The sequence below is a fragment of the Homo sapiens genome, chromosome 16 (genome assembly GCF_000001405.40).
Source record: "Homo sapiens chromosome 16, GRCh38.p14 Primary Assembly".
Lineage (NCBI taxonomy): Eukaryota > Metazoa > Chordata > Mammalia > Primates > Hominidae > Homo > Homo sapiens.
In genome coordinates this window covers 33,699,582-33,771,670 of record NC_000016.10, presented here as the reverse complement: position 1 = coordinate 33,771,670, position 72,089 = coordinate 33,699,582, and the positions used below count along the sequence as shown (strand labels likewise).

The 72,089-nt window shown below is 40.3% G+C and overlaps 2 long non-coding RNA genes, 1 other non-coding gene and 2 pseudogenes across 5 annotated transcripts in view; 4 read left to right on the top strand and 1 right to left on the bottom strand.

Annotated features, from left to right (window-relative positions):
* ENPP7P13 (ectonucleotide pyrophosphatase/phosphodiesterase 7 pseudogene 13) overlaps nt 1-2,294 on the bottom strand; it is a 14,899-nt pseudogene extending 12,605 nt beyond the window's left edge. For both annotated transcript variants that reach the window (NR_130771.1, NR_130772.1), the window contains exon 1: nt 2,000-2,294. The product of NR_130771.1 is annotated as an ectonucleotide pyrophosphatase/phosphodiesterase 7 pseudogene 13, transcript variant 1 (transcript). The remainder of the gene's footprint in view (nt 1-1,999) is intronic.
* Nucleotides 2,295-13,669: 11,375 nt separating this feature from the next.
* On the top strand, nt 13,670-29,881 carry LOC102724207 (ankyrin repeat domain-containing protein 36C-like). The gene is made up of 7 exons (XR_001752130.1): nt 13,670-13,962; nt 25,940-25,968; nt 26,063-26,135; nt 27,821-27,849; nt 27,944-28,016; nt 29,695-29,723; nt 29,818-29,881. It is a non-coding gene; the product is annotated as an ankyrin repeat domain-containing protein 36C-like (transcript).
* Nucleotides 29,882-34,482: 4,601 nt separating this feature from the next.
* On the top strand, nt 34,483-39,955 carry LOC107984083 (uncharacterized). The gene is made up of 4 exons (XR_001752132.1): nt 34,483-34,551; nt 36,815-36,881; nt 39,419-39,478; nt 39,897-39,955. It is a non-coding gene; the product is annotated as an uncharacterized LOC107984083 (long non-coding RNA).
* A 6,406-nt stretch (nt 39,956-46,361) lies between these two features.
* Nucleotides 46,362-48,320, top strand: LOC107984855 (uncharacterized). Its single transcript, XR_001752131.1, has 3 exons — nt 46,362-46,425; nt 48,116-48,144; nt 48,243-48,320. It is a non-coding gene; the product is annotated as an uncharacterized LOC107984855 (long non-coding RNA).
* BMS1P8 (BMS1 pseudogene 8) overlaps nt 69,539-72,089 on the top strand; it is an 18,966-nt pseudogene continuing 16,415 nt past the window's right edge.

The following is a 72,089-nucleotide window of genomic DNA, read 5'->3' as shown; positions in this document are numbered from 1 at the left end:
GTCTGACTCCCAACTCAGTTCTCCTTTAATAACCACTCTTTGTTAATTCTCCTTAACAGGGGTTCCTGGCAAGTCAGTTCTCCCTCAGGCCTTCGGTTTCCTCACCTACAAGATGAGAGGGCTGGACCAGATGGAAATTCGGGGGGGAGGGGGTAAGGGGATGTCCGCGCGCAGCCCACCCCACCCATGGGCCCCTCGAGCCTCTATCCCAGTTCCCACCACGCACCCGCCCCAGAAATCCTGCCCAAGGTGAGGGCTGGACCGGGGTCCTCCGGCTGCCGCATCAGCGAGTGCAGGAGGGAGAAGCCTCCAACCGGGCGACTCGAGCTCAAGGATGCAACTCCACCAGAAGTGAACTAGGGCCCGGAGGGAGGTGTCCGGGCCGCTCCTCGAGCCCAGCCGGGGTCCACACACCCCTTACCTCCAGGGTCCGTATCTCCTGCTGGGTGAGGTCGTTGGACACAGCGCACTTGGTGCGCAGCCCGCGCAGGCTGCCGATGAGGTTCTGGAGCTGCCCGCACTGCTGCAGCGCCCGGCTGGCCGCCGCCCCTGCGCCTCCCACCGCGGCCGCCGCATCACCCCCGCCACCGCCCTCCTTCTTCTCTCACATCGCGGCCGCGCGGAGCGCCGCAGCGGCCAAGGCGGGGAGCCCGGGGCGCCGGCGCGTAGGCAAGGGACCCCCGATCCGGGAGAGCTGGACCAGGAGCGCCCCTCAGCGCTGCCCGAGCCAGGACGCCGGTAGAGCTGGCAGCCGAGTGTGCCGCTCCCGCCCTCAGAGCCGCGGCGGGCAAAAAGCTGCGGCGTCGGGGGCAAAAAGGCGCGGCGTCGGGGGCAAAGAGCTGTGGCGGCGGGGGCAAAGAGCCGCGACGGCAAAAACCCGCGGCGGCGGGGGCAAAAAGCCGCGGGGGCAAAAGCCACAAAAAGCCACGGCGGCAGGGGCAAAAAGCCGCGGCGGCGGGGGCAAAAAGCCGCGCCGGCAAAAAACAGCGGCGGCGGGGGCAAAAAGCCGCGGCGGCGGGGGCAACAAGCCGCAAAAAGCCGCGGCGGCGGGGGCAAAAAACCGCGGCGGGGGCGGCGGCAAAAGCGGCGGCGGCGGGGACGGAGGCAAAAAGCCGCGGCGGCGGCGACGGCGGCAAAAAGTGGCGGCGGCAAAAGGCGGCGGCGGCAAAAAGCGGCGGCGGCAAAAGGCGGCGGCGGCAGAAAGCGGCGGCGGCGGCAGAAAGCTGCGGCAAAAAGGGGCGGCGGCAGAAAGCGGCGGCAAAAAGCCGCGGCTGCGGGAGCAAAAATATATGTATAGACATATATATTTTATATGCAGTCTTGCTTTGTCACCCAGGCTGGAGTGCAGTGGCGCGATGTCAGCTCACTGCAACTTCCACCTCCTGGGTTCATGCAATTCTCCTGTGTAGCTGGGATTACAGGCATGCGCCAGCATGCCTGGCTAATGTTTGTGTTTTTATAGAGACGGGGTTTCGCCATGTTGGCCAGGCTGGTCTCGAACTCCTGACCTCCAGTGGTCTGCCCGCCTCACCCTCTCAAAGTGCTGGGATTACAGGCGTGGGCCACTGCGCCTGGCCCCATATTTGGCTTTTTAAAAACCTGTCTGTATTGTCTACAGCCTGGGCAGATCTGTCAGGGAGGTCTTGGCTGGGAGATGGAAACGATGCAAGGGAGAGGGAGAGGCTGACACAGCCAGCTGGAAGGGCAGGCAGGAGAGGGGAGCCGTGGGAGCCGGCTGGGAGCCTGCCACACTCCCCTCCTCCTGAAGCCTTTTGGGGTTGCTGCCCTGCCTGTGGCCACGGGTTTAAGGACCCCCCTGGTCATTTTTCTTTGTCCCAGATCTGTTGCTACCAACGGTGAGGTATTCCTAATGTTCCCCTTGGCTGTGTCCTGTGCATGGAGCAAGGACCTCTCCCCTTTTTCCTGCACGACAGGGCTCTGTGCCACCTATTTTCTCAGGCCCTCCCACCCCCAGGCCCCATCCTGGGGCAGTACTCACCGGTGACCAGGGTGAAGTGGCAGGGGCTGGTCATGGTGACAAAGGCGGGGGTCATGTAGCGTGCCTTCACCCCATCTCGGGCCATGGCGTCCAGGTTGGGGGTGTCCACGTCCTGCTCGTAGTTCCAGCGGAAGCTGTCGAAGGACACCAGGAGCAGCTTGTTCCGGGAGCCCTGACTTTGTACCGGTGCCCCGGCCCTGGGAGCCAGGAGCGTGGGCAGAGCCACAGTGAGGAGGACGGTCGGGCCTCTCATGCTGGGCCTTCCAGATGGACAGGCACACAGGGTGCACAGGGCTGGCTCCTGCCGAAGAGGGCAAAGTCCCAGGGTCACCTGGGCTGATCTCATCCCGTGTGTCTTTGGAATGTGGCTGTGCACATCCCCGGGTCATACCTCCGGAGTGGGCTCCCCAGCCGTGTCAGTGCCACCCCTGGACCCAGCCTCAAGTGCGTGGGACGGCATCAACTTGAGCATCTGCCTTTATTGCCAGCCGCGCCCTTGGGGCTCCAGGCTCCTCTCCTCCCTCCCCAGAGTGCGGACAGTGACCCAGGGCTCAGAGCACAGCAGGAGCCCATTCTACCGGGAAAGTTGTGCCTTCTCCCTCTCCCATAGCAACCGGTGGTCCCTTTGTCCCAGCTTACCCTGACCCCAGGGGACCCAGGTGAGGCTGCGGTGGGACCCCCTCTCCAGGCCTTTAGCGGTGCATGGGCCTCAGGCCTGCCTGGGCGAGGGCCTGTGGGGTGGGCTTCCCACGGTCAGGGCCAGGACCAAGCCTGGGTTACAGCATGGCCTTGTCCTGGGGGAACCCCAGGCTGGGTGTCTTTTCTCCTCCTGCTCCTGTTAAGGGGCTCCTTGAGCGTGGTGAGCAGACTGGGAACCCGATGGCTCCAGAGCAGCGTCCTGCGCGCCTTCCTTCTTGGGGTGCTTCCTTCTTGGGAATTTCAGAGGGGGCCTGGGGCTCGGGCGTTCTTGCTTGATGGACTTTTTGACAACAAGGGGTCAGAAGAGGGGGACTCCCTTGTTACCATGGGCACATGAGGGGTGGGAGAGGAACCCCTGGATTCAGCGTTCGGTTCTCCCTCCCTCTCCGCCATCTCTCCTTCCCCTTCTCTTATTTTCTCTCTCTTTCTCTGTCTCTCTCCCTCTTTCCTTCTCTGTATGTCTCTGTCTCAGTACCTATCAAGCACGTTCTGTGTGCCAGGCATGGTTCTAGGTTCCAGGGACACAGAAGTGAATGAGACAGACAGTGTTCTGCGTGGCCTCCATTCGAGTTGGGGACACAGAAAATAAAATGAACAAACAAGAAGAAAAGAGTTTCCCAAAAGAAGGGAAGGAGGAATACGTGATGGAGAGGCTGGCGGGGTGGGTGGGTGGCACGCAGTGGTGGCTGGTGGGGTTTGGCTGAGAGGATGGTGGAGGCCAGTGACTCTGGGGGACCATGAGCTAGGGGAGCGGGCATGGGGCAGGTGGCAGGGCCAGTCCCGTGGGGCAGGCAGTGGTGATTCTCATGCCAGGCAGTGGAAGCCAGGGGCGGGTTTTAAGCGAGAGAGCGACATGAACTGATCTAATGCTAAAATACACTCTCCATTTGTGGGTGAAGGACGGACCAGAACGAGGGCAGAAGGGACACTGGGTGCTCCCTGGAGAGGTGACTGCCTGTGTCCGAGCAAGAGCTATTGGTGGCCCGGACCAGGGTGATGGCTGTGGGATGGGGCTGGGTTTGAGGTGGATCCTGGAGGTTTTGCTGAGAGGTGGTGCTCTGGATTGCATGGTGGGAGGTGGTGCACTGATTGCACGGTGGGAAGATGGAAGGGCATGGCTGGGGGTATTGTCACAATTTCAATCTGGAGCCACACACCTGTCGACAGTGGCCTTGGCCTTCCTTAAGACCTTTGCCTGGCTGCAGCAAGCAGACGCCGTCTCAAAGTGATGGCCGTGGCACTCACATGACACCGCAGACGTCGTCCACAGCCTCCCCAGGCCAGTCAGCCTTTCCTAACCCAGGTGGGCAGGGACCACTGGTACGGATCCCCGGCCGGACTCTCAAGGAGGACTCCGTGCCAGTGACCACCGCTTCTTCACGCTTCTGTGCACTAAAGGCCGAAAACCAGGATGGAGCGACTGCCGGGTGCCTGCAACCACCGCATGGGGTGCCTGCCCTGCAGGGCTGGGGCTCAGGGCGCCCAGAGGTGCGGCTCCTCCCTGGGGAGCACAGACCCTGGGGAGGGTAAGGATCCCTGTGTGTCAGGGACAGAGGTTGCGATGCACGCACAGGGGGAGTGCAGGCGACCTCGAGAGAGGAGATCGGGCTTTGCTGGCACCAGCGCTGGGGGAAGCCCACAGGATGCTTGGAGCCAGGAGAGAGGGCAGGAAGGCTTCAGGCAGAGGGACCAGGCATGGAGGAAGGGAGGCACCCGGGCTCCCGAGGGGGTCGGCCAGGAGGAGCCTGTAGGCCATGGCGGAATCTGGATTTTCAGCTGTGGCAGAGCTGGTTAGTTGTCCCCTACTATCCGTTCTCCCCTGTTTCCATGATAAGACGGCTGCAAAGAAGAAAGACTACATTTCCCAGCATTCCTTGCAGTAAAGCATGGCCACGTGACCACATTTTGGCCACTGGGGCAAAAGGAGAATGTCACCTACCAGTCCCAGCCTCTTGCCAGAAGCTAGCGTTGCTTCTCTTCTTTTCTGATTTTTCCTCCATCTGATGCCTCTGGCTGGCAAGCCACCCTAAGCCGCCTGATGAGGGGCTCCCTGGGGATGGCCATGGTGCGCAGAAGGGGCCTGCTTCCCAGCGTCCTGTGTAGCTCAGCTCCAGGCTGCATCCTCCCGGGGAGAATTCAACACACTCTGCCTGGTTGCAATTTCCATTATTTGGGTTTCCTGTCACTCTCAGCGGGACCTAGTTCAAGCTGATAATAGAATTGCAGGCCTGGGGGGCATTGCTAGGTTTAAGCAGGAGCTGGCTGTGGGGTAGGGCTCGAGAGGGCCGCCAGGGAGGCAGGGCCTGAGTGAGGAGCCGAGGCAGTGGTCCAGGGGCCTGGCCAGGCCCCTGTTGAGGTGCATTTGGGGTGTGCTTGGGGCCGGCGCAGATCTTGGTGTCTTGCAGGTCTGGGGTCCATGGTTCTGCAGGTTCTCCTGTCGGCCCCCCGGGGTCGTGCGAATTCCTGGTCCTGTTCACCCTCTTACCTGCCTGGGCCTGGTCTGGAGATGGCATGAAAGGTCTGCTCCTGCTCCTCTCAGGACATCCCAGCCATGCTTGGGTAACTCTCCTCTGGTTTTTGGCTCTGTACTTCAATCCCGCTTTGCTGGGGAGCTCCTTGGGTCACCCCATATAGGTTTCCATTTTCTCCCCGATCTCATAGAGCGCTTGGATGGAAAGGGTGTGCAGTGGTTGATTGTAGCTCATGGCTACAGGACATTTCCCACAGTCCGTGGGCACTGGGCAATAGCCACAATCTCACTGAAGCTTGGAGGTAGTTCTTGAGGTAGGAGTTAGTACAATCCTTAGTTTACAGGTTAGAAACTGAGGCAGAGAGATGTTAAAGTCACTTGGTGACTGGAGGAGCTGAGCTGGAACCCAAGCGTTCTGGCTCCCAAGCCCCAGCGTTCAGCTTCAGCTGCTTCAAGAGGCAGCAATTTACCAGCCTTTGTTCACTTGGGATTCTATTGTCAGGCTTTGGGGCTATTGACAACATTTTATTTAAAAAATGGTGCAGTTCAGCCTGGCCAATGTGGCAAAAACCCATTTCTACGAAAAATACAAAAATTAGCTGGGCATGGTGGTGCGCACCTGTAATCCCAGCTACTTGGGAGGCTGAAGCATGGGAATTGCTTGAACCTGGGAGGTGGAGATTGCAGTGAGGCGAGTGCACACTACTGCACTCTAGCCTGGGCAACAGAGCAAGACTCTGTCTCAAAAAAACAGAACAGAACAAAACAAACAAACAAAAATAGTGCAGCTGTGAGTATCTTGACACCACTGACTTTTTCCTTTTCTTTCTTTGATTTTTAATATTTGCCTTCTTTCCTTGGGGTACAGTGCTTAGAGAAAGGTTATTGGACAAAAGATAGAAAAGCTACTTGGTTCTTATGATCAGATGGCTGTCAGGTGACTGACCCTCTCCTAGACCTAACTCTACTCCACTAAGCCTTCAAGGCGCTGACCTTAGGCTCTGTCCTCGGCTTGTTTAGTTCAGGTTTAACAAGAGTCCTGCTGGGTCAGTTTAGTGAAAATCCTATGGGATCACCCTCAATATTTGATCAAATTCCTCATCCTCCACTCTCGATATCTTGTTACCCTGGCCTGCTTTCAGGAAGATTCCTGCTGAGTTGGCCGAGCAAGCATCCCCTCTCCTCAATGTCTCCTCTTTGTCATTTTCCACCCACCCGGCACCCTTGCTCCTGGACTGTACATCCTACTCATCCTTTGTAGAGTGAGACTGAGCCCAATCTCGCTCTCCTACAGCAAAACCCCATTGTGGTAGCCCCCCTGGAATAAGGTCTTCCTACCTGTCTTTAACAAGAGTCATGAATACTTTTTTCTTTATTTTAAAAATTATTATTATTACTATTATTATTTTTTGAGACAGAGTCTCATTCTTTTGCTGAGGCTGGAGTGCAGACTCCGTCTCAGATAGATAGATAGATAGATAGATAGATAGATAGATAGATAGATAGATAGATGAATGATGCAAATAATTTAGTGGCTTTCATTATGCTATAAATAATTCATATAGGTCATTATTAGAGGTTTAATTGATAAGCCACTGTATTTTTATTTCTGATTTATATTTTACCTAAAATAAAAAAGTTAAGTAAGAATTAATATGGAAACTAGAATACAAATAATTTTTTTAAGGAATTATGTACCAGGGTCCTAAGATTATAATTACATAAATATTTGCATCAGGGTCCTAAGATTGTAATTGAGAATAACATTTCATACAGAGCTTTCTGACAGCTAAGATAAAAATATTACTAGAGAAAACCCATGGACTATTTAATAATAAGCAGTGAAAGTTCATTTGAAGCCTATCTCTATTAATTCAGAGCCTGGCTCTCCAAATTAAAAAGAGATAGGCTTCAAATGAACTGTCAATCGTGTCAGAATCTGAGACGACAACATTAGGTGCTTGCACCTGACGTTGTCATCTGAGATTCTGACACCATGGTTAGAAGAGAATGAGGCAAGTGTGTATCACCCAGAGGAAACCTCCACCTTTACTGGTAAGCTCTCACAACTGTATCCGTGAAACTCTCATTTCTCAAATGTTAACGTTCTCCAAAATAAGTATTTACAAATAGGGATTAGGTGAAGTTAAAAAGATTTCTCAAATACTAGACACAAAATGCACAGTTTTGTAACATTTTTCAAACATGGGTGATCATGAAGTCTTTCTTTTGGGGTATAATGTTGAGCTTCTGGTAAAGTAAATATCCTTTGGAATATATTAATAGTTTAAGAAACACCGCTCTATAGATAATAATTTAGATCATTTATAAAAATACCTGAAACATTTATTACTGTGTCTTAGAGTTTGAGGACATAGAGAAAAAAAATACAGCTGCTGCCCTCAAGAAGCTCTTGGTTCAGGTGGGAAACAATAAAATCCTTGAAACATGCCATGCTAAATGCTGTGACAGAAGCAAAGATTCTTGGAACTGGGAAATGTTTGAAGTGAGTTTTGGAGATGACCAGAGTTCTTGTGGTGAGGCAGAGGAGGCTGTTTCCAGCGGAAGGAGCAGAACGTAGAAAAGCACCGAGGAGTGAAAAGAAAGGGACTACCTCTTACGTCCTTTCAATTGTATATATTTAAGCTCACAGGATCTTACATAAGGTTTTCAGTTCAGTTGATAAATATGTAATTATGTGATTATAAATTGTTGCTGTTGTTTTACAGATTGAATGTCAACCACTTTTACTGGCTGCACATCTAGGAAAACTGATAATGGTGGAATTTTTATTAAAGAAAAATGCAAATATAAATGCAGTTAATTGTCTTAACAGGTACAGACCTTAGTTCTTATTGTGTTGTTTTTAAACCTGAGTGTCATTGTAGAGTGGTAGCGGTCACTCAAGTCACAAATATTATATTAATAAGAAGACTAACTTTTAATTATTGGGATATAGTGAGAAATATCAACACAGATCATCACAGGTAGAAAAACAATTATTTGGACTGAGTAACATAAAGAACAGTATATAGCAGGATTTGTCTCTCTATATAGACATTATACACATAAAAGGCTTCTATATATAGAAAGCTTTGTATATTGATAGATGTTTGTTATTTGTAATATGATGTGGTGTTATTTATAATGTAATAATGTGATGCTTTTGATTGTATGATCTTATGTTAGCTAAAGAGGTTTCATGTTTTTCATTTCTACTGTGTTTTGGTGTTGTTTTTAATTGATATGGGGAGAGGGAGAAAAGATAGCTTTAAATGGATAAAACTTTACTTTAATGAAAACAAGCTTTAGGTTCACACAGGACTGGATTTAATCCCTAGTTTTCCCACTTGCTAGATGTGTGACCTTGGTAACATTACTTATCACCAAGTATGTTTTCTTCTGTGAAAAGGAGGGTAATAATATATCCTTCAAGGGTGGTTGTGTGTAAGTAACATTATATATATATATATATATATATATATATATATATATATATATATAATGTTAGAATGTCCAGCTTACAGAGCAAGGTGCTGATGTTTTGGAAACAATGGCTGAGCATATAAGTATGTGCATATATATAATATATATATACCCACACATATGTATGTAAGAAGATAATGTAAGTAACATCATATATAATATATACAATATATATTTTATAGATAATAATCTATAATGTATATTATATATTTTGTAGATAATATATAATATACAATATTTATATTTTATATATATATGATGTTACTTATGTTACTTATACACAAACACCCTTGAAGGATATATTATTATCCTCCATATACATATATTTATATATAGTGTTTAATTAAATGCCTAGCACATGCTTATGAGCATCATTAACTGAAGCTACGACTACTACTATTAGCATTCCTATTAATATTATTGTTTTAAGCCTGCAGATAGCTATTATCTGACCCTTTAGTTGATTTTGCATTATAATGTATAGTATCAGACTAGGGAAGAAATGAATAATTTTTCACTTAAATTTGCCTACTGTAGATAGGTGGCCTGAGCATAGTTTCTTGCCCATCAAAAGACTTTAAGTTAGCAACTTTATGTCATACCACAGTGGGACAAGAGGCTTCCTTTTTGTTCCTTGCTTTTAACCTTTGTGGTAACTTGCAAAGATAAACCCTTGAGCACCCAAGATGCTTGTTTCTTAGTACATGTAATTGGGTTAATTCTACATGGACAGACAACATATTAAGTTGATAAAGTATATAAACTTAGCTTTTAAAATGTCATTAAAGTTTTTAATTACCTCTCTGTTATTTTAGATCGGCCCTCACACTTGCTGTTATTCGTGAACACAAAGATATAGTCATTCTTCTTCTGCAGCAAATATTGATATGTTTTCTCGAGATGTGTGTGGAAAGACTGCAGAAGATTATGCCTCTGAGGCTGGGAATTCAGTGTAAGTCTTTACATAAAAAGGCTAGTGAACACTAAATTGAAGTTTAAAATAATTGTAACAATTGCATCTTATATATCAGGTGAGATTTCATAGTTTGGTTCAAGTAGTTTTCAAGTGACAAATTTTCAAGTTTTTAAGTTTTCGAGAGTTGTGCAACTTCATCAGCCAGAAATCAAGCAAAAGGCTAGATAAGTAGCAGCAGGTGCAGGATTCTTGATATTGAAACTTTTAGGACTTTTCTCCTTAGGGATTCCAATGTTGTACATTTTATTTCCAGTATAACCCCTATGCATAGGATAAAGTAGTTTCACATGTTTGATTTTTCTAATTAGTTATTTGGGTCTCAAAATGTCCAGTTTATCAAAAAATCTTGTGCTGTGTACTGCGGACCATCTACTATAGCCTGATCATTGAATTTTTCAAGAACCTAAGGGGTTCCCTAAGTCCAAGGAAGACAATCAGTGTCTACAAGTCAGAAGGAGAAGGGGAAAGGGTATTCTAATTTTTACTTTGTTTTCATTGATTCTGTTGCTGCTTTCTTGCCATTGAAAGTACTCTTGCAGTCTGGTAATGATTAACCTTTGCCACCAGGATGCCCTTTCTGTTTGAGGTCCCTCAATCTTCATGTTGATCCATAAAAAGGCTTCAAAGTTACAACTATTTTTTTAGTTCACTTGCACATACTTATATGCTCAGCCATTGTTTCCAAAACAGCAGAACCTTGCTCTGTTAGCTGGATATTCTAACTTTATCAACATACATACTGAGCAAATTGACACTTTCACCCACACTCAAAACCTGCTGTAGAGCCCGCATTTTAACCTGGGCTTCTAGACCTTCATGGTGAGTTACTTTTTGAGTCCCTTTTTTTCTCTTCAAATATTAGTTGGGATAGTTCTAAACTGTCAGAGATATTCAAATAATGTTGTAGAAAGAGATCACAGTTTTTTCTTTATTGCTACCAGATCTGTACCCTGAGACTTTTTAAATAAACAGTGTAAGAGCTTTTCTCAGGCAGTGGAAGCTTCTATGCCATCCTTCCTTAGAGTAGGAGGCATCAACTTGTGGTTGGCTCCTCAAGTGATTTGTTTTCTATAATAATGAAGATCTCCCAAGCTGCTTGCATCACTATCTCAAGTTTGTAAAATATTTTCAGATTCTACCTTACAGGAAGCCATTCGTCGGAATTATCTAAGTCTCAAGTTGGTTAGTTAGATTTAACAGAGCTAACCCTCATCCATGACTTATCAGCATTTATATGTAAAAGTAAGGCTTTGTACTTGCTTTGGCAGCACAAATACTAAAATTGGAACAATACAGAGAAAATTAGCATCGTGAGACATTTCATATTTTGCAGTCAGGGGAAGGTCATTTGACTGTTTGCTGGCTAGCTAAGTCACAGTTTGAATTGAAACAAAATGGGTGGCCCCTTATATTTGAATTGTGATTTTTCACTACAAAAACATTTGTGTAAGGTGATCTATAAACTGAGAATGGAGATAAGTAACACATGGGGTGTTGTGTAAATATTTTGTTAGTATGTATCTTGGAAATGAGAAAATGTCAACTTTCATCTACTTCATGGAACTTAAAAAAAATGAAAGTAGGGTTTTGTCTTCCATGTCAGTTGGAGATAACATCACTGATGGAGATTAACCATCATTCTGGCAAACATCTGCTGGTTCAGTTAGAGTCTGCAGAGAAGTAATAGTGGTAGCCCAAGCCAGATCTTGACATCTGTTAGTTTTCTGCCCTTGGAATTGATGAGCTCAATAATAGTGAACAATCGTGTTACCTATTTTAATGAAATAATGTATTCATAAATTAATTTATTTATGAATTATGAAATAGTTGAGATGCCCTGAATTATAAGCCACAAATAATAGAACAATAAGCAAAATTAGGACTTAACATTTTTCTTAAACTGAAGCATTTGAATATTAGAACCTATGAAAAAATACACATTGGGTTTGATTTGGGATTTCAAAATAGTTTCAGCAATAAAGTTCAAGAACAAATTCCACTGCTTTACTATTTCTCTGTGAATGTTAAAAATGCTACTTCATTAAACCTATATAACAACCTAGTGAAAGAAGATAGTAAAATCTAGAAGAAGACATTGTGCATAAGAGAAGCAACTTGTTTAAGAGCAAATACCTGTTGGCTATAGAGCCAGGACCTTCCAGTAAGAGCCAGGAAGGTGACTTTCCATTATGTCAAGCTGATGTGAGATAGTTTGCTGAGCTATACTGCCTTCACTTCATGAGTACTTCACCTGTTTTTATTATTTAATTAGAAAGGTACTAAGAAGTTTGTAGAGCTTACAGAAGAGAAGTGTATAGGATAATTAACATCCTGATATTGTTCAAGATACTCTAATAATTTAGTATATTTGGTAAATGTTTTTGATAATGGTATTAAAATATTAATTTCATTTATTTTTATACATAGCATTGCCGAACTAATTTCTGAATACAAAAGAAAGAAATATGAAGAGCTTTCTATAAATAGCAATCCAGGTAAGATTTATGATAGTGAATTACTCTTGATGGTACTACCATAGATAAAAAAGAATAAAGATGTTTTGATTACAAAAAAACAGTTTAAAAAAATCAGTTTAAATTGCACACATTTAAAAAATACTTAGTAGTCTAGATTTTCTAATTATTTAAAAAGTTAATTGTAGGTAGTTTATAATCTCATCTCAGTATTGTTTGAAAAAATTATTATTTTATGATGGTTCCTAATATTCTAGATGATCTTTCTGTGTAAATAAGAAAACAAATTTTTAAGTTATTACATTGCATGGTTTTTTATAGTCACATAATAATGAATTAGACTTTTTATATAATTAGAACTTCTATTTAACTTGTAAAATAAATTCTTTGCAGTTAGTAAATGAATCAGTAATTACAGTTGGCCCTTGAACAACATGGGATTTAGTGCTGCCAATGCCCATGCTGATGAAAATACATATTTGGTATGTTATATATATTATATATTGTATTCTGAGTACAAGAAAGTAAGCTAGAGAAAGGAAGTTTTGCAGTAGTTAAAGCTGTAGTTTCCTTTTAGTTCGATGCTTGAACTACTATCAATCTAGTGTAAGGTGTTCACCCATCCATGATAAAATAAAGTAAATTTACTCCATTTACTCATTTTAAAATGTTGGTCTTTTTCTTGCCCTTATGGCTTCTTCATTTGTTTTACTTAATTTTTTATTTATAAAAAAATAATAGTTGGTAGGGACTTTTTTCCTGTGAAAACCATCAATGAAGAGGCCATGTTGATCTAGGAAATATAAACATATTTATTTGGTAGCAGTAGAAATATAAAGCAGAAGCAGAAAAGAGGTACAGTTAATATGATTTAGTGAACATTGAATATAAAACATTAGTGGGGAGAGAGAAATCTTGGATCATTCATAGGTTTCCAGGTTGTGTACTGGCCTTTATACTGCACAGGAGAAAGGAGTAGGATGTGTTCACTGAATGGAGAAGTACAGCTGGTCAACAGAGAAGAGTAACTTCCCTTCCCTCCAACTCTGAGGTTGGAGATGCAGACGTAGAATGATGTTGTTATAATTATTAGGCAAAGTCATCGATCTCAACTGTCCATGATGCAGATGTAGAATGAGAAGGCATCCAGTGACAAAACCCTGGGAATGTCAACATTCCCTCCCGCCCCCAGGAGAAAAAGAATTGGTAAAGGAGAATGAGCAGTGGCTAGAGAAAAGTAGGAGAGGAGTCAGAGGAAGTGATGTGGCAAAAATAAAAATGTGAGAATTTTAAGGAGGGAGTATCAATTCTAACAAGTAAGATTACTAAAAAGCCAATTAGATTTAACTTTTAAAAGCTCTTTGGCAGTACCCTTTTCAAAAGAACCATTTTTGAGGTGTAATGTGAGCTGTTGATGTGATTGGTATATCTGGTGTCCAAATATGGAGGAACAAATCTACCAAGATCCTACGTAACTCTTTTGTAACTGCAGAAGCTACATGCACAGGGTCAGGGAAAATGGTCTTGACTTCTGACATGTGCCCACTCTTTTACAGAACTGTCAAAACCTAAGGGTAATGTGTGAGAAAAACTGTGGTCTTCTTATCTGCTCCTTGTGGAAATACTTAGTTTGTACTGAAATCCCTGATAAGTTCTTCTGGATGCATTCTGAAACAAAAGTCTGGCAGCAGTAACTGGAACCAGATTGTCCAAAGCACATACATCCCAACTCCCTCCAACATGGAATCATAACACAGCCACATTTCGAGAGTTTCAAGTTTCAATTGGAAGTAGTCTACAGACGAGCAGTTTGGAGAAGCTGACATCTTTTATATAATGTTATGGAGAAAAATATAAGGTGATATGCTAAGTATACCAAGTCTCTGTGTTCTGGGACACTTTGTTTTAGTGCAATTCCCTTTTCATGACCTCTTCTAATATCTCTACTTTTACTGTTTTCTTTTGAATTTCATCCCTAAAGAAAATATTATTAGAACACATTTCTAACATAGGTATTTTTGACAACTATATATGATTTTCTTTTAAGAGAATTAGCTACCTATTCTAAAGTATGTCTGGTATTCTATTAATCTTTAATGCTAAACTTCTTTATATCTTTAGCACAGTGACAGTGTAAGTGATGCTGGTCCTTTAAGATTTTAAGTTTCTTTTAAGTTTTCAAACTTTAAGTGTCTTTTAAATTTTCAAATTAAGTTAAGACACTTAAGGTGTCTTTTAAGTTTTCAAACTTGACATAGTTTTAATGTAAAACACTTTTCTGGTGCTATATTTCTTCGAATATTGGTAATCTGTTACTTAGCTGGAATATTTGGTCGGTTGGATTACCACACCTTTAACCATCTATATATAACTTTCTTGATTTTTTTTTTTTTTTGAGATTGAGTCTTTTGCTGTTTCCCAGGCTGGAGTGCAATAGTGTGATCATAGCTCACTGCAGCCTCAAACTTCTGGGTTCAAGTGGTCCTCTTACTTCAGCCTCCTAAGTCGCTGAGACTGCTACAAGCATATGCCACCACACCAAGCTAACTTTTTTATTTTTTATTTTTTAGAGACAAGGGTCTCTCTCTGTTGCCCAGGCCAGTCTCAAACTTTTGGCTTCAAGTGATCCTCCTGCCTCAGCCTCCCAAAGTGCTGGAATTATAGTCATGAGCCATCGTGCTGGTCCATAACTTCCTTTATCCCCCAAAATGAGTTTAAAGTCCTATTGGCCCTTAATAATAAAAACCCACTGTTTAGGAGGAGAAGTGGATAACTCGTCTTATATTTTAAATGCAGTTTTTGACTTTTTGACCTGTTCTGTGAAGAACTGCCTTTAACAGATGATTTTTAGTTTTAATAGATATTTTTAGTTTTATAAGAACTTAAGAAAAAAGATTAGAAACAAATTAAATGAGCTCTATGATTGATAGTACAGTATTATAACCAATGGCTACATATATTTCTATAATTATCACAATGACCTGAATGATGCAAATTATTTTACATATGTTTTTATTAATATATATATATATATTTTGAGACTGTGTCTCACTCTGTTGCCCAGGCTGGAGTGCAGTGGTGTGATCTTGGCTCACTGCAACCTCTGCCTCCTGGGTTGAAGTGCTTCTCCTGCCTCAGCCTCCCTAGTAGCTGGGACTACAGGCGTGCACCACCACGCCCAGCTAATTTTTATATTTTTAGTAGAGATGGGGTTTCACCATGTTAGCCAGGATGGTCTCCATCTCCTGACCTTGTGATCCACCCGCCCCAGCCTCCCAAAGTGTTTGGATTACAGGCATGAGCCACCACCCCCAGCCTACTAATACATTTTAGAGACAGGGTCTCACTCTGTTTCCCAGGCTGGAGTGCAATGGTTATTCACAGGCACAATCTCCACTGCAACCTCGAACTTTTGATCTCAAGCAATCTTCCTGCCTCAGCCGTTGGAGTAGTTGGGACTACAGGTGTGTGTCATTGTGCCTGGCCTGATCCCCAATTATTATAAAAGAAACCTTGGAGAGTTGAAGACAATTGGCTGTGATCTTTTTGTTTCTCTTCTAGAAGCTTTCATACTATGGGGTATATTTTTAATCATCCATATTCTCAATTTTTTATTCTGGTTAAAATAGGATTGCTGCTTGTTTTTCATTTTTTTGGCATAATTATTTCTATTCCTTTATGGATTTATTCATGTGGAAATACAGGAATCTCAAAGGCAACTGTTAAGGAAAACAGATTAGGGAAAGGTATTCTATAAACAGCCTTCTGATTGTAGTCACAGGTCACATCACCTTAAAGAAAACTAATTTCATGTAATGCCACTGTGTCAGAGTTTCCCAAGACCACCTCTGTGTTTGGTGATTCACTTGTAAGGACTCAGCAAACAGTCCTACTCTGGGTTTTGATTTGTTACTGTGAAATAATACAAAGTAAAATTGGCTCAGGTCAAAGGGGCATGTGGCAAGTCTTGGGGAAGCCAGGCACAAGCTTCCAGGAGCCCTCTTCTGTGAAGTTACCAGGATGTGCTGAATTCCTGTAGCTTTGAATTTTGACAGCACATGGGCAGTATTGTCTACCAATATGAGTCTGACAAGACAGTATCCAAGGTTTTTATGGAAGCTAGTTACATAAGCATTCTCTCTCACACATATACAAAAATTCCACACTTCCAGAAGAAAAGCAGCTGTTCAGAGTCAACCACATTGTTTATGCAAACAGTTTAGGTACAGTGAGCTACTTTTCTCAGGAAATGGTGACAAACCTTTAAAATGCAAATTTCCAAACACCAGCGAAGGGCCAGTTTTGCATGTAGGCATTTCTAAGAATGACAGTCTTATGACTGTTATATGAATTATTTTCTTCACAGCAGTTACAGCCCCAACTTAATTTTAGTGTCTTAAAAATTCTATTTAATAGTGAATAACATGGTGATATAACATAGCATGGTGCTTATTTCATTTGCGTCAGTTGCAACTTAATATGAAATACTAAGTTTCTGTGCTGTTAGATTTTGGAATTTTGGTGAATATTTAACAGGTTTCTATACAGAAGTTACTATGGTAATATTAGGTAATTATAATCTGTTCTTATTCAATTAACCTTTCAGTAAAATAGATAAAATAAGTAATGATTTCTGATTTAAAATTAAAATAAAAAATTTGTTTCATTTTAATTATATAGGTTTCAGTTTTGTTTTATATTTTGTTAAATTTCTGTTTATAATTATGAAATTTAAAAAATCAATCATTTATCCATTATTTTCTTGCCTGTTAATATAGTTATTTGCTTTATGTACTTTTATATACTATAATTCTGGAGAGAATATTCATATTGTGTTTCAAATTGAGTACATCTTGCTATAATATATGGCAATATATTATAGCAATATATTAGTAATAGAAGATGCAGTGAAAATCTTTTAAAAAAATTAATAACTTTATTTTAAGAGCAGTTTTATATTCCCAGCAATATTGAAAAGAACCTAAAGAGATTTTTCATATATGCCATCCCCCCTCACATGCATAGCTCCCCCCATTATGAATATCTCCCACCTGAGTGGTACATTTGTTACAACTGAGAAGCTTACATTGCTGGATCATAATAATCACCCAAAGTCCATAGTTTATATCTTAGTTCCCTTTTGGTATTGTACCTTCTATATAGTTGGACAAATATATAATAAATGTACCTGCCGTTAGAATACTTTCGCTGCCCTGAAATTCGTCTCTCTTTTTTTATTCCTCCCTCCCAACTAACCCCTGTCAACTACTAATATTTTTGCTGTCTCCATAGTTTTGATATGTCCAGCATAGTCATATATTAAGGATAATATAGTGGATATCTTTTTCAATATTACAAAACATAAATTTCCAAGATAATTGAATGTATTCAATTAAGCTATCCATTGTGCTTTTTTGCTTTTAGTTTATTAATGTAGGATTTAATGGCATATGCTTTACATGTTGAAAAATCATAATTTATATAGACATTTGCCACATAATGAGGAGGGTTGAGGAAAATGGCTTCATGCTGTGTACTACACAGCACTAACTGGATCATCCTTCTCTGTGAGATGGGTCCAGATAGACTAGAAGTGGAAAGGGACAATCTCAAGATGCTGTACTTTATAAAACTGGAGTCAGAAAGTCTTTCCTATTTACCTTGCAGTTGGAAATAAGACCAGCTAGTGAATACTATAGGCATACAAATATGTTTCTTATTTACCTTCTTTCTTTGAGGGATCAGTTTGAAAACAGTCTATATTATTATAACATGACTCACTTATAACTAGGTTCTCCATCATGAAAAATGCCAAGAGAGTCATACTATTTTTGTTTACCTAAAGTGACAAAGATTTGTTGTTGTTGTTGTTTTTCCCACTAGGTAGTGGGACAACTGTTGGCACATCTTGGTAGCTCCAGTGAGTTTATGGTTCCTTTATATATATTTTATATATTAGAAAGTCCTCCCTGGCAACTTGCCATACCTCCCCGGCATTTCTTTATAAGCTTCTCTCTGAAAAGGAGACAAGACTCAGATTGGATAAGCTTTTAAGGGAGTGCTATTTCCTCTGTGTGTGTTTTTTTGAAGGAGCTAAAATGAAAGCTGAATTTAAGCATTGTTTGTGCCCTACATAGGGTGAATGAATAGCTAGAACTAAGCAAACTTACCAGAATCTTCCCTAGGAGAGGATTAGTGAAGGTAAGGATACTGATCTCTCTTAGGCTCTTCTGCACTGGCAGCTGAAAAGTCTTTGCAGGGATCCTTGACCCTGGTCTGTATGCTGTGATTTGCCATAGAATAGAGTACAGTTTTCATAGACCTAGATTTTTTGTATTAGAGTGCTTTATCCTGAATAGTTTAAACTGAAGAAGTGGAGAAACTTGTGTTTCAACAAAATAAGTACAGTAATTTCCTCTTATACATGGGGGATACATTTCAAGACCCTTAGTGAATGCCTGAAAACATGAATAGTGCTGAACTCTATGCATACAACAATTTTTAAAAATACATATATATCTATAATAAAATTTAATGCATAAATTAGGCACAATAAGAGATTAATAATATCTAATGGTAAAGTGGATCAATTGTAACAATATACTGTAATAAAAGTTAAGTGAATGTGAGCTCACAAAATATCATGTACTATAGTCACCCTACTTTCTGCACTGATGTGAGATGATAAAATGGCTATGTGATAAGTGAGGCAAATGCAGTAGGCATTGCCATGTAGTCTTGGGCTATTATTGACCTTCTATTTGACTATATGTCAGAAAGAAGATCATCTGCTTCACGTGATCTTGGATCCGTGAGCCATGATGATGTTGTTGGTTGGATGTTAGGTACAGATTATGTCAATGACTAGTGAGCAGATATCATATATAATGTGCATGCACTTGACAAAGGGATGATTCACATCTTGGGCAGGCTGGGATGTAATGGCTCAAATTTTATCATACTACTCAGAATCTTATGCAATTTAAACCTTATGATGTATATACATCTGGAATTTTATTTATGGACCATGGTTGACCGTGGGTAACTGAATCTGCAGTCAATAAAACCACCAATGTCATATTATGAAATATGTATTTGGTCTTCAACCCCATTTTCTGTCATACAACTCCTAAAATCCTCAGAACTTCCAACATGATATCATTTGTATGCTAATGATTGACTTATGGCAGGCAGCCTCCAGATGGCTTCAGGGTGGGGCTCATCATCAGAGTGATCAGGGTGTGATTAGAGGGTTGGGGCTTCCAGCCCCACCCCTCACCACCTGGGATGTGAGAGGGGCTGAATGTTCAATTAATCAGTCATGCCTATGTAAGGAAGCTTTCATAAAATCCCAAAAGGATTGGATTTGGAGAGCATCCAGGTAGCTGTATTCAGCTACCTGGATGCTCTCATTCAATACATGAAGGCATATGGAGAATACATGGATGTTCCCAGAGGGTGAGTGCCCTGGGAGGACATGGAAGTGTGTTACTTTCCCCCCATATCTTGCACTATGCATCTCTTTATCTGTATCCTTTAATATTCTTTATAAGAAACTGGTAAATGTGTTTCCATGAGTTCTCTGAGCCACTCTAGTAAATTAATGAAACCAAAGAGGGGGTCCTGGGAAACCCAACTTGAAGTCCAACTGGAAGTTGATTAGAAGTTCTGGAGGCCCAGACTTGTAACTGCTGTGGGGGAATAGCCTTGTGGTACTGAGCCCTCAACCTGTAGATAATCCCCAAGTAGATAGTGTCAGAATTAGAGGGCACCCATCGGAATTGATTGTTTGCTTGTTGCTGGGGAAAAATACATATTTGGTCACAGAAATCTTCTGTGTTGATGATTGTTGTTGCGGTGTGAGAGAAGGGGAACATCATGTTGAATATGTGTTTTCTACACATACAGCAGATAAGGGGGACTGCTGTTCTAGCTGCACCTGGTTCATTTGTCCAGAAATCATGTTCTTTGACAATGCCTGCTCATTATATTGATTCTACTAATGATGCCATTTTCTGTCAGTCTGATATAATTCTGTTAGAATTATGACTATTTTATACCGCAATTCACATGTAAGGTAACAAATTTTGATAATATATTCTTCTTTGCATTTGATAAGTATATGCTAAGCATGTAAGAAAGGAAATAAGAGTTCTTAATTCATTAGTTGCCTACAAATAGTATAAATAATAATTTTAGTATAGCCTCCAAGTATGTTTCTAAAGCACTGCTTTGTAACAAATCATGAGAGTCTCTGTAATAAAGCATCAAAGTCTTATAATATTTTTCCTACAAGGTCTAAGGCATGTACAAAAGTTCATGATTTGTTTTTTCTTTTGAGATGAAGTCTCACTCTGTCACCCAGGCTGGAGTGGAATGGCACAATCTCGGCTCACTGCAACCTCTGCCTCCTGGGTTCAAGCGATTCTCCTGTCTCAGCCTCCCGAGTAGCTGGGATTACATACGTGTGCCACCACACTTGGCTAATTTTTTTTTTGTATTTTTGTTGAGATGGGGTTTCACCATGTTTGGCCAGGCTGGTCTCAAACTTTTGACCTCACGTGATCCACCCGCCTTGGCCTCCCAAAATGCTGAGATCACAGGCATGAGCCACTGTGCCCAGCCTCCATGATTTTTTTTAGTAAAGAGTCTTGCTATGTTGCCCAGGCTGTTCTCAAGCTCCTGGGCTTCTCAAGTGATACTTCTGCCTCAGCCTTCTGAGTAGCTGAGATTATAGGGACAAGCCACTGTACACACATATATATATATACACACACACACACACCAAATATATGCCCAGTAATGGGATTACTGGCTCAAATGGTATTTCCGGTTCTAGATCCTTGAGGAATCACCACACTGCCTTCCACAATGGTTGAACTAATTGACACTCCCACCAACAGTGTAAAAGCATTCCTATTTCTCCACATCTGCTCCAGCATCTGTTGTTTCCTGACCTTTTAACGATTGCCATTCTAAATGGCGTGAGATGGTATCTCATTGTGGTTTTGATTTGCATTTCTCTAATGATCAGTGATGATGAGCTTTTTTTCAGATGTTTGTTGGCTGCGTAAATGTATTCTTTTGAGAAGTGTCTGTTCATATCCTTTGCCCACTTTTTGATGAGATTGTTCTTTTCTTGTAAATTTGTTTAAGTTCCTTGTAGATTCTAGATATTAGGCCTTTGTCAGATGGACAGATTGCAAACATTTCCTCCCATTCTGTAGGTTGCCTGTTCACTCTGATCATAGTATTGGAAGTTCTGGCCGGGGTAATCAGGCAAGAGAAAGAAATAAACGGTATTCAAATAGGAAGAAAGGAAGTCAAATTGTCTCTGTTTGCAGATGACATGATTGTATATTTAGAAAACCAAATTGTCTCAGCCCCAAATCTCCTTCAGCTGATAAGCAACTTCCTCATAGTCTCAGGATACAAAGTCAATGTGCAAAATTCACAAGCGTTCCTATACACCAGTAATAGAGCACTAAATCATGAGTGAACTCCCATACACAATTGCTACAAAGAGAATAAAATAGCAAGGAATACAACTCACAAGGGATTTGAAGGACCTCTTTAAGGAGAACTACAAACCACCACTCAAGGAAATAAGAGGACACAAACAAATGGAAAAACATTCCATGCTCATGGATAGGAAGAATCAATATCTTGAAAATGGCCATACTTCCCAAAGTAATTTGTAAGTTCAATGCTATACCCATCAAGCTACCATTGACTTTCTTCACAGAATTAGAAAAAACTACTTTAAATTTCATATGGAACCAAAAAAAGAGCCCATATAGCCAAGACAATCCTAAGCAAAAATAACAAAGCTAGAGGCATCATGCTACCTGACTTCAAACTATACTACAAGGCTACAGTAATGAAAACAGCATGGTAGTGGTACCAAAAGAGATATATAGACCAATGGAACAGAACAGAGGCCTCAGAAATAATGCCATACATCTACACCATCTGATCTTTGACAAACCTGACAAAAGCAATGGGGAAAGGATTCCCTATTTAATAAATGGTGTTGGGAAAACTGGCTAGCCTTATGCAGGAAACTGAAACTGGACCCCTTCCTTACACTTTATACAAAAATTAACTCAAGATGCATTAAAGACTTAAAAGTAAGTTCTAAATGTGTAAAAACCCTGGATGAAAACCTAGGCAGTACCATTCAGGACATAGGCATGGGCAAATACTTCATGACTAAAACACCAAAAGCAATGGCAACAAAAGCCAAAATTGAAAAATGGGATCTAATTAAACTAAAGAACTTGTGTGCAGCTTTATTTGGGAGTGTGCGTGGGGTACCTCTGAGTTGTAAAAATGAAGAAAGTAAGTAGTCGTGCTTTCCTGACTCTTTGGTAGACATAGCCTTTTAAGACAGTCATTCTGAGCTGTCATGGTCTTAGGGTTTTCTATACTACTAAAACTTATTGACGACATCTAACCAAGAACTTAATTTTTTTTAAAAAAAGAAAAAGAAATCACCCAAATACACATTAAAAACCTCTTATAACATATGTGCACATTCATAGATAACATGTAGAACGTGATTTTGTGTATTAAAACCTTGTAGAAAAGTTCAGACAGTGCACACAATGACTGCAACTTGGTCTTTGTAAAATCAGTGATATATATTTCAGATCTATCCACGTTGACCCAGTGAGGTATTCGATTTATTGTATGATCTAATGATATGCCATGTGATGACTGCAGCATATTTAATTATGCTCTCTTCATGCTGATACCATATGGACATAAATATGATGAGATACCAGCATGGATATGCTTATGTGGTTGCTTTTAATGACTTGTACTATATTAGAAATGAAACAGAAGTATTGGAAATCCTAGCAAGCATAGCTGTATCTCTCCCATGGCTGTGTTGATTGCAACTGTTTCCCCCTTAAAGCATGTCTTTTTGACATGTCATGATCCTGAGAAAATCCAGTGTGTGCTTTTCAGAGAATGACAGTAAGGAGAGGAAATGGCCAATGGTCAAAGTGTTACTTGTCCTCTTGACTCCCCCTCATGAATTTTAAACTCTAAACTACTCAGGTCACAATTTAGAACCCCTTTGTTGATCCCTATAGAGTGTTCCCAGTTGTCAAATGACAAATAGGCTTTTGAAGAAAAAACACCCTGTAAAGCCGTATTGCTCTGGTTTTTGTGTGTGAATGTGTGTGTGTGTGTGTGTGTATTTTTTTCTCTTCTGAAAACTGTAAATAGAATAATTTTCATTACAGATGAAAATATTTCTGTTCCATATTTATTTCCTGTCTCATGGCACTCTTCTCTTCTTGGATCTAGTAAGGATCTCAGCATGTCTTATTTATACCTGCAAAAAATTACATCATTCTTCATTTTTCATGTCAATTACTGACATGTTTTCAAGTCTTCACAAGTTATTTCTGAAGATGTTGGTGCATTGAGGAGAGGCAGTGTCATTGTAGTTAAAGAAGTTTTTAAATAGGTTATGTTCAATAACATTTCAGAGCCCGTTTCTCTGGAAGGCATAGACATAGTGGTTTTATGTGTAGTTAAACATAAAATAGCTCCACAAAGTCTTGTGTACGTGAAAGTGTTCATATCCTGGAAGATTCTAATTTACTACTCAGTACTTTCTCCTGGAGAGGAAAATAGGTAAGATAGGCTGCTAAGCCTATGATAATAACTCATGATATGAGGTGAAAGCATAGAGACAAAATGAGAGATGATAGATACTCAAACCGATGTGAGTGAAGAACAGCTGTGAAAGAGTGTCTATGGGAGAGAGAAGGCCATGGGGCTGCTTTTGTGAAGAAGGAATTTGTACACATTAGTCAAGTGTCTGATACATTTAACATTTTAATAAAGCAAAACCTTATCTTCACATGTGTCAGAATGGGATTGTACAGATGTCACAATACAGTAGTGGTGAGAATAATGAAGAAATGAATGTGGAGGGCAAAGAATGAAGTCCACCAATATGGATATTAGATTTATGAATGAAAAGGAGTGTATGTCAAATTGGGCAGAACAAAGAAAGTGGCTAGCTAGGTAATTTGGGGGTTTCTGATGAGGAGACTTGTGGGGAGTCACTTAATGGAAAGCGGAAGTTAGAAGGATGAGGGTGACCCCCAGGGTTTCATTTCTCCTCCCTAGAAGTTTTGCACATCAATGATATGTGCTTCGTTCACATCAGTTAGCATATTGGGATGCAGCGTAATCTAGAAAAAGTGTTTTTTTTTTTCTTTAGGAAAGGTGTGTTTGCTGAGGTAGTTATTTCATAAAAGGACCTGAGAGATCCCTATGGTATATTATTTCAAACTAGCTTTAGAAACAAAGTAATAAAAGAATGTATATCTTGAGTACTAAAAAAAACTACCAATATTCTTGGCAATCATGACACACACACACACACACACACACACACACACATATATATATGTACGTATGTATATATTTTGTTGGTTACTAATAAAAAAAGAAGTCTCTTGTAATTTAGAGATTTTGTTTACCTTATTTACATGGGAATCTGATTATGCATGATTTCTTTGACATGTATGTTTTTGCAAAAGTGGAAAAAGAGATGGCAAAAGAGCTGAACTGCTGAATCTGGGAAATGTAGGAATCTTAGGAGCCTTCATGAGTACAAAGAAAATGATTTTTTAAATTATGACTCTAAGTATAACTGAACTCACTTCAGATGCATTTAGAATATTTGCATAAAAGATGATTTGATTTTGGCTGCTCCAGAAACTACTGGAAGAAGGAAAGAGTACTAGAATTCAGATAAACCACAGTGACTCGTTACTTCTCTTTGTTACTATTGGGAATCAGAGACATAGATTTTGTTGATATTAGTCATTCAAATGAAATAAACATGAATGTGCATACATTGGCTTTGTTTTTCAAGGAGCTAACTTTTGGATACAATAGCAATTTAATAAAAATTCCTTAGAGAATAACATGATACTTCAAACCAGACTATTTTAGAAACAAGAATAATGTTGAATTCATTAATTGATTCATAAAATGGTTATTTTCAATGAATATTGGAGTCATTTCCAAATGTGAAAGCTTATTAATATCTAATGCTTGTAGCAGTTTTATTTTGTAGAAGTATGTCAATATTGATAAATGATGATACTTTTTATTGAGGTTTACATATTATACCTTATTGCCGTGAGTAGATGAAAAAACTTTCAGAAGACTGAACTACAGAACACAAGAAACTTGGGCAATAATTACACCACATGGGTCTGAGAAATAATGAATACTGTCTACTAGGATTCACCAAATATATATCCAAGCTGATCAATTTAGGACGCTTCCACTGAGGAGATGTGAAATGTACATTCAGCTGAAGTGTCATCATAATTGTGTACCTTCTCAGTTATTGGGCCAGTTAAAGAGCATGATGAATGATTGTAGTATAATGGTGTATTTCCTTCTCATCTCTTGCACTAAAGACATGTGAGAGCACGTACCACCTGCTTTGACATTGATTCCCAGGTGCGTGAGTTGCTCCTCTGTTTTTAGACCACATTTGTTTTTATCCCTCCGCATATCCACATTGATACTGACACTGTTTCATTTTAGTTTTAGACATGTGACAAATCATATCATGTTTGAAATTGTAAGTGTATATTTCATGAAGCCTGTATTGGTGTTTTCTTCAGTGTATTTCTGTCATGTTCCAGTCCCAAGACATAAAGTATAAAACTTAAAAACCTAAACTAATAGGGGCAGGAGGATACAGCTTGATGGTAACAGTGCATGAATGTATGGATAATTTTATCATATTTACATATGACTGATTATGTATCCCTTTTGCTTTTCAGTGTGTTCTCAGAAACAACCAGCCTTGAAGGTAATTACACATTCATTTCTGTTTTGAACTATTAACTATATAGTCTGTGAAATACACTTTATGTATTGATTATTTTGTCTCAAATTCCATTCAGGCTACAAGTGACAAGAAAGATTCTGTTTCAAATATAGCCACAGAAATAAATGATGGACAAAAATCTGGGACAGGTAATTTTGCAATACACATTTAATGTCATGTTCACTCAGGATAGAAGAGAACTTCTCTTCCCTGAATAAATCGCAGGGGGCTCATTGAATCTGCACAATCTGATTCAGCAGGCCTGAGATTCTGCTTTTGTAATAAGTTCTCGGGTGACACTGATGTTACTGTTCCTTGGCCATGATCTGAGTAGTAAGATTATATTCTTCCCCACAGTGAAATTGGCAAGAACGATTGGAGAGCAGTGCAAGATATAACAGGCTAAGGGACAGCATATTCTTGCTTTAATTCTACAGCCTGTTTCCATTGTAAAGGGAAGGAGAAAGAGATTAAGTAATAAAAATTATAGGCATCAGATCATATTGTTAAAACCACATGGAAGAAGTGATTGGAATAACCCATAAACAATGTAGAAAGAGAACTAAGGAGACGTCTGATGTGGTAATTATTTTACTCAAGGAAGAGGGATTGAGAGGCAAGAAGGAGGGAAAAGGAGATGTTATTTATGTAATTTTGGGGTTTCTGCTGCAGAAACCTGATGGGACTCAACTTCAGATGCATTTGGAATATTTGCATAAAAGAAGATTAGATTTTGGCTGCTCCAGGAACTACTGGAAGCAGGATAGAGTGCTAGAATTGTGATGACACACAGTGACTCATTACCCCTCTTTGTTACTGTTGGGCATCAGAGGTATATGTTTACTTGGTATTAGCTATTCGAATAGGATAATCATGAATATGCATACATTGGCTTTGTTTTTCAAGGAACTAACTTTTGGATAAAATAGCAATTTAATGAAAATACTTTAGAGAATAACATGATCCTTCAAACCAGATATTTTAGAAACAAAAATAATGTTGAATTCATTAATTGACTCCTAAAGTGGTTATTTTCAATGAATATCAGAGCAATTTCCAAATGGAAAAGCTTATTCATATCTAATGCTTTTAGTAACATTATTTTGTATAAGTATGCCAATTTTGATGGTTTATTATACTTTTTGATGAGGTTTATATATTATACCTTCTTGCCATGAGTGGATGGAGAAACTTTCTGAAGGCTAAACTAGAGGATACGAGAAATGTAGGCAAATTATGACACCACAGGGGTGTGAGAAATAAAGAATATTATATACTGGGATTCGCCAAACATATATTTAAGCTGATCAGTTTGGGACACTTCCACAGAGCACTTGAGAAGTGTACATTCAACTAAAGTGCCATTATCATTGTGTACCTGCTCAATTGTCAGGCAAGTTTAAGAGCATGATAAATATTTGTAGTATAACGGTATAAATCCCTCTGATGTCTTACATGAAAAACATGCAGGAGCATTAGTCACCTGCTTTGACATTGATTCCCAAGTGTATGAGTTGCTGCTCTGATTTTAGATCACATTTTTCCTCATCACTCGGCATATCCACATTGATATAGACACTGTTTTATTGTAGTAACAGACATATGAAGAATAATATCACCTATGAAATTGGAAGTGTTTGTTTTGTGAAGACTATATTTCTGTTTTCTACAGTGTAATTCTGTCATGTTCGTGTCCCAATACACAAAGTAGAAAACATCAAAGCCTACGCTAATTCAGGCAGGAGGATACAGCTTGATGCTAACACTGCATGAAAGTATGGATAACTTTATCATATTTACATACGAGTGATTATGTGTCCCTTTTGGTTTTCAGTGTCTTCTCAGAAACAACCGGCCTTGAAGGTATTACACTCTTCATTCATATTTTGAATTATTAACTGTATAGTCTATGAAATATACTGTATGTATTGATTATTTTGTTTGAAATCCTATTCAGGATACAAGTGACAAGAAAGACTCTGTTTCGAACATAGCTACAGAACTAAAAGATGAACAAAATTCTGGGACAGGTAATTTTGCAATACACATTTAATGTCATGTACACTCAAGATAGAGGAGAACTTCCCTTCCCCGAATAAATCAGCAGGGGGCTCATTGAACTGCGCATTCTGATTCAGTGGGCCTGAGATTCTGCATTTGTAATAAGTTCTGGAGTGATGGTGATTCTGCTGATTTTTGGCCATGATCTGAATAGTAAGATTATAGACTTCCCTACATTGAAATTGGGAAGAAGAACCATTGGAGAGCAGTTCAAGACATAACAGGCTGAGGGGACAGCATAATTTTCCTTTAATTCTACAGCATGTTTCCATCAGGAGGGGAAGGAGAACAAGATGAAGTACTAGAATTTATAGGCGCCAGATCACACTGCTAAAACCAGAGGGAGGAAGTGATCATAATAAGCCATAAACACTATAGAACGAGAAGTAACGAGACCGCTGATGTAGTAATTATTTTCCTCAGGGAAGAGGGATTGTGAGGCAGGAAGAAGGGAAAAGAAATTATTTATTTAATTTCAGGGTTTCTGCTCAGGAAACCTGAGGGAACTCACTTCAGATGCGTTTAGAATGTTTGCATGAAGGAAGATTTGATTTTGGCTGCTCCAGGAACTACTGGAAGCAGGATAGAGTGCCAGAATTGTGATAAACCACAGTCACCTGTTACCCCTCTTTGTTATTATTGGGCATCAGAGATATATGTTTTGTTGTTATCAGTTAGTCAGATGAGATAAATGTAAATATGCATACATTGGCTTTGTTGTTCAGAGAGCAAACTTTTGGATAAAATAGCAATTTAATGAAAATAGAGAATAACATGTTCCTTCAAAACAGACTATTTTAGAAACAAAAATAATGTTGAATTCATTAATTGACTCCTAAAGTGGTTATTTTCAATGAATATCAGAGCAATTTCCAAATGGAAAAGCTTATTCATATCTAATGCTTTTAGTAACATTATTTTGTATAAGTATGCCAAATTTGATGGTTTATACTTTTTGATGAGGTTTATGTATTATACCTTCTTGCCATGAGTGGATGAAGAAACTTTCTGAAGGCTAAACTAGAGGATACGAGAAATGTAGGCACATTATGACACCACAGGGGTGTGAGAAATAAAGAATATTATATGCTAGGATTCACCAAACATATATTTAAGCTGATCAATTAGGGACACTTCCACAGAGCACTTGAGAAGTGTACATTCAACTAAAGTGCCATTGTCATTGTTTACCTGCTCAACTGTCAGGCAAGTTTAAGAGCATGATAAATATTTGTAGTATAATGGTATAAATCCCTCTGATGTCTTACATGAAAAACATGCAGGAGCATTAATCACCTGCTTTGACATTGATTCCCAAGTGTATGAGTTGATACTCTGATTTTAGATCACATTTTTCCTCATCACTCGGCATATCCACATTGATATAGACACTGTTTTATTGTAGTAACAGACATATGAAGAATAATATCACCTATGAAATTGGAAGTGTTTGTTTTGTGAAGACTATACTTCTGTTTTCTACAGTGTAATTCTGTCATGTTCGTGTCCCAATACACAAAGTAGAAAACATCAAAGCCTACGCTAATTCAGGCAGGAGGATACAGCTTGATGCTAACACTGCATGAAAGTATGGATAACTTTATCATATTTACATACGAGTGATTATGTATCCCTTTTGGTTTTCAGTGTCTTCTCAGAAACAACCGGCCTTGAAGGTATTACACTCTTCATTCATATTTTGAATTATTAACTGTATAGTCTATGAAATATACTGTATGTATTGATTATTTTGTTTGAAATCCCATTCAGGATACAAGTGACAAGAAAGATTCTGTTTTGAACATAGCCACAGAACTAAAAGATGAACAAAAATCTGGGACAGGTAATTTTGCAATACACATTTAATGTCATGTACACTCAAGATAGAGGAGAACTTCCCTTCCCCAAATAAATCAGCAGGGGGCTCATTGAAGCTGCTCATTCTGATTCAGCGGGCCTGAGATTCTGCATTTGTAATAAGTTCTGGAGTGATGGTGATTCTGCTGATTTTTGGCCATGATCTGAATAGTAAGATTATAGACTTCCCTACATTGAAATTGGGAAGAAGAACCATTGGAGAGCAGTTCAAGACATAACAGGCTGAGAGGACAGCATAATTTTCCTTTAATTCTACAGCATGTTTCCATCAAGAGGGGAAGGAGAACAAGATGAAGTACTAGAAATTATAGGCGCCAGATCACACTGCTAAAACCAGAGGGAGGAAGTGATCATAATAATCCATAAACACTATAGAACAAGAAGTAAGGAGACCGCTGATATAGTAATTATTTTCCTCAGGGAAGAAGGATTGTGAGGCAGGAAGAAGGAAAAAGAAGTTATTTATATAATTTTTGGGGTTTCTGCTGAGGAAACCTGAGGGAACTCACTTCAGATGCTTTTAGAATGTTTGCATGAAGGAAGATTTGATTTTGGCTGCTCCAGGAACTACTGGAAGCAGGATAGAGTGCTAGTGCTAGAATTGTGATAAACCACAGTCACCTGTTACCCCTCTTTGTCATTATTGGGCATCAGAGATATATGTTTTGTTGTTATCAGTTAGTCAAATGAGATAAATGTAAATATGCATACACTGGCTTTGTTGTTCAGAGAGCAAACTTTTGGATAAAATAGCAATTTAATGAAAATACTTTAGAGAATAACATGATCTTTCAAACCAGACTTATTTTAGAAACAAAAATAATGTTAAATTCTTTAATTGACTCCTAAAATATATTTTTTTAATGAATATTGGAGTGATTTCCAAATGGACAACGTTATTCATATCTAATGCTTGTAGCAACTTTATTGTGTGTAAGTACATCAAATTTGATAATTTTTTATACATTTTGATTAGGTTTGTATATTATACCTTGTTCCCATGAGTGACTGACAAAACTTTCTGAAGGTTAAACCAGAAAATACCAAAGTGCAAGCTCATTATTATACCACATGGGTATGAAAAATAATGAATACCATATAATAGGATTCACCAAACATATATCCAAGCTGACCAATTCAGGACACTTCCACTGAGGAGCTTTGAAGTGTGCATTCATCTAAAGTGTAATTGTCATTGTGTACCTGCTCAATTTTCAGGCAAGTCAAAGAGCATGATGAATATTTGTAGTATAATGGTTTAAATCCTTCTGATGTCTTGTATGAAAGACATGCGTGATCCTGGCTCACTTCAACTTTCACCTTCTGGGTTCAAGTGATTCTCCTGTCTGAGTCTCCTGAGTAGCTGAGTTAACAGGTGTGCACCACCAACCTGGTAATTTTTGTATTTTTACTAGAGACCGGCTTTCACCATGTTGGCCAGGTTGGTCTCAAACTCCTGACCTCAAGTGATCCACCCACCTCGGCCTCACAAAGTGCTGGGATTACAGGCGTGACCCACCGAGCCCTGCCTACATGATTTTTTTTTTAAATTTTTTTAACTTTTTAAAAATAAAGATAGAGTGTTTCTGTGTTGCCCAAGCTGGTCTGAAACACCTGGGCTTCTCAAGTGATACTTCTGCCTGAACCTTTTGAGTAGCTGAGATTATAGGAACAAGTCACTGTGCTCTTTTATGTTTTTAATATTTTATAGGTTCCTATTGATTTAAAATGCATTTTACTTTTTGTTTAATAGTGCTTCCTGCTGTTGAACAGTGTTTAAACAGGTATGATTTCATAGATTTTTTAAAGTGATATGTTAACTTAGTGAATAGAGAGAATAGAAACTAGTATCCATTTAGTGTTCTACTCTGTGCTAGACACCATATTACATGCTTAATATTTATCATGTCATGTCATCTCCACACAGCTTTACAAACTATTTGTGCTATTATTGCTTTTTTACTAATTAGGGAACTCTGCTTTAAAGAGGTTGAAATATTGGCTCATGATTCCACAGTTAACAGGTAGCCAACCCAAGATTTGGCCATCATCCTGCCTGGCTCTCAAATCACTTCATTTGCCCCTAAGCATAGATGGATACAGACCTATGCAGCAATGTGATCACGGTACTGGTTTAACTCAGATCAATTCAGAAAGTCACATTTTGTTATATATTAACTCTCTTTAGAGTGTTCCTTAGAAGCATGGATACTCCAAAAGTTTGTCCAAGTATTTTGGAAATGGCAGTGGTAACCATATTACATTTTTTTTTAACCATCAAAATTTTAAAGGCAGATATCAGTTACCTGTGTCAACAGGACCCTAAGTTTTCATAAGCAAGACCAGTCCAGTCCTTGAAAAATATTACCTTACTGTGCATGGAGATTATCTAAATATAGACCATGTTATGTTAACTATATTTAGCATATATTAAAAGGATATTTCTAATTCATTTCTCTACTTACTGCCTGCCCAGTTAGGTTTTCTCTTTGAGTACCCTGCCTAGTTCGCTGTAGCTTTTTCTTATTTTCTGGATTCTTCTTTTTTCCTTCTATGACATTTTAGTATTTTCTTGATTTCTTTTCACTTTCTCTACTGCTTTTCTTAGGGTTTAAGATATTCTTTTATAGTTTTCATGTATGGCAGCTAAATATTCCCCATTTTCTTACAGACACAATCAGAGGTGCATAGAATTTCATAATGTTAAGAAATCCTAGAGACTAAACAAAATATCCTCTAGTACTGGAATCCTTGCTTAACATCCTGATGAAGTGGTTGTTCAGGTGGAGAACCTGAAACTTAAAGAGAGAAAATTATTTGGATACAGTAAATCAGAGAAATGAGAATTGCACTCAGGTTTCTTAGTTCAAAACCCAGTCTTCTTTTACATCATTCTGTCATTGAGAGATTTTAGTTTTAGGAAGAGGGAGTGGCTCTAGTGAACACAGTGGAAGAGGATGAGAATGGAATGAGCTGTTGAACCCAATGAAAGTGGATAAGAATGGAATTTGCAGGGGACAGCCAAATTTGAAGAGAAACAAACTCTTAGTTGAATAGAAATGAAGGTTTTAGGAAAAAATCTGAATATTTGGTTTAATGCAAGTTTGATAAAGATAAGGGAATTGAAAACACAGGATGTTGGGAGCTATCAAGAAAGGCATATTAGAATACGGCATTCAAGGAGTTCTGAAGAGGTTGCTGTCTTTTTGTTTGTTTAACTGGAGGAACTGACAAACTTCAAGGTTTTATTGAAAAATGTTAAAAGAATTTGAGCCACTGGAAAGAGTCTCTGGAGCAGATAGGAATGTGGTGTCATCCTCTTCCATCCCAGCTTACAGAGGACTTAGAATCCCTCAAGGACTAGGGAGCTGGAGATTGCTTAAGTAGATAGATCTATGACCCAGAGTGGATGTCTCTTTTTTTCTGACTCTTTTCTCAATTCTCTCATGTACATGTAGGGTAGGGCAAATGTAGGATTGGCCGGCAAAACGGCAATGAAGCTTCATTTGGGTAGTTGGTAACATGCATATGCTTGGGGTGGATGACTGAGACTAACTTACTTTCCAGAAGCAGAGGAATAGAGAGATCCTACTCTCAATTAAGTTAGCCCGTCTTTTGAGGAATCTGGGCTTTCCTAGGCTGAAGATGTAGATTGGAGATTGCCACAGATCCCTGCAGAAGAGGGATCCAGAAGTGGGAGCCCATAGGAAGGAAAATATTTAGATAGTGATGAATGAAATGAAACTACAAGTACTTAGGAGGGAGACTTTTCCAGCAGTCTCTCTCTTGGGTATCTGAGTGTCTATGAAGGTTCTTAAGCTTACTGGTTTTTGTGGATTTGAATAAGGCAGGATCTATATAATGACAATAATTGGATTTTAAAATTTTTAATGTTTTAATCTTCTGTGAAGAATATTCCCAATAACAACCTAACAACATATGCATTTGTACTTTGACTTTTGCACACTCAGCTTTCAAACATTTGCGGTGTTTCAAGGGGCTCCCTGTAGTGTTCTAGGGTGAAGAGAATCAATGGGCCCTCTTTAAGTAGCTTGCATGCTGAAGATCCAAGACTCCCATTTTCCCGTGACACAGATTAGTCTTTGAATCAGAAATAGATAATGCAGAAGAGACAGTGCCTTTTCTACCTTGTTTTAGGTTATCAGGTTTACTCCAGTTCAGTAACAAAAGTTGTGTCAGATATCAACTGGATTTTCAGTTTAGCCTTTAGGGTAGATAATTTATAAGGACAAATTATTGTCTGGCCGTGCCGTTATAATGCCTGTCACTATTTGTTACGGGTTTAAGGGTGAGTCTGCACTGGATATTTCATAGGTTGGGAGAGGTGGAGGCAGAAATAGGTAACTGAAATGTTTTCTAAAATGGAAGCCATATCTTAATTATACCAAGAAATATTATTTAATATGCAGATAACTGAGTTTCCTCAGACTTTGTTTTACCATTTCTTTTGGAGGGGACATGCATGTATAAACTGATGGTTTTTGTTTTCTTTTAAGAAATGAACGTGCTCATTTTTGTTGTATCTTTTTGCTCTGTAGGAGTCGCTACAGACCGGATGCTGTTGCACAGCCTGTGACAGAGGATGAGTTTGCTTTGGAATCTGAGGTAGAGTACTCTCTTGTGAAATTAATTTTCTCACTCTGAATCTCATTTTTTATATTATTTTCTTCTAAAACTTAGCAGTTGTCTACCTATCATTGTTTTATGTTAGTATTACAACTTTTATTAGAGATAACCATTTTAAAGAAATGGGAGGGGTTAATTTTAATTTTTTTTTACTTTGGCAAATAATAAATAGTTGATAAATTCTTTGAGAGGTGTGATCTGAAAAAAAAAATTGCTGGAAAATACACAGTGACAGAAAAATGGTGTTCGGGAACGCTTTCCCACAATAGAGGAGATACAAATTTTGGTCTAGGCTTATTTGAGTGTTTTTACTTTGAGTTGTATATCATATGAGTGTGACTAATAATACCTCTGTTTAAATGAATCTTTAATACATCAGATGACTTATCATAGAAATCATGGAATCACTCTGTTACACATAGCATGTGGTTTTTTTTATTTCTTGTACACATATTTTGATATCATACACTATTTTTGCAGAGAGCTATTTCCTTATTTTTATTCGTGGCTCTATAATTAGACTAAAATAATATTAGAAATTGTGGAAATTTAACTAGACATGGTATCATGTCCATGTAGTCCCACCTATTCAAGAGATGAAGCCAGGAGAATTTCTTGAGCCCAGGAGTTTAAGACCAAGCTTGGCAATATAACAAGAGCTTATCTCTAATTTCAAAAAGTCGTGGAAGTTTAGAAATTTAAATTCTGTTCTCAAATCTGTATTAGAGAAGGTTTACACAGTGTTTTCCAAGCCTTTTTTATTTAGAGTATACTTTAAACTCTTTATTTAATTGAAAAATATGCATTTTGTTTAAAATAACCTGTTTGATAAACAGATACTCTTCATATTCCTATGGTCAGACTTTAATTTCACAAGGTTTTTGCATTTTAATTAAAAGGAATCCACTCAGGGTCTTTGTATCTCATTCTAAATTTCAAATTTCAGAGGCTTTTGTGCTTAGTTATTGAAAAAATAATTGTAAAGCTCCTGCATTACTACGAGCCACTTGAAACTAGAAAACCTATTTGTATGTATCCTGGAATACACAGAATAAGGTCTTGCATGTAAGAAGCATTTTAGTAGTTTTTCATGTAAATCAACAAACAAGGAAATGGGTTTTTTTTATAATGGAATGTTACAGGTAACATAATATGCATGACATATCTAATAATTCTAGTTCAAAACCCAGTCTTCTTTTACATCATTCTGTCATTGAGTGATTTTAGTTTTAGAAAGAGGGAGTGGCTCTAGTGAACACAGTGGAAAAGGATGAGAATGGAATAATGAGCTGTTGAACCCAATGAAAGTGGATAAGAATGGAATTTGCAGAGGACAGACAAATTTGAAGATGTAGATTGGAGATTGCCATGGATCCCTGCAGAAGAGGGATCCAGAAGGGGGAGCCCATAGGAAGGAAGATATTTAGATAGTGATGAATGAAATTAAGCTGTAAGTACTCAGGAGGGAGACTTTTCCAGCAGTCTGTCTCTTGAGTATCTGAGTGTCTATGAAGGTTCTTAAGCTTGCTGGTTTTTGTAGACCTGAATAAGGCAGGATCTATATAATGACATTAATTGGATTTTATAATTTTTAATGTTTTAATCTTCTGTGAAGAATATTCCCAAAGTACATTTGTACTTTGACTTTTTTTACACTCAGCTTTCAAACATTTGCAGTGTTTCAGGGGGCTCCCTGTAGAGTTCTAGAGTAAAGAGAATCGATGGGCAATCTAAGTAGCTTACATGCTGAAGATCCAAGACTCCCCTTTTCCCGTGACACAGATTAGTCTTTGAATCAGAAATAGATAATGCAGAAGAGACAGTGCCTTTTCTACCTTGTTTTAGGTTATCAGGTTTACTGCAGTTCAGTAACAAAAGTTGTGTCAGATATTAATTGGATTTTCAGTTTAGTCTTTAGGGTAGATAATTTATAAAGACAAATTATTGTCTGGCCATGCTGTTATAATGCCTGTCACTATTTGTTACGGGTTTAAGGGTGAGTCTGCACTGGATATTTCATAGGTTGGGAGAGGTGGAGGCAGAAATAGGTAACTGAAATGTTTTCTAATACAGAAGCCATATCTTAATTATACCAAGAAATATTATTTAATGTAAGGATAACTGACCTTCCTCAGACTTTGTTTTACCAATTTTTTTTGGAGGGGACATGCATGTATAGACTGATGGTTTTTGTTTTAAGAAATGAACGTGCTCATTTTTGTCATATCTTTTTGTTCTGTAGGTGTCGCTACCTACTGGATAATGTTGCACAGCCTGTGACAAAGGATAAGTTTGCTTTGGAATCTGAGGTAGAGTACTCTCTTGTGAAATTAATTTTCTCACTCTGAATCTCATTTTTTGTATTATTTTCTTCTAAAACTTAGCAATTGTCTACCTATCATTGTTTTATGTTAGTATTAAAACTTTTATTAGAGATAACTATTTTAAAGAAATAGGAGGGGTTAATTTTAATTTTTTTACTTTGTAAATAAGAAATAGTTGATAAATACTTTGAGAGGTGTGATCTGAAAAAAAATTGTTGGAAAATACATAGTGACAGAAAAATGTTGTTTGGGAACGCTTTCCCACAACAGAGGAGATACAAATTTTGGTCTAGGCTTATCTGAGTAAGTGTTTTTACTTTGAGTTGTATATCATATGAGTATGACTAATAATACCTCTGTTTAAATGAATGTTTGTTACATCAGATGATTTATTATGGGAATCATGTGTACACATAGCATATAGTTTCTTTTTATTTCTTGTACACCTATTTTAACATCATACAGTATTTTTGCAGAGAGCTATTTCTTTATTTTTATTCTTGGTTCTATATAATTAGACTAAAATAATATTAGAAATTGTGGAAATTTAACTAGACATGGTACCATGTGCCTGTAGTCCCACCTATTCAAGAGATCAAGCCAGGAGAATTTCTTGATCCCAGGAGTTTAAGACCAAGCTTGGCAATATAGCAAGAGCTTATCTCTAATTTAAAAAAGTTGTGGAATATTAGAAATTTAAATTCTGTTCTCACACCTGTATTAGAGAGGGTTTACACTGTGTTTTCCAAGTCTTTTTTATTAAGAGTATACTGTAAAATCTTTATCTAATCTAAGAATATGCATTTTGTTTAAAATAACAACCTGTTTGATAAGCAGAGACTCTTCATATTTCTGTGGTCAGACTTTAATTTCACAAGGTTTTTGCATTGTAATTAAAAAAAAATCCACTCAGGGTCTTTCTATCTCATTCTAAATTTCAAATTTCAGAGGCTTTTGTGCTTAGTTATTGAAAAAATAATTGTAAAGCTCCTGCATTACTATGAGCCACTTGAAGCTAGAAAACCTATTTGTATGTATCTTGAGTACCCAGAATAAGGTCTTGCATGTAAGAAACATTTTAATAGTTTTTAATGTGAATCAACAAACAGGGAAATGGGCATTTTTTTAATGGAATGTTACAGGTAACATAATATGCATAAGATATCTAATAATTAAATCTATTAAATGTCTTGAATGTTCTGAATTTATCTTTTCTTCTAATGTTGAGAATCTATAAGTTGAGGTGAGTTATGCTGAGAAAATATGTCATAGAATAAAATGAAAATTGGAAAAGATGGAAAGGAAATAGGAAAGGTGGATACAGCATGTCTTCTAATATCTTCCAACTGGAAGCTTAGATTAGGATTTTAGATTAAATTTTCAAAGCCCCAACCATGTTCTATTAAATACATATTTTTCAGGACATACATTACTCTTTTGAATTCTGAATAAAAATTCTTTCTCCAGGTGTTAAGTTGCTGGAATTCTATTGTGTTTTTTTTTCCTCTCTCTGTCTCTCTCTCTCTCTCTCTCTCTCTCTCTCTCTCTCTTTGTAGTAAGAATGTTTCAGCTTTCAGGTGAATGATCATGTTTAACTCTTGGGATGTGTTATTTTATAGTAAACAAACTAAACTTTTTATTACATAAGTATTTACACAAAACAAATTGTTGAGTAAATGCTAACCAGCATTATTAGGCATATATTATGAACACAAGCTTTTCTTTTAAGCTCATATTTGATTGACTGGTCATGTCTCTTTTTTTGTTTGTTTCTCCCTCCTTCCCCTTTGTTTAAGAATGATTTACCTCAGTCTAACTTCTTCCTTGCAGACCACATGTCTTTAGTGTCTATTCTTTTGTTTCACCTCTGTTTCTGTTGTCAGGATACTTAGTTACAGCTTTCTATTTAGTAGCTATGTGTGGCCTTCATTCGTGAATCATTGCTCCATAAGGTGGATGGTTGCTTTGTTCTGTCTTTTTTGGAAGGAGCTGAAGTTATACAATAATTTGCTTTTAGCTTTTGACACACAGAATAGAAGCAACTTATACCGATTGCGATGATAGCCCATTTAAATATAGTACTACTAAAAACTACATTCTCACATTTTTTCCCACAGAAAGTAATTCACACAAATATATATCATGCATAAATATTTTGAAAACTAAAGTGATTAATTGACTTTTTATTGTTAGTTTTGTTCAGTATTACTCTAAATTACATATGAGTAAATTTTTGTCCCAGTTTGTTGTGGTTAATAAAAGAAACTGATAGATATCATAGTATTTGTATAATAATCAACTGAGGTTGAAAGGAGTAACATTTTGAGAATATCTGTATCACCAATCATAATCATCATCTCATGTGAATATGTAAATAAGTAAATGGCAGACTTGAGGTTTGGATCTACATATGAGTGACTTCAAAGTCTATCCTTTTTGTGTTAGATCGTGTAGTAATGGTGGCAATTATCATTATTTTAACTTGCTGCATGTTATTCTTAAACCTATTGTCTTTCTTCTAGAGCATTTCAGAACCATACTTTAAGAACAGAGGACTATTTCTCAACAATCTGCAGAAAAGTGTAAGCTATTTGAAACCTGACTATTGTATTATCTACTGATTCTTTTTTTTTTCTTTTTCTTTCTTATTTTTTGTAGACAGAGTGTTACTCACTGTTGCCCAGGCTGGAGTGCAGTGGCATGATCTTGGCTCACTGCAACTTCCACCTCCTGGGTTCAAGTGATTCTCCTGCCTCAGCCTCCCGAGTAGCTGGGATTACAGGTGTGCACCACCACACCTGGCTATTTTTGTACTTTTGGTAGAGATGGAATTTCACCATGTTGGCCAGGCTGGTCTTGAACACCTGACCTCGTATGATCTGCCTGCGTCGGCCCCCCAAAGTGCTGGGATCAAAAGTTGTGAGCCCCCACACCCGGTTCTTATTTATTGATTCTTAATTACATGCATTTCATCTACTCTTGACTTTGTTTTTACTGTAGTAGATGCTGCATGTGGCATTGAAAAAACAGAAAATGAAACCTTGTTTGAAGACCAAAATGTTGATAAGGTAAATGAAGATATGGTTAAAAGCCAACATAGAATAATCAGAGTCCAGTCCTGTTCACCAACTCACTCTTATCTGTTAATGATCTCTAGTTTTACAATGGTAAATTGTTTTATTTGGAAAATATTTTTCCCATGCTTTATTCACTTGCCATCTCCCTGTCTTTATAACGATGACAAGGATCCTATAAAGGAATGGAAGTTCTCCAGGTAATAATAGAAAAGAAGTGTAACAACAAGGGAAATATACGCATGGGACTAGGATTCCTAAAAGGTCGTGGGAGTAAATGATTGTTAGGTTTGCCATTAGGGAAGGAAAGAAGTAGAAAGCAACCTGAAAGAACAGCTCCACAAATACAAAGGTGAGGAGGGGAAAGAAGTAAGAATACAGAGTTGAATAAGAGTGTCAAGATGACAAAGATTAGTATAAAACACCTCAAAAACGGTGAATTTAAATGACAGTAGAATGTCTCCATATCATATTATAGAATTATTTTAAATATAGATTAGGAAAAGAAAGCCAAGTAATTAAAAAAATGCTCAGATTCTTCTGAGTGACTTACGGGTGATTTTAATAAAGGATTGGAAGAAAATTTATGGGTGACTATATTTAACATTCTGTTTTACATTTAAAAACAGCCAGGAGAGAATAACTTGAATATTTCTAGTTTAAATAAAACATACATATTTAAGGTAATGTGTCTCTCTGTTACCCTCATTAGATTATATAGATGGATCAAATCATCACACGTACACTGAAAATATATGCATCTATTTATTAATTTAAAAATTCTAAATGGAAAGAAAATTTAATCCTCACTTTTTAAAATTTCAGTAAAGTGGTGTCTCATATTTTATCTAGTGAATGCCGTGTTCATAGATAATGCAAAGTAAAATGTGTTTTAGGCTATATCAGATTTTGAATGAATCATTAATTTTTGACTCTTGTTAAAAGTTTTTTAAAGTAATATTTGGTATATTCCTAAGTTGCTTAACTAATTTATTTCACTTTTACATAATCTTGGCAGCTGTTTTAGCCTTTTTTTGATAATAAGAGAGAAAATAAATAAGTAATTAAATAATAAAAAATAATAAAAATTAATTAATACATAAATTAATAAAAATTAAAATTTCTGGTTAATTTTTTTTTTTTTGAGAGGGAGTCTCGCTCTGTCGCCCAGGCTGGAGGGCGGTGGATGATCTCGGCTCACTGCAAGGTCCACCTCCCGGGTTCATGCCATTCTCCTGCCTCAGCCTCACGAGTAGCTGGGACTATAGGCACCCGCCATCACGCCCGGCTAATTTTTTAAAATATTTTTAGTAGAGACGGGGTTTCACTGTGTTAGCCAGGATGGTCTCGATCTCCTGACCTCGTGATCTGCCTGCCTCGGCCTCCCAAAGTGCTGGGATTACAGGTGTGAGCCACCACGCCTAGCCATTTCTGGTTAATTTTAAATGAGGTTTCTAATTTATATTCATTGAATGAGAAAAAATATATTTTTAACCTGGAACCCTCTTAAAGAAATAAATTATTACTTATTTCTGGAGCTAGTCTGACTTACCTTGTGCTGATAACGTCTGTACTTAAGAACATACATGTGATGAATGCAATCAACACTCATGATTGTTTTCTAAACAAAGTACCTATTTTGATAGAATTGTAAGGAAAGAAATATTGCCAACAGAGTACACAGAATTATCTCTGGAATATTACTTTTTACTTTTAAAACTATCTCCTACAGTTGGGACATTTTGTATTATTCTCTGGAAGCATTATTAACTTTAGTATTTATAGTTGTTATACCTTGCATATAAATTGATTCAGCTCTAAAACTCAGGAATCCTTTTGACTTGATGTTTAAAATAAATTTCTTCTCTCTTCATGTCAGTATTGGGTCCTGATTGACAGGCATAGTGTATTTGAAGACATGTAAATCTTCAGCTTGCATAGTCATATGATTATTTTACTTGATCCTTTCTCTGATTTTTAACTATTATCTTTATGGCATAAGTAGGCAATTAGAGCTATTAGTATATAATTTACAGGAGAATCAGAAAACCATATGAACTTTAAAATAGGTTTTACATTTCTCTCTTATATTTTAGTAGCACTTAAAATGCCTTATAATTCTATAATAGAATAAACATTTGTGCAAGTTAAACTTTTAAGATGATTTTTTAAAAATGAGCTTTCTTAGGATACCTTGAATTACTGGTTTAGATAACTGTTTTCATTAAGTTCAAAAATGCAGATGACCATAATATTCCAGAAATAAATATCTGCATACATTAAGAAAATATATTTTATATCTTTTAATCCAGTATAGAAATATATAATTGAAATTTTGAATCCCATGTTTTGTTTTCTTTTTATTTTCAAAACTTCAGGGTTCTTCATAGGTTTAAATTATTGAATCCTACCAGTTTAGTATATTTTACAAATGTTGACCTTCTCAACAATGTATGGTTTTTTTTTGAGTAAGGTCATCTATTTCTACTCCAAATGTATTTACCCAGATCAGTCTTCTAAGTCCCCTTTGTGCCTCCAGTTTAATAGGTCTCAAACTGCCTTCCAGATTCTTTCCTGACTCTTTGTAATCTACTCTGTCATCTGGCTTCCCAATTTTAGTAAATAACACCAAGAAAGTAGCAATGAAACATTGAAGCAGAAAAACTGCACTCCAGGTTTCCCTCACATTGCCAATCCAGTGACTCACCAAATTTTGTATTTTCTACCTTTAACCATTTCTCATATCTTATTACTGTAATACACTGTCTGCCCTATACTTTCGGAATGTTTGTTTTTGTTTCTCTCTTCTCCCCATGTTTATCTATCTATATATGTCTTTCAGGGTGACCTTTCTTAAACATGTTTACTTTTATCTAACTCATCTGCTTATGGCTGGACCCTCATTACACGAAAGAAACATTTACATTCTAGCATAACACTTATTTTGCGGTTTGGCCTGTTTCTCCCATTTTATCTCTCCACTCCACTTTCTCGGTCTGTGTCCAAGTTTTACCACGTTATTGTGGTATTTCTTATTGGCTATGCTGTTTCATGCTTTATTTTTTTGCACATGCTGCCCTCACTAGAAACACTTCACACTCTTACTCTTCACTTGTCTATTTTAAAAATAGAACCCTGAATTTGCAGTGTCTCAGAAGCTTCCCAAGTAGAAATAAGTGTTATTACCTTTGTGCTATCACTGTTTTTATTGACTTGAATTGTAGAAATAATGAATTGTGTCTTTCTGCTTTTGTTTGTTTTTATAAATTTCTTTTTTCACTTGATAAATAAATAAAATTAGTATTTTATTCATATTATCAGATTTTCCAGTATAGACCTTATGAATTTATAGACACAGAAAATGTTTCTTGAATTACTGACTGAGTAGTAAATATAACATTTTCTGAAGATTTCTTTTTTTTTTTTTAAATAGGAATGAAAAGCACTACCAGCAACTGGACAAAAAGCAAATGGTATTGGTATTATAAAAAGTGCTTCATGAGAGCAATCAAATAATGATAATGTTATTTTTTGTGTACAAAAAAACAAAGGTGGTGAGGCAGTGAATATAGCTGAATAATTTTCTATGCTTTAATAATATAATTTTTGAAAATAAATATAACTAATTTAAATATAATTTAAAATAAATTTAAAATTAATTGTTAAATTACATTAAATTATAAGCCTAATTTTAATTAAATTGTAAATATAATTTATTAAATTTTAATAGTAAATATAATGTAATTTAAACATTCTTTTTCTTAAAACTTTGGTGAACACTTAAACTTGCAGATCAAAATATAATATTCATTGTTGAGAAATGGACATTAGTATATTTGCAAAAAAAAATGTGAGGTGGGATGGTGTAAATTAAGAAAGCAGCTGGCTAGGTAATTCGGAGGTTTCTGATGAGGAAACTCGAGGGAATTCACTTTATGTAGACTCAGTATATTCCCACTCAAAGAGAAGACTAAATTATTGCTGCTTTGGAGCTTACTGGAAGCAGAGGATAGAAGAACGACAGGAAACCACAGGAACTCATTTCTTCTCTCTATAGGGGTTACACATCAATGATATGTGCTTCATTCATGTTTGTTAGTGAACTGGGATGCACTTGGATATCAAAACATTGGCAGTTTTCTTTAAAAACAGTGCTGTTTTTGATGAAATAGCCATTGTATAAAAGTACCTCAGAGGCTGCTATGCTATTGCATATCAAACTGACTAGAAAAAAACAAACGAGAAATTTATTTCTTGAGTACTAAAAGTGTAACTGTCCATAATCATGGCAAATATTTTGACATGTAAAAGTTGATTAAGCCAAGCACGGTGGCTCACGGCTGTAATCCCAGCACTTTGGGAGGCTGAGGTGGGAGGATCACAAGGTCAGGAGATGGAGACCATCCTGGCTAACATGGTGAAACACCATCTCTACTAAAAATACAAAAAATTAGCCAGGCATGGTGGCGTGTGCCTATAGTCCCAGCTACTAGGGAGCCTGAGGCAGGAGAATCACTTGAACCCCGGTGGCGGAGGTTGCTGTGAGCCGAGATTGTGCGCACTGCACTCCAGCCTAGGCAACAGAGCAAGACTCCATGTCAAAAAAAAAAAAAAAAAAAAGAAAGTTGATCATTTTGAAAAAAAAGTCAATGATGATTCAGAGATTTTTGGTTACATTTTGTAAATGAAAATCTGAGTACTCATTAGTTATTTGATGTGTAATGCATACTTTTTTTGCATAAGTGAATGAAAAGATGGCAAGAGAACTTAAGTTGAGAATCCAGAAGTTGAAAATATCAGAAGTCTTCATGACTGTGGATAACATGAGTATTTTTAGAAACAATTTTTCTCCAAGTAGATATCTAAACTAATGATTGAGAGCACTTCCTGCAAGAAGTGAATGATACATTTTCTTTTCTTTTCTTTCCTTTTCTTTTCTTTTGTTTTTTGAGACGGAGTCTCGCTCTGTCACCCAGGCTTGAGTGCAGTGGCGGGATCTCGGCTCACTGCAAACTCCACCTCCCGGGTTTACGGCATTATTTTCCCAAGGAAGACGGATTATGAGGCAGGAAGGTGGGAAAAGAGGAAGTCATTTACATAATTTTGGGGTTTCTGCTGAGGAAACCTGAGTGAACTCACTTTAGATGCATTTGGAATATTTGCATAAAAAATATTTGATTTTGGCAGCTCCAGGAACTACTGGAAGTGGGAAACAATGCTAGAATTGGGATAAAGCACACTGACTCATTACTCTTTTTTGTTACTATTAGGCATCAGAGATACATGTTTTGTTGATTTTAGTTAAAAAAATGAGATAAACTTGAATATGAATAGATTGGCTTCCTTGTTCAAGGAGCTACCTCTTGGATAAAATAGCTGTTTAATGAAACTTCTTTGGAGAATAACATGATACTCCGAAGAAGGCTATTTTAGAAACAAAAATTATGTTGAATTCTAATTAACTCCTAAAGTGATCATCTTCAATGAATATTGGAGTGATTTCTGAATGTAAAACTCATTAATATCTAATGCTTGTAGCAGTTTTACTTTGTAGAAGTATGCCAAAATTGATAATTGATATTTTTCTTGAGGCTGATATATTATCCTTTGGTGCCATGAGTGGATGAAGAAACTTTCAGAATGCCAAACTAGTGGATACAAGAAACTTAAGCAAATTATTACACCACATGGGTGTGAGAGATAATGAATATTATCTGCTAGGTATCAGCAAACAGATATCCAAGGTGATCAATTTAGGACACTTCCACTGAAGAGACGTGAACTGTATGTTCAACTGAAGTGTCATCGTAATTGTGTGCCTTCTCAGTTATTGGGCAAGTTAAAGAGCATGACGAATGTTTGTAGTATAATGGTGTAAATCCTTCTGATTTCTTGCAAGAAAGACATGCGGGATCATGTACCACCTGCTTTGACATTGATTCTCAGGTGTGTGAGTTACTCCTCTGATTTGTCCTCATCACTCGGCATATCCACATTGATACTGACACGGTTTTATTTTAGTTTTAGACGTATCACAAATCATACCATGTTTGAAATTGTAAGGGTATATTTTGTGAAGCCTGTATTCCTTTTTTCTCAGTGTATTTCTGTCGTGTTCCAGTCTCCAGACAAAAAGTAGAAAACATCAAAGCCTACACTAGTACAGGCAAGAAGATACCAGCTTGATGCTAACACTGCATGAATGTATGGATAAATTTATCATATGTACATATGAGTGATTATCCCTTTTGCTTTTCAGTGTCTTCTCAGAAACAACCAGCTGAGAAGGTAATTAAAGTCTCATTTATATGTTGAACTATTAACTGTATAGTCTATGAAACCTACTTCATGTATCGATTACTTTGCTTCAAACCCCATTCAGGCTACCAGTGACGAGAAAGATTCTGTTTCGAATATAGCCACAGAAATAAAGGATGGACAACAATCTGGGACAGGTAATTTTGCAAAACACATTTAATGTCATGTTCAGTCAAAATAGAAAAGAACTTCTCTTCCCCGAATAAATCAGCCGGGGCGGGGGTGTGGCTCCTCGAAGCTGCACGTTCTGATTCAGCAGGCCTGAGATTCTTCATCTGTAATAAGTTCTTGGGTGACGTTAATGCTGCTTGTCTGGAACATGATCTTTGCAGTAAGATTATAGACTTCCCCACGTTGAAATTGGGAAGAAGAAATATGGAGAGCAGTTCAAGACATAAGGGGCTCAGGGAAAAGCATAATTTTGCTTTAACTCTACAGCATGGTTTCACTAAGAGTGGAAGGAGAAAGAGAGGAAGTATAGATTTTACAGACGTCACATCGTACTGCTAAAAAAAGACAGAAAACTGATTGTAATAACCCATAGACACTGTAGAATGAGAACTAAGGAGACCCCTGATGTAGCAATTATTTTCCCAAGGAAGACGGATCGTGAGGCAGGAAGGAGGGAAAAGAAGTTATTTATATAATTTTGGGGTTTCTGCTGAGGAAACCTGAGTGAACTCACTTCAGATGCATTTGGAATATTTGCCTAAAAAATATTTGATTTTGGCAGCTCCAGGAGCTACTGGAAGCAGGAAACAATGCTAGAATTGGGATAAAACACAATGACTCATTACTCTTCTTTGTTACTAGGAGGCATCAGAGATACATGTTTTGTTGATTTTAGTAATAGAAATGAGACAAACTTGAATATGAATACATTGGCTTCCTTGTTCAAGGAGCTACCTCTTGGATAAAATAGCTATTTAATGAAACTTCGATAGAGAATAGTGTGATATTCCCAAACAAGACTATTTTAGAAACAAAAATTGTGTAGAATTCTAACGAACTCCTAAAGTGATCATTTTCAATGAACATTGGAGTGATTTCTGAATGAAAAACTTATTAATATCTAATGCTTGTAGCAGTTTTACTTTGTAGAAGTATGTCAAAATTGATAATTGATGATATTTTTCTTGAGGCTAATGTATTATCCTTTGGTGCCATGAGTGGATGAAGAAACTTTCAGGAGGCTAAACTAGTGGATAAAAGAAACTTAGGCACATTATTACACCAGATGGGTGTGAGAGATAATGAATGTTATCTACTAGATAATGAATGTATCAGCAAACAGATATCCAAGATGATCAATTTAGGACACTTCCACTGAAGTGATGTGAAGTGTACGTTCAACTGAAGTGTCATCGTAATTGTGTGCCTTCTCAGTTATTGGGCAAGTTAAAGAGCATGATGAATGTTTGTAGTATAATGGTGTAAATCCTTTTGATTTCTTGCGTGAAAGACATGTGGGATCATGTAGCACCTGCTTTGACATAGATTCTCAGGTGTATGAGTTGCTCCTCTGATTTTAAGTCATGTTTGTCCTCATCATCGACATATCCACATTGATATTGACACGGTTTTTAGTTTTCGACATATGACAAATCATATCATGTTTGAAATTGTAAGGGTATATTTCATGGAGCCAGTATTCCCTTTTATCAGTGTATTTCTGTCATGTTCCAGTCCCAAGACACAAAGTAGAAGACATCAGAGCCTACACTAGTACAGGCAGAAGGTTACAGCTTGATGCTAACACTGTGTGAATGTATGGATAACTTTATCATATTTATATATGAGTGATTATGTATCCCTGTTGTTTTTCAGTGTCTTCTCAGAAACCACCAGCCTTGAAGGTAATTAAACTCTCATTTACATTGTGAACTTTTAAATATATAGTCTTTGAAACATACTTCATTTATTTATTTATTATTTTCTTTCAAATTCCATTCAGGCTACAAGTGACGAGAAAGATTCTGTTTCGAATATAGCCACACAAATAAAGGATGGAGAAAAATCTGGGACAGGTAATTTGGCAAAACACGTTTAATGTCATGTTCAATCCACATAGAGAAGAACTTCTCTTCCCCGCATAAATCAGCGGGGGTAGGGGGTGGGGTGTGGGGTGGGGGCTCGCTGAAGCTGCACATTCTGATTGAGCAGGCCTGAGATTCTTCATTTGTAGTAAGTTCTTGGGTGACACTAATGCTGCTGGTCTGGAACATGATCTTCGCAGTAAGACTACATTGAAATTGGTCTTACTTCCCCACATTGAGATTGGGAAGAAGAAATATGGAGAGCAGTTCAAGACATAAGGGGCTCTGGGGCACAACATAATTTTGCTTTAATTCTACAGCACAGTTTCACTAAGGCTGGAAGGAGAAAGAGAGGAAATATAGATTTTACAGATGTCACGTCGTACTGCTAAAAAAAAGACAGAAAACTGATAGTAATAACCCGTAGACAGTGTAGAACGAGAACTAACAAGACCCCTGATGTAGCCATTATTATTAGGTATCTGGGCTTAATTCTCTGGGAAGCTATGAGGAACATGCCTCAGAATTACATCACTGAATCCAGGGAGATTCTTCTTAGTTACCCTCACCTTTTCTTCCCACTTCATGCCCAGTAACAAGCTCCCGTGCTGCTAGAGAAAGTCCTCAGCTAGAAACAGGTGCAAGTTCTGGAGATGAGACCTTGTAGAGTGTTAAGATTCCTTTTCTTCCCAGCAGCTACAAGTAAGGAATAGGGGCTGGGCTATTAATACATCTGCTACAAATCAATATACCCCTTATGCTCCTTTTGGTGATCGACAATGTATTTAAAAATATTAGATGATCAAGAAGGGCTGCAGAAAGGAGGAAACAGAAACAAACAGCACACCTCTTGGTTTATTTTTATTCATTTCATCAGTTTCAAGGAAAATGTGTTGGGAGTTCCTGGCATAGAGAATGTCACAAAGACATGTTTTCCATAGTGGTGCTATCCCTAGGGCAGAGAAGACCCAGAGAAAGCCCAAGTGGCTGCTGGAACAAAGTCAGACACCGTGCCACCTGTCCACACTCATTGGCTCTGCCATCATGCTGAAGATCGGTTGAAAGGACTGGCTTCCCTCCCCCCAAAATTAAAAGAGCACAAACTGAGAAACTGAATGTGGGAGACAGCAGTGGATTATGCTGTTCTCAGGGGTCACCTCAGGTTTGGAAGCATTCTTTCAAATTAACCCATCTCAGGCCATCTGCAGAGAAGAAAGGTGGCACCTAACTTTTTTTCTTGTCAGCATTTGGTAGGGGTGTTTTATTAACCAAATATATTCCCACAACCTAGTTTTTTGTAACTAAATATAGTAGATTTTTAAATTTTATCATCAAAATCTATAGACAATTTTTTATTAAAATAGACTCCACATCTATGTCCTGCTTTTCTTCTTCTTATTAATTACAGTGCTGTATAAAAGAACAAGACTTCAGAATCAAGAATATCTTGTCTCTTGGCATTGAATTTATACAAGGTGCTCTTTCTTTAATGCTGTCTCAAAGGACATATTTTTATTCATTAAAAAGGAAGATCGGAATCTAGTTGTATGCACTGCTCCAACATATTAATACATAAAATTAGGAGGTAAATGTGGTCAAAGCTATAGAAAGACTTGAGATGTCATTTATATTGATTACTGTATAGCACTCTACAAACAGAAATTGTTAAATAATAGTTTATATAAATATTTTGTAGCATTTCAAATATTTGAGTGCCTGAAGTTTCTCCTCTTACATAGTTCAGATTATCAATTTGGAGACTTACTCCGCTAGTTAAAATGTTTTTAGTCTCGTTTGAGTATTATATAAAAGCAATTTTCAGTTAAATGTGTTCCGCTTACATAAAACATTACAAATTAGTGAGTATTTAATTACATTTTCATGTTCCTGTAATGTCTTTAGAAGATTTTCATATTACCTATCAATATATGTATGCTTTGTCCAAGAAAAATCAAACATATATATAATTGAAATGGAAACTTTTTAAAAGTACTTATTAATTCCATTGAAAAACCACATCCATAGGAACAATTACAATATAATATTGTGAACATGTAAATATATATCCTATTTTATATATAAGCATATATGATTACAAATATAGTTAAGAATTTTTAAACCTAGTATTATAAAGTAAAAATTAGTTAAACTTCTGATGATTATTTATTAATGAAGATAAAATTATTTTGATTTGGGTGATTTTAAATAAACAAAAATATTAAATTACATGACAAAAATTCTTTATAAAATGTTTATGATTTTTACTTTGGTTTTATCACTTTATTCTACTAATTTATTTTAAGATGACCTGCCTTGTTTAAAACACTGTATTCATCTTAATTAAATTAAAATCCATTTGTAAAAAATTAACAAATGATTTGCTCTATTATACAGTGCGGTTATAAACTGAGTCAGTATCTCAAGATTTGATCCCCATTTTCATCATCTGTGGCCCTATTTGTTTTATAAATGTATTGTCTTTTTCCATGCCTGTCACATCTCTATTGCTCATTCATTTTTCTCTTTGTCCCTTATAGGGAGCATTGCCTATATCTAGATTAAGCAACAGTTGCATCTTAAAAAAGCACAATAACCTCCTCAGTCTTTCTCACACAGCGAAATGTTTGTTAAGTAATTAAAGTGTAGATGATGATACAAAGAGCTTGATTAAATTAGATGCCAAAGTACCCTTGTGATTCAGAATATGAATGGTATTTAATTTCTTTGAAATCAATAATTGCTGAGTGACATTAATTAATGCCAATATTTCAGAAGTTGTTCTAGTTAGTGAAATGTATACAACATGCAAAAGTTTCAGAACTCTGAAGGGCAACATTATTCTATGATTAAGAATTAAGAATTAATTCACATTAATTATTGGGGAGAAATAATTATTAAGAATGACAGAAATGTTTTTATTTTTTATTTAGAAAATTATTTTGTGCATGAGCATTACTGCAAGTTTTGCAAGAAACATAAATTTAAAGAAACAATTATGTGCACAAGGTGAATTTAATAACATCTGATATTTTCCATGATTACAGTTTTATTTGGTAAATCTTTAAATATACATCATCTAAAGATAATAAATGAATCTTGGAAATCTTGTAGGTAAGGGTAAATATTAGGATGCATCCAATTACATTTACACACACATACAATTACATTTACACACACATACATGCACACACACTCACTGATACACGTGTGTATATGTATACATGAATTTACTAAATGATTTTAACTAATATTTATAAGAGCCAGTAGGATTGATATATATTGTTGAACCTGAAAAACATTTATTATATACATGTTTAAAATACACACAGAAATAAATAGTAATTGCACTAGGCATTTGAAACTGTACTAAAATATAAGCTGTGAACATTTTGTGATCATTACAAATTCTTACACTGAATATTTTTATTTTTATAATATTAATATGTTTGATACATGTGTACATTTTTTACAATGTATTATTTTTGTCATACAGTCATGTCATGCATAATAACATTTCAAAGATGGATTACATATACAAAAGTGGTCCCATGAGATTATAATACATATTTTTACATACTTTTCTATGTTTAAGTATGTTTAGATACATAAACTCTTATCACTGTGTTCTTACTGCCTGCAGTATTCAGTACAGTAATGTAGTACAAAGGTTTGTAACCTAGGAGAGAGAGGCTATACCATATAACCTAGACGTGGTAGGCTGTACAATCTAGGTGTTTGTAATATTCTCTGTGATGTTTGCAAAATGAAGAAATTGCCTATGGATGCATCTCTTAGAACGTATCCCTATCATTCAGTGATGTGTGACTGTACTAAAATGCTCAATGTAAGTTTCAATGCCCTCCATAAAATTGTTGTACTGTGAAATACAAATCTCTCACCCATGGCCTGAATATGTTTGCAAACTAAGCAGATCATGGGAAGGAGAATGTGCTGGCATCGCTGGGATGATTTTCTCACACTACATGAATAATATCTCCAGACTTCGCGAATATGAGCCACTTGCATAGAGTTAAAGTAGGCATCTCTTTGCTGGGAAATTTATCAAATGGCAGTATGAAGTGTTTTTAAAAGATACTTGTTTGTTTGTAGCTGGTAGGCCTACAGTGGCTCATGGCAATGGATGAGGTTGCTAAGATTTGGTGGAAGGAGGTAAAATGAAATGGCCACTTATATGGTATATGGGTCACTTGTTTCTGTTGAGTTACAGATTCAGCTGACTCTTTCTCCCAATGTTAGTTATTCGGAGAAAAAAAACATGATGGTAATTTTGGGGTGACAAATACAATATTTGATGAAAGCAAATTTATTGAGGGTTAGACAAACTACAAGATACTTTAGGCTGCAAAGTCAACACGAGACTTCTGGCCCAAATTGTGCAGAGTTTGGGTCCAGCTGCAAAGTTCAAAGGAAGAGGCCATATAAGACGATTCTCACTTTTGACACCAACTGCCAGTTTAGGGGTTTCCCCAGAACACCCTCAGTTTCAAGAATTTACTAGAAAGACTCACAGAACTCATTGAATGCCATTGTACTCATGGTTTGTAATAGAGAAAGGGTAGAAATTAGGACCAATCAAAGGAAGAGACATATCACATAAGGTGGACTCTAGGAGGATTTTGAATGTTAAGTTTCCATTGTCTTCAGGACATATTACCTGTCATTGTTGTACAGCAATAAACATGGAGTACTACCAACCTGGGGAGCTCACCTGATGCTAAAAAGACACTATTTAGAAAATGAAAAGACAAAGGAAAGGATGAGAGAAGATGACCTTCCATATTAAGGTACTGGAAAAAATAGCAAACTAAACCTAAAGCAAGCAGAAGGAAGAAAATAAAAATTAGAGAAATTAATAATTTATAATATTAATAATATTTGTTAGTATCGGATAATTGATATTAATTCTCGACTAACTTTTTTTAAAAGGAGAAATATTCACTTCCCAATTTATTCTGTGGGGCCAGTGTTACCTTGATACAAAAGTTAGTCCAAATAGCATAGAAAAATAAAACTATTATAAGTATAAATGCAAAATTCCTTAAAAAATACTAACAAATCAGATCTAGCAACATATAAAAGAATTATACACTATGACAAAGTGAAATTTATACTAGTAATCCCAGGTTGGTTTAACAGCCCAAAATCCATTAAGGTAATACATCTTATCCATAGAATAAGAAACAAGAATTGCATGATCATCTCGATAGATTCAGAAAAGACATTTAACAGAATCCAAATGCTTTAATGATTAAAAATAAAAATAAAAACTCAATGAACCAGGAATAGAGAACTTTCTACACCTGATACATGGCACCTGTGAAAAGCCAACAGCAAACATTCAACTTAGTGGTGAAAGAAAGGATACTTTCCCGCTATGGTCAGAGATAAGAATAAGATATATACTTTGACCTCTTCTAGTCAACACTGTACTAAAGATTTTATGCAGGGCAAATCAGCAAGTAAAGAAGTAAGAGTCACCCATATTGGACAGGAGGAAATAAAACTTTATTTGCAAATAACATTCTTGTATATAGAAAATTTTAAGGAATCCACTGAATGATAGAACTAGTAAATTAATTCAGCAATATTACAGCATACAAGATAAATGTACAAAAATCAATTGCACACATCTACAATGAAAACCCCAAAATGAAATTAAGAAAACACTTCAATTTACAATAGCATCACAAAAAAAATAATAATTAATTTGGAAAATGTGATACAAGAGTTTACTCTGAAAATTAAAAATTATTGTTTAAGGGAGATCTAAATAATTAGCAAATATCTTACAGCCATGAATTGGAAGATTTAATATTGTAGTACTTTACAATTTGAACTACAGATTTGATGAAATCCCTGCAAGTATCCCAACAGACTTCTGTCTAGAAACTGACAAGCCGATTCTAAAATACACATGGAATTGTAAGAGACTCAAAATAGCCAAAATAGTCTGGAAAAAAGAAAGATATTAGGATAATTCACACCCCCGTGCTCCAAACCTTACTGCAAGGCATCAGTAATCAAGACAAGACAATACTGATGAAGGAAAAATATATAGATTGTTGGAAGAGAATTGAGAGTCCATATATAAAACTATGTATCTATAGTCAATGGATTCTTACAGTGGTGCCATGTGCAATTCAATGAGGAAGAGACAATCTTTGAACAAACTGGGTTGACAACGTACACGTGGATCACCACTTGCAAAATAATCAATTCGAACCCTTACCCCAGAACATACAAAAATATTAACTCAAATGAATTAAAGACATACATGCAAGAGCTAGAGTAAAGCATAGGGGAAAATCTTCAGGATTTTGGATCTAGCAAAGAAATAGCTGTAACTCCAAAAACATGAGCAACATAATAAAAATTAGATATTTAAAATTTCTTAAAAATTAAAGACATTGGTGTTTCAAAGGACAACCAAGCAAGTCAAAAGGCAGCTCAAAAACTGTGAGAAGATATTTGAAAAACACGTATCTATATGTCTGTATATATATGTATCTTGAATATAGAAAAATTGTTTTAACTCAGTAACAAATATCCCAACTCAAAACTGATAAATGATAGGAATAGATGTGTTTCCCAAGAAGATACACGAACGGTCAATAATCCCATAAAAAGATACTCAATAGCATCACTCATCAGGCAACTACAAATCAAAACCACAATTAGATACTCTATGGCTAAAACTGGCCACTTTGGAAAATAGTTTGTTGGCTTCTAAATATATTAAACATAGAATTGTCATATGACCCAGAAATTTATTCCTAGGTATACACCCAGATTATTGGAAAGAGGTGTTCAAACACAAATTGTACACAAGTATTTTTAGCAGCAGTATTTAAAATAGCCAAAGGTGAACACAACTCGAATGTCAATAAAATATTATTGGATAAACAAAATGTTATATCCATGAAATTGAATGTTATACAGTTATAAAAAGAAATAAAGTACCAATACGCATATGAACCTTGATAGCATTATGCCAACTGAAAGAAGCCAGGCACAAAAGGCCACCTATTGTATGATTCTATTTAGATGAAAATAGAATAGGAAAATCTATAGAGACAGAAAACAGCTTTGTGGTTGCTTAGGATTGAGTAGGGGATGGGTGCATAGGAGGTTAACAGCTAAAGAAGGTGGGGTTTCTTTTTAAAGTGATGAAAATGCTCTAAAATTCATTGTGATGATGGCTCCACTTATCTGTGCATATACTAAAAGCCATTGACTTGTAGACATTAGTGTGTGCACTCTACACTATGTAAATTATGTCTCAATAAATCCTTTCAAAAATACACAGAAGACTAAGGGGTTTGGGAATGCTGCAGCTGGGAGGCAGTTTGAAATACTGAATAGGTCTCATCGAGAATGTGAGGTTTCAGTAAAGACTTGAGGAAGCTGAATGAGCTGATCAATGGATATATGGAGGGTTATCTTTCCAAGCCAAGAAATTAACTAGAGTCTTGGTCATAAGACAGCAGCATGTTGGCATGTCCAGAGGACAGTGAAGTGGCCAGGACCACTGGTAAGATCAAGGGTGAAGATATAAAAGAATTTTGGCGGTTAACATGCGGCAAATCATGATGGGCTTGCAGACCATTGTAAGAATTGTGGCTTTTAGTGTAAATGAAATGGGGAGACAAATCATTATCCCATTATCGATATTTTAATAAATTGGATCCATGAACCAAATCCAATGAGATTAAATCAATTAGTAATAATATGTAAATTTGTATTAAAATTACAAGAATTACTTTCACATTTGAGAACAGAAGAGTCATGATTGTTCATCAGCAATAATCAACATTATTAATTTTAATTGTGATCAGCTAATTGAGATTAATTGCAATACATCATGCTTTATAATGTGACCGTCAAAAGGAAAATATGATTGTAATCTTATACTACATCTATCAATGTCTCTGATTCATAAGACTATAGAGTAAGCCCCTAGTTTTCAAAGCCAACTTATGAGGCAGTGACATCTTATGCAAGTTTGCTGCTTTCTGCCACAGTGGTCCTTGGTCAGCTGGCACAAATTGTTTTACAAATGCCACTAGGTCTAAAAAAAGTTTGGATCACAATGAACACAGAAAAACCTTCATCCCTTCAGAAATACCTATCAATTACTTCCAATACAGAATGAAAAATTGACAAAGGAAATATGTTGATTGTAAAAATGCCAGTTACCTTGCATCTACATGAAAGAAAAATGCCATTCTTATTACATTAGATCATTGTTTTACATGAGTTTTGGTATAGCACAATGTTGAACCAAGGGCAAAGAGAGATGAATTAATGAAGTTTTAAGATATCAACGTTGGGGCAGGGCAAATCAGACTAGGACACCTCCAAGTCCAGCTCTGGCCCTGCCTTGGCCCTGGCCCCTTCCTGGCCTGACCTTGTCCCTGGCCCTGCCCTGTCCATGCCCTGTGTATTTTACCAGTGTTTTATAACCAGAATCCTATAAGAAACTTAAATCAGTTCTTTTTGTGCGTTTTTAGTAGAGATGGGGTTTCACAATGTTGCCCAGGCTGGTTCCAAACTCCTGAGCTCAAGCCATCTGCCTGCCTTGGCCTCCCAAAGTGCTGGGATTACTGGAGTAATCTGGCCAAGTATTTAACTTCTTTATGCCTGTTTCCTACATTTGGAAAATGGGGATGGTTTAAGTACCTAGCACATAGAATTATTGTGAGAATCAATGCCTCACAAATTTACATATTGATAAAATTATACTCGTAGAACACTACTGGAAGCACAAATAGTATTAGTTAAAATTTAGTGATTATTTACTGCAAATATTATTACTATTACAAACAACATAGTACAGACATTATTACTACTACTATAGTTATCTTAAAAATCTAAAATAAACATTTTACATAATAGCCTAATGTAATCTCTCCTGCTCTGCCCTGGCTCAGCCCTAGTGCCAGCTCTGCCCCTAGTCCTACCACATCCCTGGCCCTGACGCTTCCCTGGTCCTGCCGCTGCCCCGGCCCTTCCCATCTTCAGGACTTACCATGGCCCTATCCTGGTCCTGACCCTGGTCCTACCCCAGAGAAGGGGTATGGCAGAGCCAGGGAAGGGCTGGGGCAAATAAGGGACAGGACACATCCAAATCCAGGAAAGGGCCAGGGCCATGACAGAGCCAGGGCGAGTCCTTGGCAGGGCCAAGTTCCAGGCCAGGGCCAGGAAAGGGTCATGGCAGGGTCACTGTACGGCCAAGGTCCAGGCCAATGCCAAGGCAGGGGCAGGGTCAGGCCTGCATAAGGGCAGGACCAGAGCCAGTGATATGGCAGGGCCAGGGCCAGGGCTGTGCCAGGACAGAACAAGAGCAGGGCAGGACCAGAGCCAGGCCATAGAGAGAGTAGGGCAAATGCCAAGCCAAGGCCAGGGTAGTGCCAGGGCTGAGGCAAAGTCAGGGAAGGTCCAGGGCTGAGTCAAGGCTGGAACCAAGACAGGGGCAAAGGCCAGGGCAGATCTAGGGCACAAGCAGGGCAGGCTAGGGCAGGGCAATGGCAAGACCAGGCCATGGCAAGGCCAGGCCAGGATAGAACAGGGCACAGGCAGGGCAGGGCCAGGGCCACGGCTGGGGCAGGACAAGGACGAGGACCGGGTCCAGGCCAGGGCAAGGGTATGGCCAGGGCAGAGGTAGGGCCAGAACCAGGGTCTGGGCAGGACCAAGGCAGGTCCATTGCAGGGCCAGGGTTCAGACCAGGGCCAGACCAGGGCTGGGATAGGGCCAGGGCCAGGACCAGGAAAGGGCAATGTCAGGACAAGGACCATGGCAGGACCAGCAACGGGGCTAGGGCCAGGACAGGGACAGGGACAGGGTCAGGGCTAGGACCAGAATAGCATGCCAGGGTAGAGCCAGGCCAAATTAGGGCCAGGACAGGGTCAGGACCAGGGCTGGGCCAGGGTATGGCCTTAAGTAGCGAAGGGCCAGGGCCAGGGGGTCCATGCCAGTGCCAGCGCTGGTCCAGGGCAGAGGCAGGGCCATGGCCAGGTCTAGGACAAGGCTGGGGAAGGGCCAAGGTCTGGGTCAGGGTCAGCACAAGACCAGGACAGAGCCAGGGGAGGGACAGGGCCATGGTAGGACCAGGTTAACTCAGGGACAAGACACCTGCAAATCCACTTCAGGGCCAGGGTCAGGGCAGGGCCAGTTCAGGGCCAGGGCCAAGACAGGGCCAGGGCCAGGGCCATCAGGGTCATTGGCAGGGCCAGGGCCATGGCAGGACCAGGGTCAGGAGCAGGGGTCAATGCCAGGCCAAGGCCACAGATAGGACCAGGTCTGTGCTAGGGCCAGTGTGTGGGCCAAGGCGGGCTCAGGGCAGGGCCAAAGGGAGGGCAGGGTGGAGCAGGTCCAGGGTAGCACAGGGTTAAGGTAGGGCATGACCAACCAGGGCAGGTCTATGGCTGGGTCCAGGGCAGGGCCAGAGCTGGGGCAGGGCCAGAGCCAGGGCAGGGCCGAGACAGTGGCAGCTCCCGGGCAGGGCCAGGGTTAGGACCACGGACATGTCCAAGGCCAGTGCCAGGGCAAGGGCAAGGGCAGAAGCAGGGTCAGGGTCATCTGAGAACCAGGGACAAAGCCAGGCCCAGAACAGGGCCAGGACAGGTACCTGGCAGGGCTAGGGTCTGGGACAGGGCCATGGCAGGGCCAGGACCACAGCCAAGTCTGTGCTATGGCCAGGTCCAACACAGTGCCCAGGGAAGGCTAGGGTGAAGGCCAAGGTAGGGCCAGGGCAGGGTCAAAGCCAGGCTAGGGCCAGGGCAGGGTCAAAGCCAGGCTAGGGCCAAGGCAGGGCCAGGGCCGTCAAGGAAGGGCCAGGAAAGCATAGGGCCAAGGCAGGGCAGGGCCAGGCCAGTGCCAAGACCTGGGCAGGGCCAGGGAACAGCCAGGTCAGGGTCAGGGCCAGGGCCTGGGCAGGACCAGGTTTGGGGCAGGAGCAAAACAAAGGCAAGGACAGTGCACGTTCTTGGCACAGCCAGGGTCCAGGACAGTGTCAGGGCAGGGCCAAGGCAGGGTCTGGGCCATGGTAAGACCAGCAACAGGGCTGGGGCTAGGCCAGTGACAGGACCAGAGTCAGGGCAAGCGCCAGAGCAGTGCAAGGCCAGGGAAGGGCCAGGCATTTCAGGGTCAGGGCCAGAGGAGAACCAGGGCAAGGTCTCAAGCAGGGAAGGGCCAGGGCCAGGACAGGTCCAGGGCAGGGCCATGACAGGGCCAGGGGCTGTGTTAGGGTAAGGGCAGGGCCAGAGCAAGGTAAGGGTCAGGGCCAAGGCCAGGGTAGGGACAGGGCAAGAAATATGGCAGGACCAGGGGCAATGCCAAGGCCAAGGCTGGGCCAGGGCTGAGCCAGGGCTGAGTCAGGGCAGGGCAGGGCAGGGCATGGTATGGCCAGTGCAGGACAGGACAAGAGCCAGTCCACAGAGACAGCAGGGCTGATGCCAAGAAAGAGCCAGGCTAGTGCCAAGGCTGAGGCAATGTCAGAGCATATCCAGGGCAGGGCCGGGGCCAGGGCCAGAACCGAGCCAGGGCACAGCCAAGGCAGGGTACGGCAGGGAAATAGCATGGCCAGGTCAGTACTGGGACAGGGCAGAGCAGGGAAAGGCGATGGTAGTGGCAGGGCAGGGACAGGCCAATGCAGAGCCATGTCATGCCGGGGCCAGGACACCTCCAAGTCCACTTCAGGGCCAGGGCTATGGCAGGACAAAGACCAGAGCCAGGATCAGGGCCAGGTCTGTGCTAGGGCCAGCTCCAGAGCAGGGCCTAATGAAGACTAGGGTGAGGGCCAAGGTAAGGCCAGGGCAGGGTCAAAGGCAGAGTAGGGCCAGGGCAGGGGGATGACACATCCAGAGCACAGCAGGGCAGGGTGATGGCAAGACCAGGGGCAGACCACTGCCAGCTCAGGGCCAGGGAAAGGCCAGTGCAGAGAGAGGAAAGGGTCTGGGTCTGGGTCAGGGCCAGGAACAAGGCAGAGCAGGGCCAGGGCCATGGCAGAGTCAGGGCAGGTCCTTGACAGGACCAGGTTCCAGGCCAGGGCCAGGGCAGCAACAGGGGCAGGGCCTGGATAAGGGTAGGGCCAGGGATATGGCAGGACCAGGGCTAGGGCCAGGGCCAGGCCATAGTGAGGGCAGGGCAAAAGCCAAGGCAGGGTCAGGGCAGGTCCAGGGAGCGGCCAGCACCAAGCGGGGCCAAGGCACAACCAGCGCAGGGTAAGGCAGGACAATGGCACCACTGGGCCATGACAGGGCAAGGTCAGTGCCAGGAGAGGGCAGAAAAGGCAGGCCCATGGTGGGGCCAGGGCAGGGATGGGCCAAAGCAGGGCCAGGATATGTCCAAGGCCAGGTCAGGGCCAGAACAAGAGCAGGACCATGACCATTGGCAGGGCCAGTGCCACGAGAGGACCAGGGTCAGGACAAGGGGCAGGGCCAGAGCCAGGGCCAGAGCCAAGGTCAGGCCAGTGCAGGTTCAGGGCACGGCCAGTGCCAGGGTAAGACCAGGGCAGGGACAGGGTAGCACAGGGCCAAGACAGAGTCAGGATGGGACCAGAGCAGGACAGGGCCGAGAGTCCAGGTAACAGTAGAGCAGGTACAGGGCAAGGCAGGGCAGTACAGGGCCAAATCCATGGCAGGGGCAGGGAAAAGCCAGGCCCATTGCCAATGCACCAGCCTTCCCTACAAGGCTCCTACCACCTGGCCACTGCTGCAGCCCGTCCATCGCTGTAAGCCTGACCCCCAACCCTGGCTGCAGCCGCCTGCCCTCCTAGTGTGGCCGCTCTCCTACTGCTTTGGCGCACTGCAGTCTCCGTCACTGCCACCCACCTGCAGGGAGGCGAGCCGTGGTGTTGCAGGCTCTAGGTGTCTCCTCCTCCTCCTGGCACGGAGCAGCTGGGCGGGCAAAGCCAGAAAAGCCTAGAGGAAGATGTGAGAGGTGGAAGGGTTAGAGCCTCAACTTGTCATGCTGGCCACTGGGTGGCAGGGGCCAGTTTCAGCAAAGGCACTCACACCCACCCTCCAAAGTCCAGCCTCTTCTTTTGGCCCAAGCTGGCTGGGAACTGGGGTCTGGGGTGGGTGCTGGAGACACCACGGCACCCAGCTCCCCACTCCACAGGAACCATTGGGCCCACTGGGGCTGCACTCCTCGGGGAGCATGAGAAGCAGAAAAATTCAGACCCAGCCAGCCCTCCACAACCAGGTGCCAATTCCTGTTCTGGACGCCTCCACACACAGGGCCCTGTCTCCCGTGGTGTCCCCAGGGGTGCCTGGCAGCCTCTGAGGCACAGACCCAGAATGCACAGGCCCAGGAACCACAGTGGGTGTGGGGGCTCTGCCATGCTCAGGATTCCCACGCAAATGGTGTGGTGCCCTGCTGCACTCCAATATGACCAAGAGTGGGTCGCCCTCTGGAGTGTGGAGTCAGGGAGAGGAGAACCACTCCTTCCTTGGATGCCAACTCTCCTGACCGCTGCCAGCAGTGCAGCCCCTGATAGCACCGAACTCGCCCCCCCTCCACAGCTAGTCCTGCCCTCAATAGTGCCCCCACCTCGGTCCCCCAATACCGCCAGTAGCGTATACCCGATAGTGCCCTAACCTGTCCTCCTCCATGGGCATTGTAGCCCCAGAAAGCACCCATAACCCACCCTCTCTGCCGTGGGCAGTGCAGCCCTGTACAGTGCTACCAACCAGTACCCCTAATGCAGGCAATGACACCCTGGATAGTGCCCCCAACCCACCCCACACTGCGAAAGGTGCAGCCCTGTATGGCCCCTGTCCTACCACTCTGGTCGTGCTGCAGTCTCTGTCACCACCACCACCAACCACAGTGAGGCAAGCCAGCTGGCCGCAGGCTCTAGCACCCAGCAGCCAGGCATGGAGCAGCTCTCGCTGATGGCCGGCTCCTACCACTCTGACCACGCTGCTGTCTCCGTGGCCATCTTCTTTGACTACAAAGGAATAAAACTAGGTATCAATAAGAAGAGTAATTTTGGAAACAATACAATCACATGGAAGTTAAGCACTACTCTCCTGAATAAATGACTAGCAGGTCAATGAAGATACTAAGACAGAAATTCAAAAATTTCATGAAACAAAGGGTAATGAAAACACAGGATACCAAAACTTGTTAGGCAGAAAGCAGTACAAAGGCAGAGATTTATAGCTATAAGTGCCTACCATCCAAACAAAAGAAAAACTTCAAATAAACAATACATCTTAAAGAACTAGTAAAGTAAGAACAAACTAAACTGAAATTAATAAAATAAATAAGATCGTAGCAGAAATAAAATTGAAAGAAAAAACACAGAAGATTAAATGAAAAGCTGGTTTTCTGGAAAGCTAAACAAAATTGACAAACTTTTAACCAGGCTAAGAAAAGAGACAAGATTCAAATAAATAAAATCAATAGATTAAAAAAAGGAGACATTACAACTAATACTTCAGAAATTTAAAGGATCATAACTGGCTATTACATGCCAATAAATTGGAAAGCCTAGTAGAAATTGGCAAATTCCTAGATGCATACAACCTACTTAGGTCAAACAATGAAAACATCCAAGACCAGAACAGATTGGTAACAAGTAATGAGATTGAAGCCATCAGAAAAAGTCTCCCAGTAAAGAAAAGCCCAGGAACTGATGTCTTCACTGCTGATGGCTTCACACCAAACAATTTAAAGACCTAGTACGAATCCTGCTCAAACTATTTTGAAAAACAGGAGGGAATACTTCCAAACTTATTCTATGAGACCATTATTACTGTGATACCAAAATCAGACAAAGGCATCAAAGAAGGAAACTACAGGCCAGTATCTCTAACATTGATGCAAAAATCCTCAACAAAATACCAGTGAATCAAATTCAGTAATACATTAAAAAGATAATTCATCATGACCAAGTGAGATGTATCCCTGGGATGCAAGGGTCACTCAACATACAATGTGATACGACATATCAACCAAATAAACGACAAAAACAGTATGATCACGTCAACTGAAACTGAAAAGGCATTTGATGAAATTCAACATCCCTTCATGCTATAAATCCTCAAAGAAACGGGCACAGAAGAAACATACCGCAACATAATAAAAACTACAGGAAAGACACCCACAGCTAGAATCATATGGAATGGGGAAAAATGGAAAGGTTTTCCTCTAAGATCTGGAACATGATAAGGATGCCCCCTGTCACCACTGTTGTTTAACATAGTACCAGAAATCCTAGCTAAAGCAATCAGTGCAGTCCCTGATATGGCCCCCAACCCACCCTGCCCTCTACCACCTGCAGTGTAGACCCCCCCAATACCACACCCAACATACCCAAACTGCCTTGCCTCCCCGCACCATGGGCATTACAGCACCCCATAGCGCCCTCAACCCGAAACCGCCAACCCCCCACAGCCGCACAGTGCAGCCCCGGATAGCACACTTAGCCCACCTCACTGTTGCCAGCAATACAGTCTGGGATAGTGCCCCCAACCGGCTCCCCGCCAAAGGCAGTGCAGCCCCGGTTTGGGCCCCTAAACCACCCCCCCTGGTGCAGGCATCACAGCCCCAGATAGCACACCCAAACAGCCACCCAGGACAGGCAGTGACGCCTGAGATAGGGCTCCCAACCCGTCCCAGGCCACCCGCAGTGCAGCCTGGATAGCGCACTTACCCCGACGCCTTTCTACGCTGTGGCTGGCTGCAGTGTCCATCGCTGCCACCAACCGCAAACAGGGCTGCAAACAGGAAGGATTTTATTCACCCTCGATGTGGCCCCGAGTTGTCCCAAAGCGAGGCAGTGTCCCCAAGGTCTGTGCAGAGCAGAACGCAGCTCCACCCTCGCGGTGCCACCGGCCCGCCCGTCCGGGTTTGTGCTGAGGAGAACACTGCTCTGCCTTCGCTGTATCTCCGAAGTCTGTGCAGAGTAGAACTCAGCTCCGCGCTCACGATGCTCTTCGGGTCTGTGTTGAGGAGAACGCAGCTTCGCCCTGGCAAAGGCACACAGCGCCAGCGCCGGCGCGGCGGAGAAGCAGATAGCGGCGGAGAGGCCCAGGGCGGCGGCGCAGGCGCGGAGAGGCCCACGGCGGCGGCGCAGGCGCGGAGAGGCCCACGGCGCCGGCGCAGGCCCAGGCTCCACTCCCCAGCTGTGAAAGGGTAAGAACTGAGGGTGGCTGAGACTCGGGGTTGTTCAGGGCGGGGTGGGCTCTGGACCCAGCAGGCCCGTCACCCAGGTCAGGGCTCCAGGGGAGGCCAGGTGGGGCGAAGGCCAAGGAGGTGCCGGGACTGGTCAGGAAGGGCTCCTGGTGACCAGAGCACTTTGCGTAAGCCAGCGTGGGAGGGAGGTGGGCTGGATGAGCCAGGGAGGCGCCGGAAGGGGCCTTGGCAGAGGCGACCCCCTCCGTCAGCCCCCAGGCCACTGAACCCTGGGTAGCGAGAACCGACAGGGGAGGCTGCAGACAGAGGAGTGGAGGCTCCCCGGCTTTGGGGGCTCTGAGTAGAAGCATCTAGGGGGTCCCTCAAGAGGCCCCCAAATGCTTCCCCGTGGTGAGAAAACAAGGCGCAGAGAGGCGCACGGTGCTGGCGCCAAGGGCCGCACAGCGAGATTTGCTGTGATTTCTTTTATTGCCCCAAATGTACTTCATCTTGGTAGATTTCTATTGGCTTTAAAAATGTGTGTGTTTTGCTGTTGGGGAGTGGGGTGTTATACGGATGTCAGATTTTGCTGGTTGAACTGTTCAGATCTTTTGTAAATCCTTGCTCCTTTTCTGCCTAGTTTCATTCTGTCACTTACACTAGAGTGCGGTGGCACGAACAAGACTCACTGCAGCCTTGACTTCCTAGGCTCAAGTACTTCCCCTGGCTTAACCTCCTGAGTAGCTGGTACTATAGGTGTGTGCCGCCACACCTGGCTAAATTTAAAATTTTTTGGAGAGGTGAGGCCTTGCTATGTTGCCCAGGCTCGAACTCCTGGCCTCAAGCTATCCTTTGTCTTTGCCTCCCAGAGTTCTGGTATTACAGGCATGAGCCACTGTGCCCGGCCTCTGCCTAGTTTTAACAGTTGCTAAGAGGAGGATGTTGAAGTAGATGTCTTCTTGGTGGGTTAATCCTTTTGTCATTAAGCAGTTGTTAGGGTCACTTCCTTTTCACCCCATTGGTGAAGGAGGGGTCCCTGCCCTAAAGTGTAGGAGATGGCTGAACACGACGCCTGGCGTGGATGGATGAGATTGACAGCAGTGTTTTAGTCACATATACCCACAGCTCAGAGGAGGACACTGCATGCCACACAGGGTCAGATGGGCACCGCACTCTGTATCGGAGTGAGGGCTGCGGGCTGAGGAAGCAGGCAGGCTTGGTAGTAACAAGAGCACACAATGATCAATGGTTCCCAAGGGGGCATGCAATTGGCTTGTTTGAATAAATTCATGGGCTGGCAGACAGGTGAAGTGAAACTTTTTAGGCTGAGGTGCAACTGTTCTGGCTGATAAAAGAACTAGCCAGGTGGGGAGCCTTTCCTGTTGGGTGGCGGGGTAGGGGGTGTCTGGTAGAAATAGGAAAACCTACGGCTAGGCCTTTGGGGCCCTGTGAGGCTCAAAGATGTCAAGACAGCATAGGAAATTTTAGATCTTAAAATTCAGCCAAGACCCTCTCCAGCTCTGGTAAATTATTTTGCTTGAAGTCTACTTCATGAGATATTAATATATTCACTCCTGCTTCCTTAAAAAATTAACGATTTCACAGGATATCTTTCTCCATTCTTTTACTTTCAACCTACTTAGGACCTTAAGTGAGTTTGAAGTTTCTTATGAAGAGTATTTAGTTGGACCATGTGTTTATTATAGGCTCTCCATCAATCTGTCTTTTGGTTTATTTAGACCATTTACATTTAAGGTGCTTATTGTTACATAATTGCTTATGTCTGATGTTTTTATTATTTGCTTTGTTGTTTCCTTTTTCTTTCCCTCCATCTTGATCTATTTCTGTATAATGTTGTTGCGTGTATCTCTTTGTATAGTCTTAAAGTGTTTGCTCTGGATGTTAACAATATGTGCATTGTAATATAGTAGTCTACTGGTACCAGTATTTACCACTTCAAAGTGTGGAAACCTGCCTTGCATTTATGTCTCTTTACCTTTTCCACTTGTATAAATCACTGGCTTGAGTATTAGGTGGTGGTATAGTTTTTGTTTCAGTCGTCAAATGTGATTTTAAGAACTGTGGATTGTCTCGCGTATGTATCCACATTTCTGGTCTTTCCTTTGTCCCTCCTCCCATAGTCCCATATTCATCCCTTCTGCATAAGAACTTTCTGTAGCCATTTTTTTATTTTGATTTTTTTGTTTTAATTTTTTGTATTGTGGAAATGACACAACATATTTCTGTAGCCACTTTTTAGCATTTCTAAATTGACCGGTGACAAATTCCTATATTCTTTTCCTCTCAGAATGTCTTTATTTCTCTCTTCATTTCTGAAGGGTAGTTTCATGGGATATAGAATTTGCAGCCAACAGTTTTTTTGTTTGGTTGGTTTTTTGTTTGGTTGTTTTTTTTTAAGCACTTGAAAATGTTGTGCCACTTCCTTCTGGCCTCCATGGCATTTGAGTTGGCGTGTCCCTACAGGCATTCTGCCATTTTTGGTCTTTGTTTTTAGTTTTGAGAGTTTAATCAGTGTTGCTTTCTTTTGGTATACTTTGAGGTTTGCTCAGCTTCTTGAATCTGTAAGTTTATATCTTTCACCAAATGTGGGAAGTGTCAGGAATTAGTTATTTGCATGCTTTCGCAGCTCTGGTCTCCTGTGGGACTCAGATAACATAAATGTGGGGTCTTTTGTTATCGTCTCACAGGTCCGTGCAGCTCTGTTCATTTGTTTTCAGGTTATTTCCTATCTATTGTTTAGGCTGGGTGAATTCTGTTGATCAGGTTTCAGCTTCTCTGATTGTCTCCTCTGTCGTCTCCACTTTTACTCAATAGAGCCCATCCAGTTAGATTTTTTTAAAATTTCTGTTACTGTATTTCATATTTCTGTAATTTCCATTTGATTCTTCTTCAGTTTCTTTGCTGATGTTTTCAGTTCTTTGATTGTTGCAATAGCATTTGTAGTTGCTTGTTGAAGCACTTTTATACTGACTGTTATAAGTGATGAGTCAGATGGTTCCAACATCTGCCTATGTAATTTTTTTATTTTTGCAGGCAGTCTTCCTGTTTAGGTTTAGTCTGTAGGTCTTGGTCTATTTTGTGGGCTGAGATTCCAATGGCAATTTAATTTCAGAGCCTTCATGGTGTTATTTTGGTCTGTTTGGCTTATATGTATCACTGGGATTCTCCCACCAGTCCCTGCTGTTGCCCACCTGAGGGAACAGGGGAGCTGCCCCAGGCTGGGCCACCTGCTGCAGCTAGATGGGTGGGGAATGGTGGTTGTCTTGGTGTGTGGAGCTGGTTTTCTTGTTGTGGGGAAGATCTCCTTTGATCTGCGGGGACTGAGTCTGCCTGGGTTGCCTTCTATTGCTACGTTAGGAGTTGGGAAACTCTGGGCCTGGGTCACCTTCCTATTGGATGAGGTCCAGGGAGACACCTGGCCACTATGCATTCCCTAGTCCTAGAGTCCCTCAGCAGCCTTTTTCTGTCCACCTTTCGGAATTCTCCATTGATCATCTCCTGTCTATTATTTCTAGAGTTTGGGTTACATTTCTTAGGAGGGTATAATGTATTATCTTCTCTAGACCAGAAATCCTTAGTGGTGGTTTCGGGTTGTAACTGTGCTAAAGGGAGAATTGGCGTATTTGTGATGTCGAGTCTTTCTTTTCAAATGAGGACATATCATTATTCAGTAAATAATATTTACAACACCTACTTCCTTAGGTTGAAGAATGTGGTTAAGGCAAGGAAAGTACTTAACGCAGTGCCTAGCGTGGAGAGCACTTACGAGTGTTGGTAGTGATGCTATTCCTTTTGTCCTTTGGTAGCATATTAAAGCTTTTCTTCTTTTTTAAAAAAATAAAGTTCCAGTGCACTTCTTGTTAGGTTTATTCCTATTTTATCTTTTTTTGCTTTTATTACAAATAGGAGCTTCCTATCTTTTATAACGTCTACCTGGTTCTTTGGCCCTTATGTGAAAATGTTTTAATAGCCTTCTAAACATTGCTCTCCCAAATGAGTTTTAACTTGCCTCTTTCTTTTGTTTTCCTTTTTTTGAGACAGGGTCTCACTCTGTCACCCAGGCTGGAGTTCAGTGATGCAATTATGGCTCACTGCAACCTCTGCCTCCCGGGCCCCCAAAGTGCTGGGTTTACAGGTGTGAGCCACTGCACCCAGCCTTACTTGTCTATTTCTTCTAAGAGTGGGAACTATAATTGAGCCCAGAGCTCCAAAAACAAATGAAGGAATGAATGAGTGAATAAGCTCTTCCCATGGGTTTGGTGTGGTTTGGGGCTCTACTGTTAATCTAAATGCTATGTTTTATATAATCTAAAATTTCCCCTAGGTGTGTTACATGATTGCGTTGTGTTGAACTTACATTGAGACTCCTTTTCACATATGCTGGTTATCAGCATGGGACTTTTCCATTCACTCTTTGAATTATTCGCTTGGGGGACACAGATAGACCTCTGTGTCTTTCATAAAGAGTGTCCATTGGCCGGGTGCAGTGGCTCATGCCTGTAATCCCAGCACTTTGGGAGGCTGAGGAGGGCAGATCACGAGGTCAGGAGTTCGAGACCAGCCTGGCCAATATGGTGAAATTCCCTCTCTACTAAAAATACAAAAATTAGCCAGGCCTGGTGGCGGGTGCCTATAATCCCAGCTACTCGGGAGACTGAGGTAGTAGAATTGCTTGAACCTGGGAGGCAGAGGTTGCATTGAGCTGAGTTCATGCCACTGCACTCCAGCTTGAGTGACAGAGTGAGACTCCATCTCCTAAAAAACAAAAACAAAAGAGTGTCCATTATCTATACTGGAAAAATTGAGATTGGGATTTTGACATGAAGTGCGGAAATGTGGATTGGGTCCATTTAGTTTACCTAAACAGATGATGAAATACTAACTGTTCTACGAAGCATTCCCTAGTGTAAAGTTTTGCCTGTGTGTGTAGTGACGGGAACAGTGAGAATGAGGCTTGGAACGTGGAGCGCATTGTGGGCCTGTTGTGGGTGGGGCCAGCAGCACATGCATGCCTGGCTCACAGAGCAGCCTTTGGGTGTTCTTTTCCCAGAGGAGCTCTATGGTGACTTTGAAGACTTGGAAACAGGGGACGTGCACAAGGGAAAATCGGGCCCCGATACTCAGGTATGACTTTGTCGTAGCTGGCTGTTCTTGGTCATTGTGTTCTGAGAGAGGCCCACATTGAGAAATGCAAATCTTACTTGTGATGTGTGAAGATTGCAGACTGGATGGATAGATTCCTTCCTAAAGGGTGGGGATGTGGGGACCAAAGAGAAGCTTTCTTGTTTACTTGTTAAGTTTTGGACGACAGTTACTACCATTTCTTGCCATAGTCATTTGCCAAGTCCACTGTGATTTTTCACTCACAGAAGTCTTAGCTTCTCAGACTTACATTCAACCATTGCCATCATTCTCCTCTTTTTAAATTTAAGTGTCATTTAAATGAATGAAGTCCCTGTTCTCCCTAATATTTCTTTAGAACAGGTTCTGGGAGCATCTGGGTGAGGGACATGTCTGTTATTTTTATTCTAGTTTGTGTTCCCAGCCAGCTTAAGGAATAGCAGCTAATTGTAATGCAGATGTAACAATTTCCTGTAGCAGTACCATGTTATTCAGAGAAAAAGGTTGTGTTGTGGTTTGTTTCATTTTATTGATAATGGTAACAGATTTTTGCTAAGATTTTTGTTTAAATAGAACTTTAAAAAATCTAATGTTTAAAGAAAAGACCTTCATAAACATACACAAAATTTTTTCTTCTGGAAATTTAAGAATGAAGATATAGAGAAACAAGGAAGAAATTGACCCCGACAAAGAAGAAAGTGCCAAGAAAAAGCATTTGGATAAGAAGAGAAAATTGAAGGAGATGTTTGATGAGGAATATGATGAAGGAGAAAGCACATATTTTGATGATCTTAAAGGAGAAATGCAGAAACAAGCACAGGTGAGAAACCTCAGTTCCTCTCAGCCCCTTGTCAAGACTATCACATAGTGCAGGAATCCCTGACTTTCTTTGGGTCCCTGCTTCCTATCCTGCTTCTGTGCCTTTCATTTGGACTCCTGGGTAGATGCATGTGAGTGTGTTTATTCATGCAGTGAGCTCATTGTTTCTACAGTCAGAAGGTCACCAGAAAAAGATCCATACCTATTTTGTAACAAGAATTAGGAAACCGAAATGACTGAAACATGGTCTCTACTTTTGAGACTTTTACAATGTAGTGATCTGAGACAGTGTGTTCATTTCAGTGCAAGCCAATGCTGCCTATTCTGATCGCTGCTCCCTGATTTGAGTGGCAGGTGATCAGTGGCCCGTGTGGCTTATGGACACACCAGAGCTCCCAGGGGAAGTGCTCTGAAAACTCATCCTGGTCAGAGTTCAGAAGGACATGTGGAGTATAAGGTCAGATGCGGAGATAAGGGAGATGGTGTGGCCCTCCAGCCTGGGGGTGCTGAGCAGGTTGTTGGAGGCAGTGATCTCACTCTGAAGGAGACAGACACAGAAACATGTGTACAGTTGATGGTGAGCATCTGAGTTGCGTCTTGTTAGCGAGGCCAGGAGTGCCTGTGTAAGCTGGAACAGATTAGGTATATGATTTGTGAAATGGAGTTTCATCCTAGGTCTTCATCTAGTCAAAGTACTGTTTCCTGATTAAGCATTAACTTAGTGGTTGCTAGTCTGTGTTGACCTTTGAAAGGCATGACTAGCCTAACTGAAGTTTTTGCTTCACACCATTTACAATTTAAAACTACCCAGAGCCTTGTGAGCCATTGGAAAAGACTGAATGTTTCACTCTGAAATGGGAGTCCTTGGAGGGTTTTGAGCAGAAGAGAGACATTCAGGTAATCAGATCACTTTGCCAAGAGATCAGTCTGGTAGAGATCAGTCTGGTGGCACAAACCAGAGGGCTGGCAGTGGAGATGAGACAAAGAGTCAAACCTGGATAGAGTTTCTTTGGAAGCTGGGTCAGTAGGATTTCCTGGTGGACTGAATGTGGGGTGTGTGAGAGGAAATGAGGATGGCGACTGGAAGTTCCTGGAAGGATGGGTTGTTGCAGGTTAGATAGGAAACCCTCTGCAGATGTAGTTTTGGGAAGATGATGTTTGGTTCGGCTGGGTATCATGCAGACAAGCGGAGTGTCAAGTCTGGAGAGACAGGTCTGGCCAGGGACTTAGATGTACAGCCCTCAGCATGTAGATGCCACTTAATGCTGTGAGGTGGCCGGGGAGTGAGTGCAGAGTGACTGGGAGGAGCAAGACTGGCATGGGCGAGATGGGGTGATTGCGGCCGTGAGGCCTGAGCAGTGCCTAGGAGGGAGAGGGAGAAGCAGTGTGAGCATGCAGGCATGCAGGAGTCCAGTTGTACACGGAGGCGAAGCACCGTTCAGATCCCCTGCTGTGTTAACTACGGTGAAGGCAGAGTTGACCACTGGAGGAGTCCTTCAGCCTGAAGGCCTTCAGCGATCTTGGCAAACACCAATTTTCATGGATGTAGGAGAATGGGAGCAGAGGAACTGGAGGCTGCAACTGCAGAAAACTTTTGTGGGGTTTTGCTGCAGAGAGAAGCAGAGAAATGAAGCAGTTGTTGGTGGAAGAAGTGGAATCA